Source organism: Ornithodoros turicata, chromosome 1 (assembly GCF_037126465.1).
Source record: "Ornithodoros turicata isolate Travis chromosome 1, ASM3712646v1, whole genome shotgun sequence".
NCBI lineage: Eukaryota > Metazoa > Arthropoda > Arachnida > Ixodida > Argasidae > Ornithodoros > Ornithodoros turicata.
The window spans coordinates 104,700,747-104,772,835 of record NC_088201.1 but is presented as its reverse complement, the minus strand read 5'-3'; the positions used below and the strand labels follow the sequence as shown (position 1 = coordinate 104,772,835).

Here is a 72,089-nt window from a genome sequence, read left to right as displayed (position 1 = left end):
GTCAGGCTCATCCCACTTCGTTAGCCCCTTGCGAAGCGTCTTAGCCAACCTACCACTTATAACAGAGTCGTCGGCTCCGGTATCGATTAACGCAATCATCTCAAGGCCGTCGATGAGTATTTTCAGGTTATTGGTAATTTTTCGAGCGTCGTGTTGGTGCTGCGTTGCTGTTCGTCGAGTTGGAGGAATTGTAACTTGTCGTCGGTCCGCAGCTTCACCTCCCGGAGCTGCAGTCTTCAGTTTTCCCGGTTCGGGCTACGCCACACAGGTCATCTTGCCGGTGACGGTGAACGTGCTCTTCCTGGCGACCTGCTGCGGTGGGGGACGCTCGGGGACAGGTCGCGTCGCGAGCCAGCAGAAGCATTCTGCTGCCGTAGATAGTCTTCAATTGCGGCGGGGCGACTACCGCGGTGGGGGCGGGGGGCGTCGGATGAAAAACCGGGAAGGCCAAGTCGTCGGTAGGGACATCGGCGATAGACGTGGTTGGCCTCTCCGCAGTGGTAGCAGAGCGGTCTGAAGTCGGGAGTCCGAAAATCGTCCGTTTTGCGAAACGGCTGAGAGTGTGGCGGGGCGCTCGGAGTAGGTTGGACAGGCCGAGGAGGTGTCCAACGGTTTCCGTAGTACGACGGACGAGTAGGTGGCACCTATCTCAGAGCGGCGGCGTAGGTTGGTCTCGGTACTTCGGCGTCGGGGTTGGCGGTTGACGATGTCTGGATTGCCTGCTGAACCTCGTGCTTGATGATCGCACCGATCGAAGACAAAGGGTCTTGAGCCTTCTCAGGACAGAGGAGAGCTCGTACTTCTTCGCGTACCACCTCTCGAATCAGCTGTCTGAGCGATCCGACGTCGAGGCCAGCGGTCGTTCAGAAAGCCTCGTAGCCCTGGTGTCGTTGGTCGACGGTAGCGCGAGAGCAGGGTCCTCTCAATGCGGACGGCTTCGTCCAGAAAAGCGTCGGTCGTGGCGGGTGGATCCCGGAACAGGGCGCGAAAAATTTCTTCTTTTACGCCCCTCATGAGTCGTTGAACCTTCTTCTCCTCGGATGCTTTGGGGTCAGCTCGCCGGAGGAGCCGCAACACATCTTCGACGAAGCCTGTAACGCTTTCGTTTGGCAGCTGGATCCGTCTCTTTAGCAGATGTTTAGCGCGTTCAGCTCGTTGTTGAAAAGCGAACGCCTCGCGGAGTTTGCTTTTGAAGACGTCCCAGGACGTGAGCGAAGTCTCCCGGTTCTCGAACCATGTCTTCGCGGTGCCTTCCAGGGAGAAATAGACGTTGACGAGCTTCTGGTTGTCACTCCAGTTGTTGAACTTGGCGATCCGCTCGTAGTGGTCGACCCAATCGTCCACGTCGTCGTAATACTCCCCACTGAATGTCTTCGGCGACCGTGCAGGGGCTATGGGCGTGGCAACAGGTTGCGCCACTTGGGTACTGGTCTCCACAGTCATCTTCTTCTTGCGTTTAGGGGGTTCTAATGGACCGAATTCTGCAGGCAGACCAAGCTGCCTTCTGCTTTGTCGCAGTTGGTCTTCCAGGCCTTTGGACAAGGGCTTCCCAGTACATGCGAAGAGGCGTCGAACTCGGCACGAACCTTGGTTGTCACCGCTTCCTGCCGGATGACTGCGTGGTAAGGAAGATAATACACATGACGTGCACTTTGGTCCGACGGCTCCACTCGCTCCGCATCACCCTCGTTGAAGTACTCGCTGATTGTGCGGTCATATTCTCGCAGCACGTCCGGATGAGCTTCGAAACGTTTAAGTTGACGCTGTAGCCTTGCTTCAGCAACGGTTTGGTTCGTAATGGACAAAAGGTCGGGCGCCTTGAGCATCAAGGGAACGACGTATCGTCCCCTTTCCTTGTATACTGCACTCTGGAAATGGTCAAATGCCGTGCGCTCCTCGGTGGTTTGGGAATGATCTGGATCGGTTATGCCAATGACATCAAGACTCCACATCTGCGAAGGGTCTATCACTTTTTCGTTACCGCAAGCGACATTGAAGTAGCCTAAAAAGAGTGCGACAGTGTTGCCGCACATGGGTGCTGAAAGGCTCGAACTTGAGTTGACTCCCTGGACCACCCAGCCGAACACTGTCTCCATGGCACAAATGCGGTCGCCGAGGCGCTCGGTACGTCCCGTAATGATGCTCCGGTAGAAATCTGAGCCGATAAGGACGCTAATGACAGTGTTTTGTCTTGTACAAGAATTTTCTCGAATTCACGTCCCGCCTCTTCGCTGACGTCTGCAGATTCCTTGGCGCTCGCCATCACTTCACCACGGCCTACCACCTAAGCGCCAACGGACTGGTCGAGCGGTTCTATCGCACGCTGAAGACTGCTTTACGCGCCGCTTGCCATTAACGCTCCTCGGCATTCGTGCAACCTCCAAGGTAGACTGTGGCGTGCATCATTCACCCTGGTCTTCGGGTCTGCCTTGCGTCTCCCGGGGAGTTCTTCGACGCTGCGACTCTAGCCCAGCCCGCACCCGACCCTCTCCACTTCGCCACAGGCGTCGAAGAACATGTGGCTGAGTTTCGCTCCCCATTCCCACGCCATCCATCTTCTCGTCCGATTTTCGTGCACCCAGACCTTTCCACCACTACCCATGTCTTTCTTCGCCACGACGCCATCCGCTGTCTACTCCAGCCTCCTTACGACGGCCCCTTCCTGGTGCACTCGAGGCAAGACAAGACCCTTACCCTTAAATTTCGATCGTCTCGAGGTCGTATCCATAGACCGCGTCAAGTCGGCGTTCCTGGACATTTCTCTAGCACCGACCCCTCGGCGTCTGTCTCCTCGCCCTTTACCCCTCCAAGCTGCCCTCCCAGCTCTGCGGTGCGTCCATTGGGCTCCAGACTCCCCGCAAATTCACACCTTTCCCGCTTTGTACCCATCCGTGAATCTGCGGTGACGGCCCAGCCGTGCGCGGCTTTCCCGACTTCCGCCACGTCACCTGGCCTTGCTTTCATCAACCTCCGGTCTAGGGGGGGGGGGGGCTTGTAGCGGCACCTGCTGACAACGACGAGCCCTGTCTCTTCCCTGCTCATGCTGACTGTTCGTGCAGTAGTTCGTTCAGATCCGGCCCTCACACAATAAAGTGGTTGTTGCCTTTGTCTCGCGTGTTGTCGTGACTTGACTTCGCGGCAGCTTTATAATGATAAAAAATGGAACACCGCACCATTATTTCCTATGCTGTCTGCGAGTCTTGGTTGGCCCATATATTCCATGTGACTCAAAGGCAGTGCTCACTGTGCTTCGGCTCTTGCTTAAAGATAGTTTGCAATTCTGTCATATTTATTTTCGCCCATGACTTGCCTTTCAGCTCGATTGTTAGAAGTACAGCCGCGCACACTATGCCTGTATATCTGACAGTAAAATATAGTAAAACGACAATAAGACTTCAGACAAGCGACGGAAAATAACAACACACTAAATTTCAAAATACCCTTTTTGGTGTAATTCGGCCCTTTTTGGTGTATATCAACACCCTTTGAAAAAGTTACACCCCTCCGCAAAGGTGTGTTCCTTACACCAAAATTGGTACATTTCAACGGTATCATAACTGAGTCCCTTTTTGGTGTAATCTTACACCCAATGGAATCCGTACACCCTTCTGGAAATGGTGTAAAATGGGGTACGGCATGTGTCGTAAAAGACACGGCGAAATGAAGTCCGCGAACGCAGCTGAGGACTGTCTGAAAATTCCATGACTGGGGTTTGGAATCCCAGCAATCTAATTCCAGTGACCACTGTAAGGCAAACTCAACCACTGATGATACAGATACATATACAGCATACAGCAAGCAGACACACGCACACATACATTGAATGGTGATGGGGTGGGCGATTCTGCGAGGTGGTACACTACCCTATTTCGCGTTGGGAGAGGATGAAGGCATGATGATGGGGCTTTCAATGATCGATGATGATGGGGCCGTCGTCAGACCGGTGGAGCACAAGTACTCCGCCAGAAGACGAAGGCCCTGCGTCTGGTGGGCAGCGTTCGACCACGGACCGAGGATCTTCGCTAGGTTGAACGGCCGCTTGTCAATGCGTACAGCAAGCAGATGAACATATACAGCTTCCAACTTTTAAGGCAATGCACTGAATGCACAATCAGTTGCTGCAAAATGCTCCTGAAAACAGGCAGAAAGGAAATTACTGCGACATGTCAGGTACCTACATCCAAAACTTTATTTTTAGTGGGTGATGGCAAATTATCACCGTGCACACAGAGGCTCATAGTTACATTATGCGAGATATCGCAGAGTAGCACCATTAAAAAGCAAGATTGAATGTAATGCAAAATTGAACAAGTTAAAAATGCCATGAGTTTGTAAGCATACCACAGATTATGGGCTATTTATCACAGTTAAGGATAATAATTTGTGGAACACAAAACTAAACTGAACTGACAATGTAATGTACTGGCACACCAAGCCCTTTTAGTTTGTACAGACATCAAGTAAAAATCTGGATGATGTGAAAACAGGCACATAATGTCAGAGCAGGCAAAATACCTACAACTATCCTTTGCAAGTTTCAATAAACTTCATTGTCAAATTAAGCAAAAGACCAAGTGATGTCTTGTGATGTGCTGGGATTATAACCGCCACGTAAGCATCATCATCAAAAACAAGGTACATAAAAGTTGATCTGGGTACACCAAAAATATTAATTAAAGGAAAAATAGGCTAAGGTACCACAATGGCAGTATAAACTAAAGACTAAAGACATATGCTGACATTGTGCTGACTGGGTAGCCCGTTATACCGTGGCAGACGTGTGCCTCACAATCAGAGCGCTAGGCGGCACCATAAAAAAAGTACGTCGTTTCTTGATCGAAAGACTCTCTACGCTGAACGCCGTGCATAAGTCCTCAACGTGACGAGCCTTGTGGTTTCGTTTCCTGCGCCTCGACTCTTGCCAGCTGCTTTACTTTATAGGGCTGTTGCAGTGAAGTTTGCACAGCGCCATTCCGGGCCCGAACGGCCGCGGATCTCAACAGTAAGGAGTTCCATCAGCGGGTTTTTCATGGTGTGTCAAACGGTATGGTGCCAAGGAAGCTACAAAACCTGTAGGTAATCAACAGAAAAAGCGGTGCTTCTTCAAAAGCGCGAACAACTCGAAACCGTGTACTTGAAAGTGCCGCGGCGTCTGCTCAACTAGGGAGTGTTGCATGATTTGGGGCGCTGATGTTGCTGCTCACTCGCGCCACCTGGCCCAGAGCAACAGGCCCATACCTACAAATTGCGCCAACTGCGTTTGTTACGTATATCTCTTGACTTTGCCAAACGGCCACATGTGACCGTTACAACGCGACGCGCAGTGTTCCCTGATCGAATTCGTGCATTCCACTTAAGGTTCAAACATAATCTGAAAATACCCGATTCAAAGGCACCTCAATCAACAAGGCAAGACAAAATACACCGACAACACTTACCAAACAGCACACGATACAGCGGGCCGCTCGGACAAGTTACTCGATCCGATGGGCACGGCGCAGCCGTTGCTTGCCTCCGTTCGAGACCCGGAACCCTAATCCTTGCGATGTCATACTAAACTCAGATGGTCAAATGGCCTGTAGTTCAACAAACGACCTGCACAAAGAACACGAAAACTACCACAACTAACTCCAACTGCCATAGCTAGAGAACACAGAGTAAACAGCACACTGTTGCCAGACCTGTCATTAAAACGGAAGCGAAGCATTAAAACCTTGATGGCCACTACACCTTTTTCACACCAATTCTCGAAATTACACCCTGCAGAGCGGGACATATACATATTACACCCATTTCACAACAACAACACGGTGTATTTTTCCTTCGGGGTGTAATAAAGGTAATAAAGGAGTAGATCACTTGATACACCCCAAATACACCGCAATCACAATTAAAAAGGGGTTCTATTTTTTAGAGTGAACGACACGTTCTCGTTTCGAGAACGTGTCGTGCCGTTATTTTTCTGTTCCTTGCCTCAGGTTTTATCGTTGTTTTACAATGTACCAGCCCGCCTGCACCCTTGCACTGCTACCAGTAAAATACAGCTTTGCTAAGCACATGTATATTATATTTACTATGGAATTTTTAGAACACAGGCATGGGAATCTGTGGGTATGTGGCTTCTCATCAGATCCCCTAACTTTTCACTGTTGTAGGCGAAGTTTTATTCAAGAGATTTGCTCATACCGAGATTCCACCATTTTATTTTCAGCATTGCTGAAGCGCCAGCTTGCAGCTGAGGGACAGCCGGATGCAGCCATAACAGCAAGTGTTGCAAAAGTGAAGCATGTGCTCGCAGAGAAGATAAACGATTTCAGGACACTGGTTCGAAACCAACGACGAAGTGACAATTAATTCCATTTGAAGTCCTCCAAGGTGGGGGGCTCCCTTTTTTTGTTTCTGTAAAAAATATATGTTGGATAGGTCTCGAGTGAAGACAAATGCGACTACTCGAGCCACGTACAGATCCGACAAAAGTTTACTGAACACCAGAGCGACGTATTTCTTGATCTCAGCGACACCCTAGCGGCGAACCGGAGTGGACACAGTTACTGAGAGGTGCGTCGAGTACACGGTCACCTGTTTCTAAGTCTATCTGCTCCAGTTTGCAGCAACCGTGTCGCTCAGATGACTATATACACCATTCCAGCGTTCCGTAAACTTTTGTCGGGGCCTGTACGATGAACCAGTCGTGAGATGGAGAGGGGAAGCATTTCAGTCTTCAGCTAAAGTGACTGGTTCATCAAACGAGACCCGTCGCAGTCCCATTTGTCTTCGCTTCCAGACTCGCTTGAACAATTTTTTTTTTTCTCCAAGTAAAATACTGTCATTTCCCGACATTGGTCGACTTAAAATGGAATTACCTTTTTGTGTTTGGGGTATCGTTCGCAGTACTGTGCAAAATGTAATGTATTCTACTGTACTGATTAATAAATAATGTGTGTAATAATAAAGTTTCATTGTGAACGATGGAGTTGATAGTAATGAACACATGAGAACAATGAACATTCTGCACATGCTTCCCTGTTAGTTTTGTTGGAACCAATAAGCACTTGTAGGTCCTGGGGGTCCTATGGGAACCAATGCTTCCCTGTGGGTTTTGTAGGAACCAATAAGTCCCTATAGGTCCTGTAGGGTCCCATTGGAACAAGTAACTCCCGACAGGTCCTCTAGGTCCCTATAGGAACCAGTAAGTCCTATAGGGTTTCATAATCGTACAACTTCCTATAGAATTTTTTTTTTTTCGCGGAAGAAGGAAAAAAAGACAACTTACTATGGGAGATGAACTGTTCGCATTTCTGAGTGTTATCCAACTGTTGGCTAATGTAAAGCGCTGGGCAGATGTAAGGGTGGGTAACGGGCAACGAGTGAAAATGTTTACGAAACAGACGGAGTGTTTGGAGATTACGACGGTGATCTAAGGGCTCAAGGTCGAGAGCTGACTTGAGAGCGGTGACGCTAGCAGTGCGGGATGTCAGGTAAGATGAAACAAGCAGCGCGCATTTCTATGGATTCGATGGCATTTGAAAGGAAAGATTGATGAGGGTGTCAAATAAAGCTTGCAAATTCCGAATGAAAGTGAGGTATGCCAATCGTTTAACTTCAGCGGGGGCAAGAAGGAAGTTGCGTGATACGTAACTCTATCCTCGACTATTTCTCAACTGCATATGATTATTTTTGTGACCTTTCCCAAACACCACAGGTTTCTGCCAATGACTTATGAACAAGGTTCAAGTGCATTGTTAGTGTTCCAATAAATTTGTTCCTGTAAATGTCAAGAGAGATAAAATGCTGAGGCACAATCCTTGGATTACACATGATATTATTGACTTAAAAAGTAATATTGCACGCTGACAAAAACAAATCAAAATAACAAATGATAAAGAAAACATGCGCGCCCTATAATTGCGTGCCTAGATATTTATCGAGAGATAGTATCACCCTCAATTACTGCTCAACGGATGTCTCGCCTCTGACGCGTATGCCATTGCCATTTCTTTTAATTACTATTTTGCGTCGGTTTTTAGAACAGCCGGTAAACAGAACATGCAATTCCCTGTAGATTATGAAGATATTCCTCGTGTAAATAACATTGAAATTACTGAACAAGGAATTGTTTCCCTCTTTCTGGAAATGGATCCTAAGAAATCGCCAGGCCCTGAAATGATGCCTAATGCCTTCCTTAAAACGTACGCTCAGGGGGACAGTAAACATTCATCACCTCCTTTTCTTAACATACCCAAGTTTGCAGTCTTTCCTGACGATTGGAAAATTGTGAGGATAATACCCGCGTTTAAAACTGGAAGTAGATTCGAGGCTTGTGATGATAACCCATTTCACTCACGTGTTATTCCTGTAAACTGCTAGGACATATTATTTACCATATAGTTAAAGGAGGTAAGAACTCCTATCTGCATGTATTTAGTTACGGGTTTAATAGATGTAACAATGTTCTTCTACGCTTCGTAATTCTATTTACAATCTATTGTTCAATTCTTCTTCTTCATAACTTGTGCAGCGTTAATACAAAAGCGCACTTCCTTTCGTATTTGGGCGAGTACACGCTCCGCCGTCCAGATACCTCTATCCATCGTTACGTCATCTGAAGTATTGTAGCACCCAATCAGACGCCAACGCGGAGGTACACATAGCATTCTACTTTACCCTCTTCAAGATGAACTTCACTACACGGCACGCTCCTAGCCAACCATCATCCCGAATGATAACGTTTTTGTCTCTGATTTGCTGAAAACGGGAGGCGTAGCCCATTTTGTAGCCGCGCATAATAGATCCATAATAAACTTCGCTTCTCGTTAGACACAAATCATGGGCGAGAACGTTGTCATTCGGGAAGATGTTTGGCCAGGAGCATTCTATGTGCTAAAGATACGCACCAATCAAATTTACATATACAAAAGGTGTCACAGACAACACGTTGAAATCGCCGTTTGGAGCCGACACAGTCGGAGGGCTCGCTTGGTACAGTTCATAGCTCCTTTAAGTTCCTGAGCCACCACAAAACTATAACCCAGTTTCGGCATGACTTCAAAAAAGGGTTGTCCACCGTTGTGCAGCCTGTTGAAATTATCCACGATTTAAGTGGCGCAATCGACTCAGGTGGTGAGGTTCACATCATTTTCATTGATTTCAGAAAAACCTTCGACACTGTTAATCATCCAAAGTTGCTGTTTAAACTTAGTAAAATTCTTTAAAAATGATGCAATTATCAGACTCATTGTGCGTTACCTCTTTAATAGGAAACAGTAATTCTCTTTTGGCTGAGGTTAAATCTGGAGTCGCGCACAGATCGGTTTTAGGGCCGTTACTTTTCATTATATTCAGTAATGACATATCTGAAATCCTAGACGTTAAAGTGAGTCTCGCTCCTGACGATTGAACCCTTTATTGTCTGATTACTTCAATTGAGGATCAGGTCAACCTAAGTAGCAATCTGCACATTGTTGATGAATGGTGTCAGGGAATGCAGATGTCATTTAAAGTTAACAAACCGTTGTCATGAGTGGTTCTGATCTGCAAAACAAACTCCTATGTAACTATGACGTCAATGACAACCATATCCCCAGGTTAGATCGTGTAAAATACCTGGACGTCTACATTACTGGTTCATTGTCCTGGGACTTACACAATGATAAGATCACCAGTAAGGCTGGAGCTAAACTGAACCTTTTAAGAAGAAAAATCTGGTACGCGGCGCATCAGCCAAAGCTACCGCATATAAAACTTTAGTTATGCGAATTCTTGACTACGCCTTTTGAAATTTGAGACCCCCTTGAACATAAACGCGATCGAAAAGGTCAAAAGATTAGCATTCTGTTTTATCTACAACAGACAAAATAGAAATGACACCCCGTCTTCCGTTTGTAGTCGAACTGACGACTGTACTGAACTGAACTGAGAAAGGAAGAGCGCCTTGGAATTCTTGTACATCATAATGAATGGTAGTCACATAGGATAGAAAGCGAATCGTACATTAAGAAATTCAATACTATAGGCCCTCGAGACATAAGCACTGCAGGTTTTTGCAGACATATTTTTGTAGGGTGAATATTTCCAAATATTCTTGTTTTTTTTTTCAAGAACAGTTACCTAATGGAATAAATTACCAGTGGATTGAGTCTCTGCAACAACATACTCGAGTTTTTGTGATTCGCTCAAGAGATGTCTATAACTCATGAACCTTCTCTTGTTTATCCTCTTTATCTCATATGTTCTTATATATCATGTATTTTTTCGTTACCGATGTTCATATTTATATCATTACAGTTAGCATCACCCTTGTTTTGCCAAGTATAATTAATTGTTTGATGTAGTGTTTTGTATGTTGATTGGTGTGGTACTGTTCTCATGTGTGCGGGTATTACCCATGCTTTACATTAAATATGCGGGTTTCTGCACCGTAATAGGACACTGTGTGACCGCCAGTCTCGATGACGATATTGTGGGGCTATTCTCACAGGATACTGTGATCCAGATAGAGTCCCATAGTATCCCATTACAGTGCAGAAATCCTCATTTTGAATGAAAAGCATGGGTAATACCCGTATACATGGAAATAGCCCCACACTACCGTAATCCAGATAGACAGACCGACAATATCCTATTACAGCGCAAAAAACCGCGTTCTAATTAAAATCACAGGGAATACCAGTATAGACGTGGAAATAGCCCAGGAATATCGTAATCAAAACTGACAATCTCACAGTATCCCACTACAGTGCAAAAACCCACGTTTGTAATGAAAACCATGGGTAAAATGCGTAGACATGGGAATAGTCCTACAATACGGTTATCCAGTTGGCAGTCCCACAGTATCCCATTATGGTGCAGAAACCCGCATTATGAATGAAAAGCACGGGTAATACCCATAGACATGGAAATAGTCTCGCAATATTGTAATACAGATACCCAGTCCTGCAGTATCCCATTACACTGCAGAAACCCGCGTTTTTAATGAAAACCACGAATAAAACCTGTAGACGTGGGAATAGGCCCACAATACCGTAATCCAGATGGACAGAACAGCAGTATCTCATTATGGTGCAGAAACCCGCATTATTAATGAAAAGCATGTGCAATACCAGTAGACATGGGAATTGCACCAAAACATCGTAATAAAGATTGACAGTCCCGTAGTATCTCATTAGTGCAAAAACCCGCGTTTTTAATGAAAGAACGGGGAATACCCATAGACATGCTTACAGTTTCAGGGTAGCGTAATCAAGATTGACAGTCCCACAGTATCCCATTACAGTGAAGAAACCCACATATGTAAAGAAAAGCATGGCTAATACCCGCACACATGGGAAGAGTCCCACCACATCAGAAACCAGATAGACAGTCCCACAATATCCCGTTATACTGCCGAAACACGCATATTGAATGAAAACCATGGGTAATATTCATAGGCACGGAAATAGTCCCACAATATCGTAATTCAGATTGACGATCCCATAGTATCCCATTACAGTGCGAAAAATGCGTTTTTAATGGAATGCACGGGGGAATACCCCTGGACTTGTTTATAGTCCCAGGATATCGTAATCAAGATCAACAGTCCCACAGTATCCCATTACAGTGGAGAAACCCGCATATCTAATGAAAAGCATGGGCAATACCCTTACACATGGGAATAGTCCCACAATATCGTAATTCATATACACAGTCCCACAGTGTCCCATTACAATGCAGGACCCCACGTTTTTAATAAAAGCATGAGTAATTATCCGTAGACATGGAATAGTCCCACAGTACCGTAATGCAGATTGACAGTCAAACAGTATCCCATTATGGTGCAGAAACCCACATTATTAATGAAAAGCATGTGCAATACCCGTACGCATGGAAATTGTCCCAAAATACAAAAAAAAAGTCGCGTAGACCACACATAGTCTCTTGGATTAAATTGCACGAGAAATGGATTAAATTATGTGAACTGAGGATTAAAAATAATGAAAGGAGGATTAATTCGGATGGCCAAGGGATTAAATGTCATAGTATCAGGATAAAAATGTACGACAAAAGGATTAATAACAGCGCAAAAAGCTGTAGTGTACGGCACACCGTTACATCTACCTGCCGAGCCCATGTCAGTGGCGACAGCTCTACTACTGCCTACACGGCTGCCTCAGCCGGCAACTACTGCCTCAGCACGGCTGTGCGACTCGTTCGGCTCAGGCAGTAGTGTCTTCCTTGCGCGCTGTCCTCCCGCAACCACCGTCATCTCGGCCGTTCTGCATTCCTGAGGGCTTGCTAAGTTTGTCTTACGTTTTCATCAGAACCGACGCAAGTCGCAAGCCCCTGAGGCATTCACTATCACAAAAAATCTGAAAGAATACACCATAAGTATTGGCAGGCTAAACCCCCTTGCGTCGAAAACTTTCTACACGTCTGCTGGTCAACATTCACCGACGACGCCTCCCCTGAATTTGCTGTCACAGCACCCCAGCAGCACCTGAAAAACGCAAACGTGCGCACTGCGCCCCACTGGCCACGAAGACCACTTCTCAGACTATATGAGCAGGGGGATGTGTAGTGGCCGCTAGACGACGACAAAGAGCAGCAGCGCGCGAAGTTTATTTTTGTGTCATTAAACAGTGCAACCACAAGGTTCAGCCGGCCTCGGTAGCTCAGTCGGTAACGGGTTCGACCCCGGACGGTAGCGATGTAGAGGAGGTAAACATTGTTTCCAGCACCGTGTGTCGGAGATTTCCAGCACACGTCAAAAGAATCCCAGGCGGGCGAAATTATCCGCAGTCATACCCTGCGGCACATGAAACACGTTGCCACACTGGGCAGACAACCCTTACGTGTAACATCACAGCACCATTATTACCACAAGCTTCGGTGTGATCAGTGGTGTTGGCATACCCCTACACCTGTTCTCGGTTCACTGCTTCACCAAAGACCAGCAGGAGACACCGTCGCTGACTGAACGGAACTCATATTTCAGCTTCGCCCCCGACAGGAAGCCGTGGAGGGAAGCCTAAGGAGTCCGCGATCCCATACATTTCCAATGCAAAGAAGTACAGTGAAAGTAACGGCGTACTTGATATGTCACGTGAGCCAAATAACCAATCCGCAATGAGATTTCGTCGTGATGTGTGGGGCAAACAATGCAGCAGCTGGCGTAGCTACGCTCCTCTGACCAGAATTCAACGACACGAGACAGAAAGCTGGCTTCGCACGATAGCAGAAAACCATGCAAGACAGGTGCTTGACAGAGTAGTGCAGGTATATACCAGGAGGAATATTTCGGGGAAGGACGAGAAGAAGAGCGAAAGTGAATTTACATGCGGTAACCACATACGACGATTTCTCGACGGAAAAACAGCCAACTTTCTCACCGGCACGACAACTCGACCGAGAAACGGCGTGAGGAACCGCATGAACAGATTTCCACTGCGACGGACGATGGCGCCCTAGCGGACGTTTCGTTAGTCTGTGTTCAATACTGGCTACAAATTAACTGATAAATATGTTGGTATACATAGAAAAGTTATAATGGCACACAAAAGAAGTCCCTGCGATCAAAGCGTATTCGCAAAGGAAGCGCCACAAAAGCGCCCTCAGACAGCAGCCGGCGGGCGACAGGATGCTTCCCAGTTCCCAGGTTGGTCCTACGGGCACCCGAAATGCCCGCCACGTCCACTCGTGGAGCGGTAGCGCGTGGAGCGCTCCTGTTGCCTGCCGTCGAGCGGCCGCTTCCGCTCTTCGCCGGTCTTGTGCCCATCGCTGAGTAGTACTACTGATTAACTCTACAGCCAGGAAATGACGTCAAACAGGAAATGACGTCATCAAGGACGTATGACGTCACTCCAGGCCGCAGCCGCTCCGCCCTCATATCAGTGAGGTCAGTGGATGAGATAGTTAATCAGTGACGTCACATAGTTAATCTTAGTGATATGATATCAATGATAAGATTAAGTAACAATAATGACGTCATGGTGAAACACACTAGGAATCGAACTTCGGTCCTTTAGGTTGTCAGACGAGCATCTTAAGCCACTGAGCCACGGGCTCTACATGTTTACTTGTGTCGCTAATCAGGATAGAATTGTGTGGGGTGGAGACGTCGTTTGATTTCTTTTACGCCAGGTGGCGTCATGGGGAGTTGAGTTCGTTCATCTAGAGATGGCAGCACTTCCAGCAAATTTACCGCCGTTCAACAGATGGCGCTACCTGCGCCCCCAAATTTTAAATTTCGCGCCCATTTGACTTCGCTCTTGGTTTAAAAGAACTCCTCACGATCATGTTGTTTTCATTTTAGAAAAAGAAAAACAATGGCGAGCCAGTTCTATGTCAACTTACTGTCAAACGCCTCGAGTGATGTATTTCCTAGTAACACAATGAGCAAGTTCAGAGTTAAACTAGCTCAGCCAGTGCAATTAGATGGAAAGTGGGAGGTTGCTCTGGCGGAGGTGAATATCCCATTTGCAATTAATAATGTCACAGATATCGTTAATGGTATATCGGAGACTAGCCTCTTCGGTGGCGTAACCACGACAGAGCAAGTTAAGTTTCTTGCGGGAGAAAACATTATTGTACCTTTTCGTCAACTTCTAACGAAACACTTCAAAAACCAAGCCAAAATAATACGAGTCAGTGGTCATTATGAAATACAACTTCCACTAAATACTGGTCTGGAATTAAGTTCAACTCTCTCTGCTAAGCTTGGCCTTCCTGAAAAGATTATCGGTTCTTCGGAATTGGATGAAGGCCAGCCAGTAAAAGTATTGAAATATCAGGTGGACACTGAAGAGAAAGTCACCCTAATCACGTATCGTTCACGTACAACCAAATACGAAGTTCCAGAAGGGTATTATGAGTCAGGGAAGGACCTCGCCGATGCGATAAATCACGCATATCGAGCAAACTTACACCTACCAGAAGATGCTCGTCTCATATTTTACAATCCCTATAATGGAGTTTGTCAACTGGAACGTCGCAATGAGGGTTACGTTACATTTCACCCATATTTAGCTCTGATGCTTGGATTTGGAAAACGAACAACCTTCTCCAGTTTCACAGTTGCTCAGCGTGATGTCTGCCTCTTCCCAGCGCAAAATTACATTTTCGTTTACAGCGATATCATCGAAAGTGAAGCTGTAGGTGATATAACCGCACCCCTTCTTCGACTTCTCCCATTTAGACTGCAGAGTCGGAATGAGGTTATGTCCTACTCTTTCACAAATCTTTACTATAAATATGTGACTGTCAAGGAGCTGACTAGCATTCAAATCGAACTGGCAAACGAGATAGGTGATTTCATTCCCTTCATTGCTGGTTCTGGTCGTGTGGGAGTAACATTACATTTTCGAAAATGCATATAACTCAGACACCCTGTTGTATATCGCATTTCGGCAGCGGTAAACGAGATCAACCATTGCCACATTACTCAGCTCCTCTTTATCAAGTTGGATCTGGCTTTTTTTCTGAGTTGGTGCAGCGGTTTATACCTATACTGACTAAACAGGTAGCGCCCTATGTAGGTCGGAAACTTCTTGACACAGGACGTCACATAGCGGAGGAAGTGAAACAGGGAACAACGTTTGGAGAGGCACTAAGGAAAGGGGTTGGTCGCACCATCCATTCAACTCGTGACGAGTTGCTGCATAGACCCAGAGGGAAGGGTAGGAAACGTAATAAAAGCAAGGGCAACAGAATTGATCGATCAGTAAAACCAACGAAGAAACGAAGAAAGGTTGACTTTTTCACCTGAGGAAAAAAAGATGTCTACCATCGCCTTAGTACATAAAAATTCTTGCTTCTGCACAACGAATCAGTTGGACCTGTTTTCTGTTCCACCGACAAACTTTTCTCTGGAGAAGTCAGAATATGTGGAGTTTTTCCCCATTTCTGCACCTACCTCGAGCGGTGTGATTGAATATAATGTTCCAGGTCTCGGTGGCGGCTTCTTTGATCTCCAGTCGAGTTTCTTACACATTCAATGTAGAGTTGTGCGTAAAAATGGAGACGCAGCATTGACTACAACTGGCAGTACAGTGACAACTGACAACGTTATTCCTGTACAAGCATTTGCATCTTCTCTCTTTCATCATGTCCACATTTATCTTAATTCGACTCTGGTATCTAATTTCGAACATTATGCCTATCGTTCTTACTTGGACATTGTTACAAATGCAAACAATGTTACTCAAACTCACACCCTGTCTGCAATGCTTTACGAACCAGATCCAGTGGGAGAATCTGAAAATTTTGCTATCCCCAACGAAGCAAAAGGACTTTTCGCACGCTATAAACGCACCAAAGGATCAACTCTCTGTGATCTTTATTCTCCTATCTTTAGCGACATCTGTCAGCAAGAGAAATTTGTCCTTAATAACACCGATATACGAGTGGTGCTAAGACAATGCACTGACGAATTTAGGCTCCTCTCTGGTCCCAGCGAGACTGAAAAGCATACAATAGAGTTTTCTCGAATTGTGCTCTACCTCCGACGTGTGCAGGTTTCTCCAAGCGTACTCGTTGGCATTGAAAGAAGACTTCAAACGACACCCGCCACATACCTTCTTCGAGGTTTAGAGATTAAGTATAGGACAATCGCTCCAAACCAATCTCAGGTGATATTTGATGATCTCTATAGTGAACGAGTTCCTTCTAAGTTGACCGTATTGATGGTCAAGAGTGAAGCATATCAGGGTCATAGAGAACGGAACCCTTTTAAGCTTGAAAATTTTAAACTCAAAAGAGCAGTGCTCGACGTTGGCGGTCAACACTACACCGACGACTTCGACTTTCAACGAGACATCTATGCAAAGGGATACATGAATTTGCTTCACAAACTTAAGAGCAAGGATATACCTCTAGCTCCGGCTGCATATGCAAAAGAGACATTTATGCTTTATTATCACCTCACACCGGATGTGGAACTGCAGTCACTAAGTCCAGTGCTTCAAGCTAATGTTCGTCTCACATTGACATTTGCTGCTAACCTTACAGAAGCTGTCACGGTGCTCTTTGTTTCCGAGACACCTCGTGTTCTGGAAATAAACAAAGACAGACGCGTTAAATTCGTATAAACGAATCAAAATGGAAGAATGGGAATTTTATGCAGCTTTTGCTCGGAACCATTGCACAAGGACATGCTTTCGTGGAACTTTCGCTCGCGATGAAATTGCATTGCAAAAAGCTGGACCGGGTCTTTATGTGGTGAATACAGCTCCAAGATCTTCCCCGGGAGAACACTGGACTCTATTCCATATCTCTAACGATAGGAGCATTTCTTATTTCGATAGCTACGGAATGCGACCACTATACAAGGAGTTCTACAAATTCATACACCCAGCATCTTCATTTCACTACAACAGGAAACGACTTCAGGGATACGGCTCAGCCACATGTGGACTTTATTGTCTCTATGTAGGTAGTCTTCTCTGCTGTGGGTTTCTACTTGAAGAGTGTACTCGGAGGTTCTCACACACCAACTTTAAACTCAATGATAGGTTGATAGCAATACTTGTGCGTAAACAGATACCACGAAAAACAGATAATATGTCATGTTGTAGTGTACTCTAAAAGTGAATAAATTTGTTTTTGAAAAGAAAAGAGCCTTTATTTAGTCATCTTAGCAAGAAAGTAGGATACATTACATCAGACAGCTCACAAAAATGGCGAAAAGTATTATACAGTCACAATTTCATCATCACTTTGAAAACAAGAGAACTGAAACAAGCTGTTTTGCAAAGTACATACTCCACTTTTTTTGCAAACACTTTGAAAAAGTTTCATTATTTAAGGAAGTGACAACTCTCTCATTCACATAAAAAAACTTAGGAAAAAAGGTGCACTGAATAAGTCAAATGAAGATATGTACAATCAACACTCCTTTAGTGTTAAACACTTGTTAGAAAAAAAACACAAGAATAAAGAAAGGGTAACATCTATATTGATGGTAATTGGCTTTTCCATCATTTACCATCCTGATGCTTCCATCTTTGTTTACACTTGTCCGATGCATACATATGATTAGGTGTGAAAACCAAAAGGGAACGTTTCAATTCCATCTGCACAAATGTAACGCTTTGTATCCAAAGGGTTGAGAGCAATCTTTGTCACTGAGACACTTTTGTTTACATTGTCTTTGTGTACGATCAGGTTCTGTTTAATAGAGTGTATTCTGCCATACTCAAGAGCGTCGGTGTACAGGGAATAAAGAAGCTTCTGTGCTTCAGAATGTTTCACACCTTTCGCACGGTTGTACTGCTTTTTGCTACTCAGTTCGAGAGCGTACAGTTTTGGTTTTAGACAACAGAACCGAGAATGTGATCACGAGGCATCTCGTTTTTAAACATTCCCAGTACCATCTTATTTTTCGCCGAATATAACGGATGATCGGGGTCATAGCTAGAGTTATCCAGATGCTTGTCAGCTAGTTCGAGAAGCGCTTTCTCTTCACTCAACTTTATGATGAAGGAATCTGTGTCCATATACAACAGTCTAGTATCTGGAGCTACACGAAGAAGGTGGTTGTGGTAAAAATCAAACATCTTCAGCTTGGACAGTTCCAGTATCGCGAATCCTAGGTACAGTGGCTGTCTCATGCGGAGCACAGATTGAGAGAATTGGAAGAGGATAACATGAGAGCTCAGCGGTCGGAACTCCTTTAGGTTTGGTTTGCGTAGGAGTCTGAGCACTTGTTCGTCGGTTACTGTGAGACGACAGTTTACAAACTTTCTAACCTGCATACACGAACGTCCGTACACGCTATTAATTGCAATCTTAGCTTGGGAGCTTTCGAAGGCATTCGTAGCTCGTTTTCGAAGATCGTGATTGAAGTCCACATAGGATCGGAGAAAGGGCTTTTGATTGAACTTTAGAACCCTGTGAACTTTGGTGAGACGCAAGCCCAAATGCATATACAACTGCAGATTGCGATAGTGTAGAAAATATCTCTCTTTGTCGAATAATGTCAACAGTAATTTTGCATCGGTAGCTTTCTCAGGAAGGTGAAACTTCTTCATCAATTCCTTTTGATACTCTGACAGCAGATCATAGGGAACTGACATTTTCTCGGGGGCAACTGGCAGATCTCTGTGACGTTGGTGGATTTCTTTGTCATATGCTAGATCTACCTCGAGGAAGTAACCCATAGGTGCGTCATCTGGGAGGTGTGTTATATCCAAGTTCGTGATTTCATCCTCTGTGAGCCACTCGAAACCTCCGTAAGGTAGTGGTTCTCTCATTACTGAACCGTAAAGCCCATTAACGTCTATGTAGTGGATCAAGCTACTTGGGCTTTTGGGGTCAAACTGCTCTGTTCCTGGTACATTTGCAGTCGCTTTCCTCAGCGAACACTGTGTAATACCTCCTCGTATGCCATTTTCAATCAGCAGGTATGCGTCAGGGTCGTGAATCAACTCTAGCTCTACCTTACTCATTTTTAGGGCGCAAGACATGCTTAATCCGGGCAGAGACACAAAGTGAAAAGGTTCAATCTTGTGAAAGTCAAGTGTCCACTTACGAAAGCCCTGAAACACGTCTGCTAAAAGCAGTGCGTCTGTGAGTAAATATAGGTCTGAATACTCTCCCAGATTACGGAGTTGAAATTTTTCAAAGACCCTCTGTGCATGACAATAATCTTCTTCACTTACTTCTGTCCCATTCAAAGTGTTGAAGAATTGATCCCGAGGAGGTAGAGAAAGCTCATTGTAGGCTTCGAAAGTGGTGACAAAATTGTAACAAAACACTCCTTTGCGAACAACTAGTTGAAAGTGTTCTTCGTTTGGAAAAAATTGACGAAGACAACGAAAGTTGTCTTCACCTTTCTCACGTAGATTTTTCACTAATGTTTCGAGACTTGCATTCAGGAAGTTTAAACTATCTAGGAATCGATAAGAGCCAACGTCTATAGCCTTGAATTTTTGGGAGCTACTGGCAATCACCTTTATGTCTACTTTCTTAAGCAAATGCAAGTGAGACAAAAGAAAACTCAAGTCATAGTTGGCATTGTGTGCAATGATTGGAATCTTAGGAGGCACTCTCAGTTTTAAGTTACAGGTGTTACACAAAGTTTGTCGAAATTTTCCACTTACATGGTCATGGTCACGAACTTTTTGCTTCTTTGCAAAAGATTCCTGGCAAACGTTGCAGTGACTTGCTGTGGCATGCTGCTGCTCGTTTTCTGCGGTCATTTCTAGAGGGGCAATTGTACGTATCCATTCCAAAATGTCGTCATGGAGTCTGTGCAGTAGCTCCATAAAGACAGTGACACAATTAGGTCCACGATACAGATGCTTTTGGAGGACATATGAGTCGGATGCGCGTATCACTAACAGACAAAATGAAGAGGGGATGTGATCTTCATACACATTTCCTGAATCCAGACACGGTGACAGCACACTTTCAAAGTCATACACACAGTAGAAGGGAACTTCTGACATGAGATGTTCCCCTGCAAATGCTAATGTCTCTCCCTTCTTTGGGTAAATGGTCTTGGCTACTTTCTGTTGCTTACACATACTTAAATGACACTTCAGACTTCCCTCTGAGCAGAAGCCCATTGTACATCTTTTACAATGAAATTGTCCACGTGGAACAAACAATCCATTAAAATTTGCGATGAGCACAAAATGAGAGTCAACTAGTAACAAGTCCACATGTTTCTGACGCTCCTCATCAACAACTTTGATGGGGTAAATGTAGTTTTCTTCCTTTTCGTACGCGTACACATTAATGCTAATTTCATTACGTTTCTCAAATATCTCTACATCTTTTGGGAAAGCTACGGGAAATGTATCAGGAAATACATACTGTGTTATGTATGGTCTGTAGGAAGATGCCCTCCGCCTGTGATGCGAGGCAGGATGTAGTCCAGCAATCACGGAGAAGGCAAAACACATGTTCTCTTCATCTTCATGTAGTCCGTAATCCACATTCAACAGGGAACGATACTTTCGTTTCAATTCACTCGGTAACTCAAATTGGGAACATCCAATTAGTTGAGGAGCCAAACGTCCAATGTTTAGAATACAAGCAAGAATGCGAAAGAGAAAAAAACCGGAGCCTTGAATTTCTAAGTTTTCTAATGTTTGTGCTATCTCACTACTCGACTGCGCAATCGAAGGCAGTACATCTCCCTCTGACCAAACAGTTCTCACTTTAGAAGGTACAAAATGAATCTCAAGTCGTAACTCCTCATCGGGCGTATGTCGCCCAAGTTCTACTTTAAGAAATGTGAAGTAGCGCAGTGGGAATCCAAAGTGACGCAATACATTAGCAAGATAGTGTTCATACTCATGAAAAAACGTTGTCACTTCATGCCCCGCCTCGTCTCTGTCATGTAGATGCAACTCGAAGCGTTTCGTGTAGTTCTGTAGTGTGCAGAGAGTCTCACAAAATGGTATGCAGGGTGTCTGGAGTTCGTGAACGTTTGCCAGATGAATTTGGAGTCCCTCTATTGTTGCATAGTACTGACGTTCATGTTGAGGACATAAGTGACAGGTCACCATGATGTGGAGAGAAGTGTCTCAGGATAGGAGCTGCCGATATGTCGATGTATCATCACTTTTTCTTCCCATGAGTGAATAGAATGTCGGGCGAGGCAACTCTCTTGCCATCTTTGAATCTCTCCTTTTTCTCAATTTTAAGATTTGGCAGTTGTCTCATCTCCTCTAGATCATCCTCTGTCAAACGCTTAAAGCGACTAGGAAGGTAGAACTTTACACGTTTGTCGTTCTCCATCAACACTTCTACATAGACCGCTTCGCCGTACACCGTGTCAATCTTTCGCAAATCCAAGACCTCCAGCTTTTCATTCTTCGGTAGGGTACTCATTTTCTGAATATCTCCATCTCCAGGTTTCTTGAGTTTATCGAGCTTATCCAAAATAGATGTCATACCTTCTCTTGTGGTGACTTCTCACTCTGGCTCACTTATTCTTTTCTACACACAGAGTGAAGCTGAAAATAAGAATAAATATAAGCACACTTTCCCACATATCGGAGCGAAAGGAAAAAAGTGTAACGTACCCTTCCTCCTGTGAGGATCTGTGCGAAGAATCGTCATGGAGGGCAGTCTTATATAGCGCTTTGCGAACAGTGCATGCATAGACATGTTTGACTTTGTTGGTTACCTTCTCTGACGTAACCAATCACGTGCTCATCACATGTCTAGACAAGTTTGAACAGGAAAAAGTAAGAAAAAAAACCGTCTAGAACAGACTTGTTCCGAAAAAAAAAAGATACAGTCACAGACTCATATTGCGTGTTTGCACAAACTGAAAGTGCTAGAACTTGAGAATTCTACACTGACTTGCTGCACAAGATATACAGATATGAGTTTCTCAGCTCCCATATCCAACATTGACAAACTAAAGGAGTGCATAAAGGTTAAGTGTTGTTTGCCATTTATCGTTTTCATAAAAAAACACACATGCTCGAAGAAAAAAAGAGTAAAAGTCTTATGTAATGTGCTATTTATACCAGTCTTCATTTACTTGGAAGAGATGACTGAGGTTAGACCTTATAGGTTTATCACTCCTGTCTCAATGACTATATCTGGACAAAGTCAAAGTGGAAAGACGACACTCGTTACACGTTTGATCAAGCATAGAGCCACTGTCTTCGATAAACCTTTCGATCGTATACTATACATATACTTGTACAAGCAACCTATTTTTGACGATTTTCCCGAGGTAACTTTCAGTCAAGATATTCCCACTAACCTGGAGGATGTTAGAAATTCTTTAATCATATTTGACGATTGCTTGGCTGACAAGAAAAGGCTAAAAGAAATCTGTAACTTCTATGTAGCTGGATGCCACCATCTCAACTGTTCGGCCATCTTCATTACTCAATATTTATTTGTTAATGATCCTCTGTATAGATGTATTCAGTTCAATAGCAGTGCTCTAATTCTATGTCGTTCTGCTCGAACTGTGGATCAATTACAAATACTTTCACGACAATTGTTTGGACGGAACAAAAGCGACTAATTGACAAGCATATATAAGGATGCTTGTAAGAAACCGTATTCATACATCGTAATTGACTTGTCTCAAAATTGTTCAGACCACTATCGAGTGTGGACGAACATATTTCCCGACGATCATCGCCAAATAGTATATAAAACATGAAACGTGTAAAGAAGAATATTCATTTTCTTCACTTGCTCGCAGAAACTACGTCACCCGAGCAACGTTATTATCTTTTGGAGCATGCTACAAAGGATCAGTTGAATACGGTCAGAGAAATTTGTATGAACCTTTGTGAAGGAAACGTCACAGTAACTCCGAGAGTAAGAAAGCAATTAAAACCTTACGCAGCATCAATTCGCATTTTGGCAAAACGAGACGCAACGGGGGTCAAGAAAGCTAAAAAGGTCTTGCAACAATCAGGTGGTTTTCTGCAGTTTCTATTACCACCTTTGTTGGGTCTCATCTCCTCATTGGGTGGAAGAGCGATTGCAAAAGCAATCGGAGTATAATCGATGCAGAAATACGAACTTGTACCTTACCGAGAAGATCACATCCCAAATATATTGAAGAAAGATGAACCGGATGACATCAAGGCAAAAGAGATAATTCAGTATCTTCACTCTTTGCTACATTCAAGTAGAGCTGCAAAACAACATACAAGCGAAACACTTCCTGGATCGCGAGAAGAAGGAACACAGACCGAGGAGGGGGAGAAAAGTGACACAATTGTTGGTTTTATGAGTAGTGGTTATAAGGTCAGAGCAAACCAACTTCTGCAACTTCTACAACCAACAATCTCCTGGAATGCGCAAACCTTCGAAGTAATCGTTGACGGTCAAACGTTGGAGAATAGTAATATAATCGATCTCGTTTATTATCTTGTCTCAAGAGCGAGAAATGTTCCAACTCCTCCTTACTTCGATCGCATCTTGCCGCTATTGGTCAAACTGAATCTACCAACACTTATTGTGCATCCAAATCGTTTAAAAAAACACAGAGTAACGGGAGCATCGAGCAGTCGAGCATCGCCTGTTACAAGTGAAGCAAGCACACCTGAAGGTGCCTCGCCAGCAATCACACGTGCTGCAAAGCGTGCCCGCCGAAACCTAACATGGAGCCCATATTGAAGCCTGTGCAGGAGGAACAGAAAGACTATTTTCAAGATGAAACCATATTGTCGCACTTCCCTCCGAGGCATCATAAAAAGGTATTAGCAATACTCAAACTGATAACAACTGTTCTAGCTTACGACGAGTACGGAAGAGTTATATGTCACGGGAAGGTAGTGCCACACTCGTCCATTGTCGAATTGCTGAAGTATGAACTTCACAACAGACAACCTTCCTGGATGAGAGGAGACGTGTCAGCTACAATAAATGCCTATCTATCCCTTGACGCTCTTCGAGTTCGCAGCAGAAGAAAGCACTAATGGCCGCCTATTACGACCCAGAACATGCCGGCAGTTTTGGTGGAGTGCAGAGACTCGCTCAAGCCATCGGTGAAAAGAAGGGCAGAGTTGCTAAATATCTGGAGACAAGTGATGTTTACAGCTTACATAAGGAGTACAAGCGACCCAAGACCTTTCGGAAAATAATTGCACTCGGAAAGCAGGAAATGTTCCAAATCGACCTAAAGGACATGCAGTCTCTAAAAGGGCAAAATGATGGTTTTCGCTATTTGTTCTTCTGTATAGATGCTTTTTCCCGGCTCCTCGCTGTTGTACCCATTCGCAATAAAAAATCTCCTGAGATTCTTCGAGCATTTAAAGTTGCATTTAAGAGGATCGGTACTCCACGGCTGATACATAGTGATCGAGGAACAGAGTTTACGAACAAGGTAGTGCGAGAGTTCTTGAAAAGAAAAGGCATAACGTTATATCATTCTATGTCTATTTATAAATGTGCGATCGTTGAGAGATGTCAGCGAAGTATTGTGTCTACACTTTACTGTATCTTTACCTATCAGGGTCATAAACGTTATGTGAAGATTCTACCTCAAGTAATCAAAGCGTACAACAATCGAGTGCACAGGACTCTCTCTGCGAGACCTGTGGATGTAACCAAAGAAAACGAGCACATTTTCCGAGAAAGACTTTATCCCACCCCAACTGAAGCCCCAAAGAAACCATGTTACAATCTTGGTAATCTCGTTAGAATTGCCAAATATAGACACCAGTTAACAAAGAGATATTTACAGTCATTTACGAAAGAGATTTTTTCGGTGAGAGCAATCAAAATAGGTTATCCTAATACATACCTACTGCGTGACCTTAACAATGAAGATATCATTGGTAGTTTCTACGAGAGTGAAATGGTAAGAGTGAGAGAAGTACCGAAAGTAGAAAAGATTATAAAAAGATGAGTTAGAAATGGAAAGCTCCAGTATTTAGTTAGATTCAGTGGAACTGCGGACAAGAAGTGGATAGCAGAAAATTACCTCGGTTGAAAAAAAAAATGACCAGTACAGCATGGTCCGACGTTGAAACCCAGCCTGGCGATTCATGGTCCACAGACGACGAAACAGAGCAATCGGAAAACGGAGAAGATGAATGCGGTAAATGGAATAGGAGGTCCCACATATTTCAACTCCATCTGCCATGTAATGAGAAACATACCTCTTGGAAGCAGCTATAAAATTGTGGGTTAACAACGGTCAAGAGGACGCCATTAGCGGAAGCTTTTCAAATTGTGACGAACATTGTGCTGTTTCGAGCTCTACCGAATAATCCTCCAAATCAAGTCATTTGGGAAACTGCAAAGGAAATGTATTCCATGCTTCATACAGACGATTCGTTTTTAACAAGTTCATCCTTCGTTTTACTAACCGAATGGTCACGGCAAATGAGTGAGCTATTTGACTATTCGACTTGTTTCGATGCCGTGCAACTTGCTACAAAGAGTCTGTGTTTTATCGACACTGCCATAAAGCATGGATTCCATTCAACTGCCAAGTACATAACTTTATTTACTCTGGACCTTTTGAAAAATCGACTTGTTTGTGAATAAGAAAAGTGTATCGTCAATAAGAAATAAATTCATCCTCAATACTAAGACTTTCTCACTTCATCATAAAAGAGCGAAATGGATAGGGTGTGTTTTCTATTTTGTCTTCTGTGTCACATATTCTTTCTCGTCATAGTAACTTTTGAGTTAACGAAGTCATCATCTTCACTTCGACAAGGTAACTGTAGCAAAGAAGTTGAGCTGGAAGAATACGTTTATGCCCATACGTGTCCTCCTAATGCATCACTGCTGGCGTTACGACTTTGGGACAAGACTGGTATAAAGTTAAAGTTAGAAGTTATAATGGCACACAAAAGAAGTCCCTGCGATCAAAGCGTATTCGCAAAGGAAGCGCCACAAAAGCGCCCTCAGACAGCAGCCGGCGGGCGACAGGATGCTTCCCAGTTCCCAGGTTGGTCCTACGGGCACCCGAAATGCCCGCCACGTCCACTCGTGGAGCGGTAGCGCGTGGAGCGCTCCTACTGCCTGCCGTCGAGCGGCCGCTTCCGCTCTTCGCTGGATTTTTGTGCCCGTCGCTGTAGTCGAGAACTCGGTGACGTTCCCACTGATCGCGTCGGCTCACCGGAAAAACGGTGACGGTGGACGGTTTTGCGCCGAGAATCTGTCGTACGCGGTTACCGCTTTATCGTCACGTATCCGGGAGCGCTCCCACATACCTTAGTAGCGCAAAAAGTCTAGAAAGCGTTTTATTTTGGTTAAACTGGGATAGAAGACGTTCGAGACGTTATCGCGACATTTGGAAGACCTAATTAACAGTACGTTTATAAGACGTGCTGATATAACATTTAAAAAACATCTTAATAATACCACTATAAGAGCTATCCTAATTTACGACGTTTCTAGAACTGTTTCATGTCGCATCTAAAAGGCGTTTTTCGACAACGGTTTTAAAGACGGAAATTTCAAGATGATTGTCTCGCATGAGTTCGCTTGACGCTGTCTTGTTTGAAGATTGTTGGTAGCAATTGTCGAAAGATCCAACATTTGTCGAACTCTAAGAAATGTGAAGCATAGGCACCCAGGCAGCACAAACCCTCGGGAAAAGAATGGGAACGCAATGGGGGCTTCGGCTCCTGCACGGGCGATAGTGCCCGACTGGTTTCCAGCGGTGTGGGAACTGAGGAGGTAGAACATAAGAGAAGATAAGGTAGCCCCCGACAGTGCCCTGATCATTTCCCGCTCTGGTCTCCTTTTGGTCATGTAAACAATAATAGGATCGCTCCCCGATGCTGCTCTGATCACTTCACGATAATCAGTCCCATGACCGGGGTGCAACAACGGATTTATTTTTTCAGACTGTCAGGCGCCGAGTGGTGCAATCATGTAACCGACAGTTTCGAATCTGGCCAATGATGTTCCTCGATCATCCCGCCGTGTTTGCACTGTCGGAGTCCCCGTCGCTCTCGCTGCGAGAAACGAATGTATCCGGCCGTGCTCCCCAAAACTTTCTTTTTGTGGTATTCCTCGCATTGATAAACGTTACTCATAGATGCTTTTCAACATGAGTGACACCGTTCTAGAAGGCTTCTCTCGAAACTTAGCATCGCAGCATCGCATAGTTTCGATCTCAGTGATCCATTGTGGTTTATGCGTTGCTTTTAGGATAATGGACTCCGTTTTGGAGAAAATATGGTTGAGTAAAGTGTGGAATCGTATGTATTCTGTATTTGACATCAAGCGAAATATAACCATTTCTCAGGACGGCTGCGTGCTGCAGCTGTGCTTTCCATCTCCTGCGTGCGTACAAAACTGGAATGCTGGAGGACTTCAGCTCAAGGTTCGTTTTTTGTAGTCATTCTAAATAAAATGAAAAGAAAAAAAGGAACCTCCGAAGTGAATAAATTATTCTGCTTTAATCCGTTTGCATAATGTGATCGACGCATGAAATGTCAATTTGTTTGAAACTGTGAGTGAATGAAAGCTATCCTGATCTTTCATTCAGAATGTCATGCTGGACCACTACCAGAGCGTGCTTAAAGAAATCAATGCCTTGATGAAGGTATCGCCGAAGTGCCCACCACCAGATCTCTGCCTCAGAGCCAGTGATGATGGTCAAGATTTTTCTAGCGGATCTTGCTGCTGAAATTGTTAGTTTAGCTATTTGGTCTGTATTCAATAACCTGTGCATATTGTGGTGTGGTGTACTTTTCTCAGTGTAACCCTGACCTCAAGCTATCTTCGACTTTCAGAATCCACCCCGCACTTCGGTTACAACACTATGAACCTATCGCGCTGTGATGCTTGCTTGAAAGGAATACAATAGTAGTAATGACTGGACACAGACTGTCCGCAATGCTACAAGGCTTCTGGACACGTTTAATTAGCAATTAGAGCTAATTGGGACCCCCCCCCATTAATCAGCATCCTGCAGGGAGCCACCACACTAATTGGGGAGCATCTAACTCGTGTCCAGACCACCCCGTGCGTTGCCGACAACCTGTGTCCATAAAAAATAAAAAAAATAGGTAGAAAATAAAAGAAATAGATAGAATTAGAGTGGAGAGAAACAATTTATTCGAAAATCAACGACGACGCGGCGAAGAAACCGCTCCGCAACACGCGAGTGACCAGCGCCCGCCATGTTGGTAGTTGGCGACGGGCAGTTGCAGAGATCGACGACAGGTGGCCACTTAGTTGCAAAGCATCACACCAGATGGCGCCACCATCATAGCTCTATGCGAGAAAGACAGAACAAGACACTAGCGGCAGGTAGAAAATGCCAACACTGCTGAACAAGTCTAGGCGTGCGAGAGAAAAGGTTTAACACACTGTACACACAGAAAACAGTACACATCGTGGAAAAGGCAATCGACTAGGCATAACCACAGCGTCACAACACTATGCAGCTAACACAAGGCGGGAACCGCTAAACGTGCGTCAACACGGAGAAAAGGCTTGCTCTCCGCTAAACAAGTCTAAACATGCGCGAAAAGGCTTAACACGAGTGCGGTCAAACATCGACAAATCACTCGTTGGTCACCGCTAAACACGGGGGGCACGGCGAACATGTGAGAAAAGGAGAGCGGCAAATCACTCACCTTTTCTCCCGCGGCGACTGCTCATCAGCCAGGCAGAAACTGAGCGGGTGCAGGGACTGCGGAGCAACCGAGCACACGTCTGCTCTCTGCGACAACCAGCGAGCAACTGACTGAGCCGACGCGCTGCGGCAGCTACGCATACGCGCGCGCGCGCTCCTAGCGCCCATTGTATTGTATTGTAGCAGAATGTATTCAGAAAAGGCTTCGGATGTGTAAGGTCAGCCCAAGGCGTGTTGATGGGAGTGCGCTGCTCTGTTGGGTACCCAAGCTTGCAGCCAGCGATGCTGGAATGATTATTTTATTTTATTTTATTTTGAGTCATTATCGGCTCACCTATTTAGTGAGGACCTATGAGCACATGTTAAGTGGTTTGGTTTAAAAATGATGAGAGCTACAGTGTGTAGCGAACGATGTTCACATTTACCCGTTCTGCTCTATAGTATTCTTGCAAAATATACGGGTGCGAGGAAATAAAAGGCAAAACGAAAGTGAATTCACTCCTGTATAATGATTGCTGCGTAGAAGCACGGCACCGTTTTCTTCGTGGAGGTATAGCGAACATGCATTCCTTTCTTTCTTTTTGCTTTGTGACGGTCGCCTGGTGATATCCTATTACATCCGGAACGAGGACCTTTGCGTACGCGTACATGTGTGAGCCGTCTTTTGACGCTGGTGGGATAATTATTGACCTGAGGAATAATATGGATCTATGTGGTTGTGAGAATAGACTTTGTGTTTGTGAGTGTGAAAATGTGAGTGTGTGTCTGTGTGTGCGCGCGGGGTGTGCGCGTTTTCTGAACCTGGGACCCCACTTGACAAGTAAGTGTTTGCCTTTTCGTGTGCGTGTGTGTCTGTGTGTGCGCGTTTTCTGAACCTGGGACCCCACTTGACAAGTAAGTGTTTGCCTTTTCGTGTGACACGAGTGATACATTTATGTACTAGTTCGATATTGCCAATGTATACCTTCAACCTTTTGTATTCACTCCTGCATGGGCCCTTTAAGGCCTGCAGTATTGTTGAAAATAAATAAAATAAATACTGTCCAACCAGCCAAGGCCTGCCGTTCGGCGCCCTCTCTGGTGAGGGCCCCTTGAAATTTATAATTGAAAATTAATAATTTATAATTGAAATTTGCAAAGTGAACCTTGCAGTTTTTAAATAGAAACAGAAGGCTCATACCGGATTTACAAGAAGGAAAGAGCAAGGGATGGGTGACCATTTTTCTACCACTGTATCTCGCATTAACTTGACGGAGAAGGATCTCGGCCGACAATTTGCATACCTCAAAACGACAGTTTCAGAATGTTTTTCAGCTAATACCAAAATACTGTGAACGTATTTCTATTCACGATGTATTAATTTTCGTGAATCACGCGTTCAGTCATTCGCAAAGTTATTCGCGAGTATTTCATTTTTGAGATTCCGTTGCCTTTCGTGCCATGAACGTAAATCTGTGTTCGCGAGTACAATTTTTCGCGATTTTTTAGCGTAGCAAAATTTGCGAAAATTACATTTACAGTCGTAGGGAATGTATTTTGCGAAGCAGCGGGGTAAATGCTGTCGAGGAGTTTCTATAGCCGTGTTCGACTAAATACGGAAATAAATCTAGTCTGTCAACTACATATGCTGACGGAGATAAGGAAGCACAATAGCGCACCAGGAGACACTGCACCAGGTGGCACTGCAGCGCCACCACACGTGTCATGTGGCCAGTCTTGAGTCATTCAGTGAGTGGGTTACATTATCTCGCGGACCAGCGAGTGTGACCTCTCTGTGTCAAGCCATTCTGTCTGCAGCGCAGTAATATTTTGAGATGTGACGGACAAGATTTCTTTTCTCTCTTAAGTTGAACACGACTATAGATGTGCGTTTTCTGTATAATGTTCCGACAAGTACGTTTTTTACTAATACAGTAGGACCCCTTTATATGAAGTCAGTGGGACCACTAAAACAGTTCACTATATCAGTAGTTCATGGTTGGGGTTTCAACATATGGGGACTGTGGGTGTGGTTCACTATGCATGCAGAGACAGCAACGTCACAGTGGGAGAGGAAGCAACTTTCCCAAAGAAGGACTAAGAGTCAGGGAAGTCTTGCTGACACAATTCACACATGTCTGAATGGGAAGGGTTTCCTTCAAGAGCCCCTTATAGTGGTCGGGTTCTTGAGCTCTCTTATGGAGGTAGCTTCCCATACCTGTGTGACTTGTGTACGTGTGTGTTCCTTTCTGGTCCCTAGTCTCGGTGGTTTTCGTCATGGTCATACAGGGGCGTTTTGTTTCCTTTTCTTTTTTCTTTTTTTTTTGCCTACACAGAATTTTTATAACAAGGACAGCAGCATATGTGTCGTTTTCGCACTTGAGTTTTACGGCCAGGCGGACACCCTCTCGAAGAGAGTGTGCTACTACAATAGGATTAATGACCTAAAATTCATCATGTAACTCTTAATTAGGGGATTTCGGGCAAACGTGAGATAGCAGATTGAGAGGCTATCCTCGTTGAACGCCATTCCACCTTTAAAAAATCCTGAAACACGCACGTGCGTTAAAATATCTGATCCCCGAATTTTGATCAACAACCGGGAACGCAGGGAGTCTGACATTTTACATCAGAGGGCCACGTGATTTGGAGCGATGGAGATTTCATTATTTGTAGAAGATAGAATGGATTTGAGGGAGGATTGGTCTTCCGTTCTGCTATCTGACATTTGCGTGCAATTCCTTGATTGGAGAGTTAGTTAATGAATGTTAGGTAATTAGTCATCTTGTAGTTGCATACTTTCTTTCAGCTGAAGATGTCCGACTGGCCGTAGAACTCAACTACAAAAACGACATCTATGCTGCTGTCCTAGCTTTTCCGTAAAAATGCTGAAAAAGAAAAACACCCTGTATAACTGCAAAACGAAACGTTAATATTATGTATATTAAAGGAGTACAGAGGGCCATCCAAAAAATTTTCAGTAAGACGTGTGATGAAAGTTTGTGTGTACAATTTACCGCATAGTATGAACAGTTTTGACGTGTGCAATTTGTTTTCCAGAAAAAAACTCACATAAATATACTAACGTGTTCATGCGGGGTAGTTGGAACGTTCAGTTGACTTATCGCCACAAGAGATTAGTTACGTGTTCAACACGCGCTGTTAGACTGCCCTAAGAAGTCAATGAGCCAGTTTTTCCCGTCAACTCCCCTTGTGTGTGTTTTTTACTTACCTTTCCCAATTAAAATTTCTGTCAGTTATCAGTAAGCAGTTGTAGCGTAAAGTCTTTGTCCCTCATCTTTAGCTGCGTTCTTTTGTATCGCATAAACGTAGCTCCACGCGTTCACCCTTAAATCGCCACTCAGGGTGTAACGAGGACGAGAAGGTATGATGCCACGTCACCGGTGACGTTACAGGGGTGTGAGCAGCAGCACCATCGTCATCACTGCCGCTGTCCAATCATTGTCTTCATCGTGGCATCACCCATCCACAAAAGCAATGGGCACGAGAGAGGCCACGAGAGTTCATCCGCCAGCATCGACGCATCAACATCTCATGAACTCTTTAATTGGTCTATATTTCTTCACATGGCGCAGTCGACAGGATGAAGACGATGATTGGACAGCGGCAGTCATTTTTTGTGGCGTACTTTAAATTGAATTTGCGCGATAATTTTGACTGTGTTGCGAATTACTTCTCATGGTGCATCTTACTGGCCTACTTAAGAGGACATATCACATAGGTCTCAACTCAAAAATGAACTTTTTTCTGCGATAGATGGCGCCACACGCGCCCTTCCCACTCCTCCGACTTTGTCAGAAGTCCATCGCGTCTCTGATTGGAGGACACGACAAGCCCACGTGACAGGCGGAGACCTATGAGCTGGGTTGTGTTTCCTTTATTTTTAGATTTCCTCCTTTCCCCGATTTGCTTTTGCGCGGTGGATTTGGTCGTCTCGCGTTTGCTGTGTACGTTTTACTGGCATTTCTCGAACATGCCGTGTGACTGTCGCGTACCGCCGTTACCACCTCGCTTTCTCGTGGATGAAGATTGCTCTGATCGGTAGCAGGCGGGCTAAAGCTTTTCACCCGATACGCAGAGACTGTCCGTGGAGGTGTCTATTCGTGATATAGTGATCGTAGTTTTCAGTTTTCGTGGTGTCACAGGATCACGTGTGCCTGAGAGTATCGGGGGACTCCAGTTGATCTGAATAGCGATTTTTGTCAGAGGCAACAGTATCCAGAAAGGACGCGGGGTTGTCGACGGTCATATATGACACTGCAACATCCCGTTGCAAAACATCCCTGCTTTTCTTGCCAGTGACATTTACGCTGTTGAACCATGACGTTCGTTGCTGTCGATTGGTGTCGTGAAAGCGCTCCCTCAATCGGCTCGCATTATTTCATAGTAGAACTCAAGGCCGGTGCGCTCGCACAGGACTGCTAGCAAATTTCGATAGGGTTTCGCACTCTCTTTTAGAGCATTGCGCGGGTCTTGTCGGGCCGGGCTTTACGTTTTTCGCACGTGCCCGTGCCAGGTTCGGATTCGACAACACATGGTGCGGCATGTACGTCAACAGACTTCATGATACTCGACAGCTGAATGTTTGTGTTGGGTCTCGGTTCTTCTTCTACATAGGGGTTAGGAGATGTCAGCCAGATGGCTACGGCTTGCTACTCAAAATTTCACACACATGCACTCACACACGTTGGGGCCCACAGGCGTGGTGGGCGCGTTTGGACAGCAGAAGGAGCGTCCTTCAACAAAGCCAGAGAGGAGCAACCGCGTACACACGACACCGCTCTCTCCGTGAAGCAGAGTGAGACGTTGATCAAGAGGAAAGCCGAAGTGCGGAGTTGTCAGGCGTAGTGCAGGGTTCTGCACGACACGCTCTATCCTGCGGTGCGGATCCCGGTTTGGAGTTTCCCGCGGGTAGCGGGTCGGTTGCGGGTGATATTATTGACACCCGCGCGGGTAGCGAGACTGTTGCGGGCAGCGTTTTTGGCACAAGCACTGCTGGCGGGTCGGCCACGAACAAGCAACGGCTACAGCAACAACAACGAAGAGAAAAGATCATACCAAATAATAAGTAAACAAAGGCGCCGCAGCCCCTGCTGGTCGGGTCCGGTTGGGTGTGGATTTCATTTTCTGGTAGAGCGCGGGTGGCTGGTCTTGTCAGAGGATTTAGGGGTCGGGTATGGATTTCGCCCTCAAATAATGGGTTGCACGTCATACGATCCAAATGCCCATTTCGTCAAACTACCAAGTGTCCGTCTGGCTTACGCGAACATTTGGGAAAACAAAATGTGTGATAGCGCTTTTCTATAGAAACGGCTGTCTTGTCCCCCGTCCCGAGTTTCTTCAGCTATCAAACAAACCAAACAGTGCACGTATGCACAGGTCTTGCGCATTTTGGCACTGTAGTCGCCTTTGAGAAGAGGTAGAGCACTGCATGGGCCGGATTTTCAGGCCCGTGCCCTGCCCATACACCAATGTTTCTATACTGAGGCCCTATCCAAACCCACCTCTGCTCTAAGTGTTCCTCAGGCTCGCAGCGGGCCCGATGGCCAGTCCCATTTGTCCATTCCAATTTTCTTTCTGTGTTCTCGGGAAGGATAGCTCCATGACGTACCCGAAAATCGTGCCAAAATTTTGGCGGCGATTTTGAGTAAATGGCCGCCGGATTTGGCCGATTTCGTGATACAGTGTGCGTGCAGACGGCAGGTATCAATTTGTTACTTCCTTCACTGTATTGTTGTTACTTTTTTATGGGGTTTAATGCTAGCCGGGCCTTCCTCAACCACGATAAAAATTTCATAATTCCAAGATAAAGCAACCTGTCTTCCAGTCTGTTCAGGCTGACGTGTTGAATTGTTTGTCTGAATATTCGATATTTCGGACGCGACTGTTTATCATAGTGTAGTTTGCATCAATTGCGGACTATCCGATTCAAAAATAAAAAAGTGTTTATTTCCGCGGCAATCGAACTATGATTTCATTTTCACCGTCAGAGATCGCAGGCGAATGTCCATCCTTTCCGCGGTGCATATACAGTTCATAAAAGGAAGCTTTTGACCGCTCGATAAATAATTTGTTGTTTTTAGTGTTTAAACATATGATCGTCCCACTACAGCGAAGGATTCTTAGGAATACATGCAGAATGCTCATGACAAATAAATCCGGGTTTGGGTAGCGTGCCGCGAAATCTTGTGGCAAACGTCCCCACCCTCACGGTCATCCTACTATATTTGGTCTCGCTGGTCCATAAGGCCCTAAACCAATGTGCAAAACACCACAAACGCATTTGATTTTATTTATATTTTTGCATGCGGTGGGTTTGTTGTGTGGGCCCCGTCACATAACATCCGCGTCTGCACGAGCGGGCTGCCAAAGGCTTGGTCTTGGTGGTCGCGTCGACCTCAGCGAGCAGACGACCAGACAGCTGTGGAGAGGAGGACTACGCAACGGCGCCAACTGCGTCTCGAGCACGACACAGACGCACGCATGGTTCTCCCTTGCAGCTTCTTCTGAGATTTACTTGTTTAGCGTTCAACTGACTTTGCAGTTCGCCGCATAACGCATTGTGATCCCAGAGCAGTGGCGTAGCCACGGGGGGCTAGGGGGGGCTCGAGCCCCCCCCTACCTGCCACGGCCCGACCCACGCGAATCGTGCAAATCCGAGGAGAAAATAATATATGGGGGGGGGGGGGCTGTGTGACGATCGCGAAAGTTCTTGCAGTTTATGGCGGCTATCTAAGCAGCAGTCGTGAATGGTTTTCGAAGTATGAGCTTTTCAAAGTACTTACAAGCTCGTGACAACACCTTATTGGACATGACAGCCTATATATGTAATCGTATTGTGAACGTCCAAATAAATTATTTTCGTTCTTTTGTTCGTTTTTTTCAGCCGCATTTTGCGGTGTAGACAAGTATATGTGTGTTGTCGCACCCAGGAGCAGTGAGGGGGGGGCGAGTTTTCGTATCGAGCCCCCCCTACCTTGGAGGTCTGGCTACGCCACTGTCCCAGAGAAACGTAAACGATGAAAGGCGCGTTGGTTGGCAGTAGCCAGCTGAAGTTTATGACGCGCGACAGGCTGTTCGTAGACTCTGACGTGGAAATCGTCACTTTTAGCTATCCCGGAGCTACAGCGGCCCGTCTGAGAGAAAAAATCCATCGACTGCACCTAGCAGTAGACTGGATCGTCACGTATATCGGTGGCAACGATATCCAGGATGGGAAGAGTGCCGCAGCTGTTTTGCGGGAAGTCTCAGTAAGTACAGATTGCAACGATTTCAATCTCCGTGCTGCTAAAACCCATGCTGCTAAAACACAATTCATTTCCATGAATTGTCTTTCACAGGATACCGTTGAGGTGGCGAAAGGCTACGCGGAGCATATATTCCTGTATAAGCTGATGCCACAGACAAGGCGGCCTGAACTTTCTGGCACAATTCAGGGATATAACGCGATGCTGCGCACGATTCCAGCTGTCCGTGCCGGTGACGCTACGGTGTTGAGCATTGACGTGAGTAGTCGCTTCTCGAACGCTAACTCTGGAACTTCCTGCTTCCTGGTGGTCATGGCAGGTATTTTATAATGCTCGTTAGTTTTGGAAAAACAGTGCGACAAAAAGTAACTGAAACAGGTGATGGTCTTGATGCGGTGCCTGTTTGTAATTCAAGTATCACAAAGCTAGTTTCCGGTTGCTTTTTATCGCGCAATTTTTACGAAAATAAAATGCGTACGAAGTACTGGCACATGCCTACCAGGAATTCCGGTTTATTTGTATTGCTGTCTTTGTGAATGCTGTTTGCAAAAACATTCCGTATATATGTTCAAATATTTTTTCCAGCACAAGGTCTTTACCAGGAACAAGGAGGTGAAAGAGGGGATGCTTTCACGGGATGGCTATCACATTTCGAGGGGACGGGGGTTATCGTGCCTAGCAGTCATCCTCCGGACAGCCCTCGTGAAACGCTATGGACGATGGCTGAAAGCACCGGGTCCGCGTCGTGGCATCGTACTCAAGCCAATGGAGTCGTGTGAAAATGTCGTGCTAAGGGACACCCCACGAGTGCATGTAGGCCTGTGCGCTCACCGTGGTGAACGCTCACCATTTTAGCCGCCATGTCATGACGACACAGAACGATGTTACCACCATTACCTGCTGTATTATAACAACCACGTCATCTGATCCCCAATCCTATGCTCACTTCTGTCAGCAGCAGCAACGTAGCCAAAGCTTTTTGTAACCTGTTCCTCCTGCCATCGCATACTTTGTCCCATGATTAGTGTACAAATGGCCCACATCTTACACAAGACCTGCCCGATAAAATTTTGTAAACAACTATCATCATTCCAATGGCGATTTTGTAATGGCTCCATGCCGTCTGCCAGCTTCCGGCTGGGCTGTCTGCTCGTTACCCTAGGCACCCTGAGACCAGTAGTTTCCTTAGAAGTTGGTCCAGGGCACATATGTCCCCCTCCCCGTGACATTTCCTGGAGCAGAAACTCTAAACATAGCGAGGTGGTGCATGATAATGCGTGTGAAATTTGAAATGAAAGACTACTGCATTGCTTGCCACTATGAGTGCGAGTCACTGATGCCCACTGTAGCCTGAATGAGATGGCTGGGTATTTTCCTACGGGTGCAACTCGTGCGATATGTTTTGGTTAATAAAATATATTATGCTTCATAGCAAGCTTTTCAAGGGAAAAAATGTATTTCTCCTCAAATTTGTATTGTGGTCCGTACAGATGTGTTTGCAGTGTTCCCCCGGACTCAAGTTTTTCTTCAGATGAAATCTGGTCAAGGTGACCAAAGGCCATTGTTAGTAACAACTGGTTCACAGATTCCTGCAAGCAGAAAATCCTAGACAGCCAGCACCCGAAAGATTAAAAAGAAATCAGTAGCATGTGTTCGCTATTGGTAGATAGGAGATATTTTATTGAAGAACGCAGCATGTATACATCGTCACGTTTTCTGCATTACTTATGCGTATCAGCTCATGCTTGTAGCCTCAGAATGTTCATTCGTGGATACAGTATCCAACACCACATTTCATCATTGGCGATGTGGCATACACACATAATGAAGTACCATACAGTCCGCTGCATGTAGGCGCACTTTGACATGAAGGTCTCGCACATACGGCATCAACATATAGCATCCTGGTGGACAGAGCCAGATTCATAATATGGGAACAGTAAAAACTTGGAACGTGTTACTCAGCAACGAGTTTCCTTTTTGAGCAATGAAGTAGCAACTGATAGTTGCTTTTCACTATCAACTGATGATGCTTGTCAGTTGGCAGCTAAAGCCTCAGAGTGTGTGTTTATGGAAAAAAAATGTCCAACAGGGCACCATTCATCATTGGCCACATAATGCTGAACCAGGTACAACACTGGCAAGGGCAGGTGCTTCATAATCAGGGAGAGAGTAGGAAATTTTCAAATGACAGGTAAAGACAGTAACACTTAGGAAGTTTGGCCTTTGGGTGTCTGGCCATCATATTTGCAGTAGTACTGGATACCTGAATCTGAAAATACAATTTTCATATGTTGAAATGACACCCAAGGAAAGGCAAGATGGCAAAAGGACGTAACGCAGAGCGACACGTTGGGATGTTGCTCGTGCTCAGCAATGCGGGGAACTGGCGACAGTTGGGAGACAGCTCTGCACAATTATGATACTTACCGACCTTGTCAAAATATCAAAATGGATTCATACTCAGGATGTCGACATCTGAACAGGCTGGTGGAGCTTCAAAAGTGCTAGGAATACCATTAATGTTTCTTTCCACAATTTTCATACACTCAAGCAAAGGTAGAATACCATGATGGCCTCACACATATAGCATCAATGTGTAGACGTGTTTCAACCATGCCTGGGAAGAACGACGGTTTGGGGACAGCTTTGCTATATCTTCATACACTCAAGCCAAGGCAGAATACCATGATGGCCTCACACATATAGCATCAACGTGTGGACGTGTTTCAACCATGCCTGGGAAGAACGACGGTTTGGGGACAGCTTTGCTATATCTTCATACACTCAAGCCAAGGCAGAATACCATGATGGCCTCACACATATAGCATCAACGTGTGGACGTGTTTCAACAATGCCTGGGAAGAACGACGGTTTGGGGACAGCTTTGCTATATCTTCATACACTCAAGCAAAGGTAGAATACCATGATGGCCTCACACATATAGCATCAACGTGTGGACGTGTTTCAACCATGCCTGGGAAGAACGACGGTTTAGGGACAGCCTTGCCATATCATCATACACTCAAGCCAAGGTAGAATACCATGATGGCCTCACACATATAGCATCAACGTGTGGACGTGTTTCAACAATGCCGGGGAAGACGGTTCTACGGTTGGGAGATTGTGCACCATTCTCATACTTAGATCCTCACGTGCTGATGGCTGGATTCAGATTTCACACTCTTACGCCATGTTTAAAATATGACAAGCATCGCACGACTAGTCTGTGGATTTATACATAGAAATATATTAATATAAATATTTAGGAAAATTGAAAAATATGCACAGTAAAAATGGAAAAAGGTAACTTAAATATGAAACACAAACGTGAAGATATGCAGCCTGAGCCAAAGTCGAAGACATGTATATGGAAAAACATTCAGTAAATTATGAAGCAAAATGGATGAATATGCATTAAAACACCTGGCAAAGGTGGAGCCGCACAAACTAAATGACACGTAAATCCACAGTCTAGCCATAATTACAGAACAGCGGCAGGTGAGTTATCTTTACCAGTCTTCCGTCTCTTTCTGGATGAATCGCCCTGATTGGAAGTTGTTTTGGCGGCATCACAGAGCGAGGCAACCTGATGGTCACTCTTCTTGTTATCTCTGAGCTGCAGCCCACGGGACTGACGAGGGTCAACCAACTCCGGTAGAAGGCTATGCGAGTAGAACAGTTGAAGGTGGCCAATCATTTTGCTCCAGAAGCCATCATTTCTCTCGATCTTCTGGACAAAAATTTCCTCACCAGAATATACCACAAAAAGACAAAACTGACGTCGAGTGATGTGGAGTTGTCTCTGCACCTGATAGTGGTAGTCATGGTTTTCCTTCAACGAAATATTACCAGAGTTATCAATAGTGCAAAAGGTGTTTTTTTTTTGCCCTCACTCCCTCCACAGGGGTAAGGGACCGAGCCGAATAAGGGCACTTCACTTCCACGACAGTGTCGTTACTGACAAGCCCATCAGGTGTTGCAGCAAGGTATGCAAACTCCTGATCAACAACAAGGCCGCATGGTGAAACAGTCACCTCCAACTCATCCTGCAGCTTAGCAATTGCAATGGGCTCAGTGTCGCGACCATATCGGAGAGCCTCAGTGTCAACATGACCATAGAGCAAGGAACGAACAGTACTTGCACTGCTCGTTGCATCTCGCATCTTGCATACCTTGCCAAAATTAGAAGCGGTGAATCGCTTTCGCCTCTCCTGCATCCACAAAGTTCTCCCTTCTTGACCTCGAGTATCAGCCTCGAGCTGCTCTGCATCTGGTTGGGAGAGCACAAGGGAATCCTTGTACGCCGCAGCAGCTTCAACATAGTCATCGTGGTTCATGTCTGGAGCATCCACTATGGAACCATAGTGGTTGTCGCTGGAAGCACGCTTGCAAGGCACACCTTCAAGTGAACGCTTACAGCGATCAGCCCCAGAACTCTGATGCCTTATGCAAGCAGCACGAACAGCTGATTTACGCTTCAGCATAATTTTTGCATACTTCCCAGGGCTGGTGTTGTACACTGCCTTATGTACAGCACGATGGTACTGCTTAGAGTTGAAAGACACGACAGCTCCTGAAGCCCGCATTCCGAATGATCCCCTCTGGGAAATGTTTATTCTTTTACCGCCAGAAAACTTTGCAACGAGAGAACTGAAATGTTCTGCAGCATTATTATTAACGTCAAGGATCAAGCTGGTACCATTGTTTGCCAAACGACTCATCGCTACAAGGGGGGGGGTATATTTATTAGACGAAAAGGAAAAAAAAAACGGGGAAAGGTCAGCCAAACGGGACGTCGGCTTGCTATTCCAGAAATAAGAAATAATAATAAATAAATAAATAAAAAGAAAAGATAAGAATTAAAGAAAGAAAGAAATAGGAAGGAATAAGAGAGAAATAAAGGAAGAAAATTAAGAAAATAAGAAATAAAGAAAAAGAATTTGGAAATAACGAAAAAACTAACAGATGATGAAAGAAGGATGAGGTAGATTAATGACAAAGATGACAAAAAAAAAGGATTTCATTGAAAAGTCCGCATTTCCTGAGCTCTGGGACGTGATTGACTTCCCCTTCTTTTGGACCACTGCAAAAGTAACCCGCACATTTTGCGTGGTCGCCGAACACATGGAGTGGCCCATTACGGATATCAGCCACCAGGTTCCGAATCTGATCTTGTTTGCTGAACTCGGCCTGCTCTTTGCGATAGTGAATAGCCCTAGCAACTCCAACTCTTAGTCGAACAGCATTATGCAGAAGTAGCTTCTTCAGCGATGGGGGAATGGGGGTTGTTCTCTTTGCCAAAGCAACATCTCGAAGACGACTTACATAGTTTCGAAGAAGGTGGTTGCGACATTCTACCTTCTGAACTACCTGATGCTGGTACGGTGCAGCTTCAAGAATTGACTTGTATGTGCTCGAATCACCGTCAGCGATCAACTGCAAGTACTTTACCCCGTGCAACTCAATGCTGCGCCTGAAGCCTTCAACGACGATATCCTTCTCCATACTGGTAGAGCTGCTGTCCCAGTTCTTGAAGCACAGATGCTTTTTTGGGCTCGACCCTGCCTTGCAACTTGCGCACAGTGTACAAAATTTGTTCCGGACGCCTAGGAACAGTACTTTCTTTGTGCGGTACCCAAAAATTACAGCCTGCAAAAACGAAAAAATGTCAGGATTGTATTCCACAAAACTCTACCCCCAATGACAATGTTTCCAGGAATTATGCACTTGTACGCGTATCGTACGAACTAATGCCACAGGATGTATACCACTCTAGAAAGTGTGTTTACCAAAAGACAGCAGTGCCACTAATAGCACCAGAGGGGTCAACTTTTTCCTCCAAATAAATGCTCATAGTGTTCTTTCCACAAATAGTGGGCACAGACTTCCTGTATATCCCGTCCGCCAAGCGGTGTGCAAGATAAATCCTCCTTTTTCGGGCACCTTTATTAAGTGTAGATAAAAATATTTACTTACCAAGCCAGAAAGAGCGTCGTACTTGTTCTTGTATGAACGTTTGCACCAAGCACCATCGGCAACGACCGTAATTATAGGAAAACCGTCAGCATCGACGTTCCCAGCCTCCCTAGCTAACCGAGCTTCCTCAATGCCTGCTTTTCTTATTTCTTCCCAAGCTGTTTCGTCGATTCCTTTAGCAACAATATCCTGATACTTACTGTACGTGCTACTAGCCATGCCGGGTATGTCCAGAGCACCTAGGAGCTCGAGAAGGCCTGAGAAACCAGAACCTATAGACACGATACCGTTCACTGCTGAGGAATTGACGTCCATGCGTTGTTGAACAAGTTGATCAACTGGTGCCTCCGTTGTGACTACATCTTTCCTCAGACACATCCTGCACTTCACCAGCGGCATGGCCGAGTGGGCTAAGGCGTCCGCTCGTTGGTGGTAACCAAGGTCGTGCTGAAGACTGGGAGGTGGTGGGTTCGAATCCTACCGCTGGCTGTGCTGTCTGAGGTTTTCCCTGGGTTTTCCGAAGACTTTCCAGACGAATGTCGGCACAGTTCCCCCTGAAGTCGGCCCAGGACGCATACTAACCCCCCTGTCACCCACTCCTTCCTGCTATCCTCTCTCCGTCTGTCCACATCTGTACGTCGCTCATAGCCACAGTTGCTTCGCGGCGCTAACACCCAATCAAAAAAAAAAAAAAATAACATCCTGCACTTCAAACTGAAAGAGCTATACACAGACCTCGCCGATGTTCTGATACAATTTCCATGTCAGCCAGGCCGCAACCAAACGGACTATGTACCGACAAACTTTGCAAAGACGAGAAGAAGTGATCAATCTCCACTATACGCCGACCATTCACACTGCTTGTGCGCTGACTCTGTGTCTGGTGAACATTGCCAGTATCGAAAGATGGAGATCGACTGGGTGTAACAGCGGCAGTGATTGGAACGGGACTTGCTCTGGAACCGGCAAGCTCGTCACAACCTGAACTGCAGGGGACTACATTATCTACCTCAGCTGAATCAGCAAATGACGAATTTGAAGGGCGAATTTCGCTTGTGCTCGAAGCGAAACAAGCATTCCGACCGGCACCACTTACAGTTTGAGGAACAACACTACCACCAAAGGTTGAGCCTACAAGGGTATCTGCGCGATGTGGAGTCGTCGAAGTGCAACGATTACTGGGAACAGCACGGCTGGAGCATCCTGCATTACCAAAATCTCTCAAATCCGCAGGCTCCGTCACATGCCTGCCTCTACCACGTAAATTCGCAAAGTCCTTCTTCTTACGTTTCCGTTGTCCGTAGACGTGACTTCGAGCCATAATGGGTAAATACTATGAACACGCAGAAAACACACAAGGACAGAGAGCAAATGAACAGGACAAGAAAGTGAAAAAAAACGCGTAACTTAGCCACGAATTGGTCACTTCAGGACGAACCGCCGAAACCACGGACGCCGATCAGCTGCTGCGCAATACGCGGATGGCGGATGTGTACGAGCGGACTACGTTCGGGCGCTGCGAGCGGACGGCGCCACCTTCCGGAATCAGTGGTAAACGCCTTGGATGCATGCCTGTACTCACTTTTAATTCTTTTTCGGAAAAAGAGAATGCTAAAGACACACAAAAAACGCGTCATTTGAATCCTGAAACATGTCCCCGGTTAACCTCAGAAGCGGATTGTTTTTATTTGCTTTCATTTATTTATTTGGATTTTTTGAAGCTGTAGCGACAAAATTCGTTTCTTTTTCTTTTTTTAAAAAAAATTACAACGCTAGAGCGATATTTCAGTTCCCAGAGTTAAGATGCCTTGACGTCACCTTTCCGATGAAAGTTTCCGCATTTCGATCTGTCCCGTAGTTCAGCCACAAAACCTATGCAAAGTTCACATAGAAAACAGAGGGGTTCCCACCTTCAGGGGTCCGTAAAAAAAAATTACAACGCTAGAGCGATATTTCAGTTCCCAGAGTTAAGAGATCTTGACGTCACCTTTCCAATGAAAGTTTCCGCAATCCGATCTGTCTCGTAGTTCAGCCACAAAACCTATGCAAAGTTCACATAGAAAACAGGGGGTGGTATGTCCTCTTAACAGTTTTATAGGAAGAAAACAGGTTGTTAAAAGTGGCTTCTGTGCTGTTTTAATGCCACATAAAACGTGGGATAGGCTTTGTAGTTTTACTGAACACCGTGGAGAATTGTAGCGAGATATACAGCATGGCCAGAGACAACCACATGATATTAGAAAATAACCCAAATGTGCATTTATGCTATATTTACTTGTCATAACTTATTTACTTCATAACACACACTTACCGTGTGCTGTTTAGATCTGCCATTTTTTAATTGAATGCCTGTTCCGAAAATTTACAAAAGAAAATGCTTTCTACATTTTACCTGAAGTACCAGACAAAGTTGAGTACTACTTCACTAAAATTTCATGTTACAGGGAACTTTTTTTTCGCTCTCCCTCGCTTCTTTTTCCCTGTGAGATATGACAGTCATGCATGGCTATATTTGTTTGACACTTTGCCATCTGAAATGCACAAACGAATAATTATTGTTTCAGGTTTGCCTCAAAAACAGGCATCCCCTACAGAGACATGCTGTTTTTTGATGATGAATACCGCAATATAAGAGATGTCTCAAAACTAGGTAAGCCTAATTGCTTGCGACATTAGTGAAAGGAGTTTAGTGAAAGAATTTTTAGTGAATTAGTGAAAGAAGGTTAGATATCTACAATTGCACACTCTGTTTTGTATCTATAGGACAAGTGTGTATCTTATACATTGCAGGTGTCACATGTATTCACGCACAGCACGGAATGTCAAATCAAATATTAGAAGAAGGTCTGAGAAAATTTGAAGATTTCTTGATATCTCCTGGCCTATAGTTCCCACATTTACTTCAAATGCAAGTTACGTTCCAAGAGTGACGCAGAATTTGTCTTACGTACAGTATTTATGGTTATTTATTGATTGAGTCGTATATCTGCAATAAATTAATTCTTTCATCTAGTACATAACTTTCTTGTTTGTGTACTTTCCCTGCAGCTTTTTAAGACCAATATCAAACTGGAGCACAGGAACGTAGTTTTTGTCAACGTTTGGCGGCATTTTATATTTCAACAGCCTCATAGAAGCATGTGCTCTACGTACGTCTTTCTAAAATAAACAGCGGCAATTTTACTGTTAATATCGGCCCCATACTTCTCCCCATTGAATGCATTTTACTGCTGGTGAAGTGCTTGCACCATAGTCATTGCAACTCACAAAATTGACCAGGATTGTATTGCCTTGAGAGCTCCATGTGGACAATACATTTTTCCAATTGCATTGAGCAATTGCTGAGCCTTGCATGCCAGCACAGGTGCACTTATACAGGGTGTTTCACTCAAAGCCCTGGGCTAAAGAATTCGAGAACGGATGCACGAATCAAAGAACTTTCGTTTTTACAAGTATCTGTCCGATACCACCTACAATGAGCAGTATATGTTGTTGGGCTAGTTGGTGCATTGCTGTACAGAGGAATGCGCTAGAATAGACGACCGCAAGGTAGATGCAGACAGGATGAGCGCTTGCTTACAACTAACTTTAATTGGCATCAGCCGAAGATATAAAGGTTAAAAGGAGCAACAGAGTATAACCGGTTCAGTCCGGTAATTACAATAGAGTAACAAGGTTATCTCTCATCACCCTTCCAGGAAGCTCATTTCAATTATGTGTAAGTATATCGAAGTGTCGCTTACACATTTTTCACCTAGCTTTCTTGTAGGATAGGCTTCTATTATCTCCCGTGCAATCGCATCCCTGCTCCTGCACAATATTTTTGACTCGTTTAAAATTGGTTCGCACGTGCAGCTTGTTGAGTGGGCTGGCAGATGTACAAGGGAGTCATTTTTTTCGGACAGTTCATGTTCACGTAACCCTTGATTCACTCCAGCCGGTCTGTCCTACATAAACCCTACCACAGATGAGGGGTATAAGACACACAACTCCCACCGCGCACTTCACGTAGACATTGTGGTGTTTCTTGCCGCATCCCTCTTTTTTGTTGTTGTTGTTGTTTTTCCTCCCTGTACACAGTGTGAATCAGTGAGATGCGCTCATTATTTAAATAGAAATTCAAATGAGTTTCGTGAAAAACAACTTCAATAACGAGAGGATAGAAAGGTAGCAAGCAAGCTGGTGGTATAGATCCATAACTTCTATAAAACAGGGTGCCACTGCCAGTAAAATGGGTACTACCCCTTTTGGGACCTTCAGTGGGCACCTTTTAGAGAAAAATTCTGCCACCAAAGCATGTAATTTGTTGCAGTTAGTAACTGGTTTCGGATTGCAGAGTTTTGTAGGGGCTGGTCGCGTTGAAGCGCAAAAGGATGCCCCTCCACTCCCTTATCCACCAATGAATTGTGGCCAACCACGACAAAAATATGTAAACCGAAACCAATTAATTGCTGGAACAAATGACCCGCTTCAGTGGCAGATATTTCTCTAAAAGGTGTCCACTAAAGGTCCCGAGAAGGGCAGTGCCCATTTTAATGACGACGGCGCCGTGCTTTCGAAGTTATTTTTGTCACGAAACTAATTTGAATTTCTATTTAAAGAATGAGCGCCTCCCACTCGTTCACATGGTGTCCCGGTTGTAGGCGATATCGGACAGATACTTGTAAGAAAAAAAGTATTTTAATTGGTGCACCCTTTTGCGAATTATTTAGCCCGGGGATTTAACTAAAACACCCTGTATAAGTTGCTACTTTGCGTATCCTCTCTGGTGTGTGACACACAGTACCAGGGCACATGAAAGCCACGTGGCAGTGTGCCACCGAAGGCATATCGATATGCCAAGAACTTAATTTTTTAACTTCCTCTCAGGGCTGAACCAGAACATTGCTTAAAAGCTGAACCAGCTCAAACGGGAGAAGAGATAAGCAGATAAAATAGCAGGCAAACTGGTGGACGAGATCCATGACGACTAAAGCCTCGGGCACAACAACAGCAGGGCGTAACGTAACACGCTTTATTCATAGTACTGTACGTAGCACACACATTACATAACTCAGCAGTTACAAAGGCCACACCATTCACCTTTTGAACATGATAGAGAAAGACCTTTTTATTTCTGGAAATTCACAACGTTTTAGCAGTTGCACATTTTTCATCTGAAATGCCGGCTGCCTTTCTTCCATGATGCTACATTTGCATAACGACTGTAATTATACTGGCGTTTCTGCTCAGGTAATAAGATGGAGATGTACCTAAGTCCTACTGGAACTTTTTAAAGAGACTGCAGGTGTTGAACGGAGAACATACAGAAACATTCAAATAAATAACTAGTATGTATATGTACGTAAAAGTAAAATTTGTAAGCATAAGCATGTTGGGTGAAGCAGCTCGACGACAAGGACAAAGGACATAACAAACACCAACGCATATGTTTGTCTATTGCTCTTGTCGTCGAGCTTCTTCAAGAACACGCATATGTACCAACCTGTTCCCACATGCACCCATGCCAGATATTATTTTGAGCTCTCTTCTCGAAAATAGAGAATAAAACCCGAAACAGGGAGCAAAGGGCAGCACACAAATGTGGCGCGCACCCTTTACTGACAAACATATCTACTCTCCCAGCAACCACCTGATGGGTGGAGAGGGGGAATAGAGAGGACACCAGCTACATCTCCCTAATCTCCCTAAAGTCCACTAAAGCTCATCCAATAGGGTCATGCACCTTCTGTAGAACAAAAGACAATTCGCTAGTGTACAAAAATAAATAAACAACTTACATCGTCGTCTCAAGTACGCTCACATTGCAAAATACAGTGCACAGTTTTGGACTGCTAAAATGAAATTTTATTTGTTGAAGTCATTGTTGACCACAAATGAAAGGCCAAAAAGTAACACATTAGTGAACAGTGCGCAGAATTTTGTGTTTTACTGCAGTTGGACGAACCAAAGTGTTGGACAGATGTCGTGTGCATGTCAGATATCAGTCGCAGAACAGAAACATCTGGTGGCCCGTATGCACAGGTGTTGAGATTTCTCAGTGATGTCCACAGTAGCTTCCGTTTGGGCAGGAGCTACAGCCATCAGCGCTTCTTGGGCATAGAGCACTGCCAAAGCTGCACAGGACTTTCTTCGACGTTTGTGCAAGGACAGATTTGCATGGAACAAAAGACACATGGAAGGCACGAAATCTTGAGTACCCCGTGCACAGACTAGGCGGTGCAGTCTTGCGGACCACGAATTTGTATGACGGGGATCCAGCCTTGGACAGAATTCTGCATGCATACCAAGAGTCAATTGAAGCAAAAAATATCCTAGAGAATGAGAGGGGGTCAGGACATCCGGACTGCCCCCCTAGATGTGCACCTGGTGCTGCGCCGACATCAGACTGAAGTACGGTGGCAAGTGGGTGAGAGGAGGCGGTCTGTCTGTTTGGTGTGCGCCGCACGAGTACCACTGCTTCTCTTTCTCTGGGAATCACTGCTGAGGTAACGAGGTGAAATCACCCTTATCAGTGATTTATCCAGACCCCCTAGCCAAACACCCTCCAATTTTTTTTCTTTGGGAAGAGGGGCAGCTAGCTGTCGTAAAGAAAAAAATAGCTGTCCCCCTTCCCAATGCTAGCGATTTTGGATAAGCTACTGCTGGGTGATAAGGTCAACCCAAGAATACCGTTGAACGGTGCTAAATAATAGTGCGTTTTAGTACATCGTACGCAAAGGCGATAGCGTACGTAACAGATAGCGCTGGTGGTTCTGCGCACTGCGCGAAGCCCTCTTTCTCTTATGGGCATGCGCAGAACCATCAACGCTATCCATTATGTACGCAAAGGTGATAGAGTACGATGTACTAAAACTCACTAATTTGTGAGTTTTAGTGCATCGTACGCTATCGCCTTTTCGTATGTAAACGATATAGCGTTGGTGGTTCTGCGCACGCGCGAACAGTAAGACCTTCGCGCATTCAGCAGCACAAAGGCGATAATGGCGATAGCGTACGATGCACTGACAAAATTCTATTGTGTCCATGAAGAAAGACCAAATGAGCGAGAAAGGGATGTCTATTTCTCGCTGATATGACCTTACCCATAGTCATTTTTTTCTTTTTGTGTTTCATTGTAGTTAATTTGATCTTAGCCATGGACATAAATTAGACGCACATGCATTTTGGCTTTTCGTTTGTTTTCTCAATGTACATGCTTATTAAAGTACTTACTGCAAATTGTGGCGTCCAGGACATGTCAGAAAAAGACACCGAAACAAGAGAGACCTCAGCTAGCCGGAAACGTAACTGGCAACCATGCTGGCCTTCATGGTTCCGAACAAAAGATGTATGTGCGCTCGGTTTAGTGGTTCACTTGGCAAATTTGACAGCCTATACAGGAACAGACTAAAGCTTTGTGCCATTTCATTCAAAGCTGCTGCTTTCTTACAGGTTAGCCTTTCGCTATAAATCCAAGCCTCCACGCCTACATTGGTGGTCCCCAATCGACCACCTCGACCAGCTTCTGGTTTGATCTCGGCTGCTGAGCTGAATCTTGCTGCTCGCCGCAACGCACATCGAGTATTGCTCGTACGGTGAGTATAGTGGTTTTTGTCTCTGGAGAACTGTTTCACTTTGTTCCCACGTGAAAAGCGTTCAAGAGGAGTACAGCTTGGTATGTGAAACGAATTCCCCGTTTCAAAACCGCTGTCCGATAGGGCATTCCTAACTTTTGTAAGGTTACAACGAAGTCTACAATGCAAAGCGTGCAGACCACGACGAATTGAGACGTAACTGACAGGAAACTCTGCAACAACAATAGGTGAAAACGACAGAAATGTTGGGCATGAAAGAACTGATGATGTTCTGAGGCTGGAACAACATAGAAGGGACAAATACAGGGTTAGCCTCGCAAACGTTACACATTTTGATCGCATCTTAAAAATAGAAGACGGGGTTTGTCCAACACCAAACTTTGCAGACTGGTAGCCATTGGTCTGAAGTTTTATTGGAATTTTTTGTGAGCATTATGGTCCCGTAGAAGAAAAATAAAAAAAAAAACAAGCAAAATCTCACTCTATGCATTTTCTATGGCCTATATCACTCAAAAGCCACCATTTTCTGCTGTGTGCGCTTCACTTTCATTTCACCACACACAGGTGGCACCAGCATACAGAACAAGAGGATGGGTGCATAACGTCACAACCTGCATGTCACATCGTTGTAGGCAGCGCTACCTGTGTGAAGTGATGTGAGCGTGAAGCAGACACAAGAAGAAATGGCGATGTTTGTGTGGGATAGGCCATTGAAAATGCATGGGGCGACATATTGGTTTATTTTTAATTTTCTTTCTACATGACCATAGCGCTTACAAAAAATTCAAATGAAACTTCAGATAAATGGCTATCAGTCTGCAAAGTTTGGGATGGGCCAAATGTAGTCTTCTATTTTTACAGTGCGGTTGAAATGTGTAACGTTTGCTAGAATGACCCTGTACATACAAAGCCTCAATGGACCATTTCCATATTCGCGTCGTCCCTGGCGACGGAATGTCGAACGTCGTGTCTTTCCCCCCAATAATGGTGACGCGCTTTTCGGACTGGCACATTGCGTGGGAAAGTAGCCAGAGAAGATTGGAAGAAGAATGCGGAAAGCGTGAAAGCGATATTGTACTCGTTACCAGACCTCAAACGTCCGCGTAACCTTGAAACCTATTATCTTCCCACAATGAACATGACAGTCTCCCGCAGGTGGGTCCATAGCGATGTTTTCCGCTCAAAGATGGCGGACTCAAGGGCTGGGCATGCGCATACGCGTTGTCGGAAATGGTCCATTTGCCTAAGAAATTTACGAAGAAAGATGAAAGTCACTGAAAAGGTTAGCGAGCTTAGCTACTAACTAGCTTAGCCAGCTTAGCTCAATTGGTAGAGCCCTGGACCGGCAATCCAGAAGATGTGGGTTCGAATCCTACAGCTAGCTAACCTTTTCAGTGACTTTCATCTTTCTTCGACAGATGTTGGGCTCCACTCCACAAGAAGTCTAGCAGTTCGTCGTTACAAAGGAATGTTGCTCCTATGGGATTGCGTTCATCTAAGCCACAAACTGAAAATAATCTAGAGTCATAGAGGCACATGTGGAGGATTATCCGAGCTCAAATGCGTATTTTATTAGCACCAAGACAGACTATTGTCTTTGGAAATGGACAAGTACAAGCTCAGTGGGATCATCATCAGTTCATCGCATCACCAGATGGGGAAGTTTTGCATCATTATTTTTAGTCTGCAAAAAAATGTGTTAGAAATAGTATTAGATTTGCATGCCATGCAAGAGCCACACGCATTGCTAGTTATCACCAGACTGTGTTTGCTGGACATTAAAATACAGTAACTACAACAGTAACAAAGGAGAAAAAATAAACAGTTTCACATAATATTAAAATCAATACCGTTCAAAATTGCCTTAAAAACAAATTGTTCTTAGATGAAGCTTTCTATACGCACTATGACACCAAAATTATTTTACCTAGAGTTCCTTTTTGCCCAGAAGAGAGACTCTTCCGAAACATCAACGGAAAACAGCAGCATCAGCAGCTGCCAATTAGACGACCAATTAACATTCTCCCAAACTACTTTCCGAGAATCCTTCCCACAGTGTACTATAACGTACGTAAATTACCAAATAATGTGTTTTGATATCAAATATTTCTGCTATAAACATGCCAAAAGGACACATCACAATATAACATTCAGCAAAATAAGTGTTCTCGAAATATACTAGCTCCTACATACTCAAGTGCGGAATAACGCATGCCAATAATACAGAATGCCTGTGTAATCACGCCAAAATAGCATGTGGCATTACGACATCTAGCGAAATAACCTTCCGGAATTCTTACAATAAAACAGATTTTTTATTATTACGCTGGCCACTGTGCCCCGGGGTAATAAGTGACAAGTTAAGTGGCAAATATCCAAATTCATTGGCACTTTGGTTGTTGCGCTAATGTTGTAATTATGTGCTAATTTCTTCTTGCAGGATTGTCTCCATTAATTTCATGTTGGTATGATAGTACTGTGGATTTGGCCTGTAAACATAAAGGTTGAGCATCAAGGAAACACTTTACAGGAACGTGCCACACACAACGCAAGAATAGTTTCAGTATGGCAGTCCCCGAAAAAACCAGACAGTGGCAGGATTTGAACCACGCATCTCTCTATTACCGTTCGAGCACCTTGACCAACTCGACCACGCTGGCATCTGTATTCCGACGACTTGTTAAAGGGGCACTGAAGAGCACCACGAATATTCTCGAGTTATTACAGTTAGGCTCCAGTTAGGCTCACGATATCCAATTATGAAATTCATTACTTCTACCGAGCGCTTTGCCAAGGAACAATGCCATTCAAAGAGTATTATCCGCATAAGTCTCTCCTTCCTACTTTGAGAGCCCTCATCTCGCACGTGTAGCAAAGCTCCATTCCAGTCCTTGAAGATTGGGGAGATTTCGGACTCTTAGGCAGTGATGGGCCTCGTTGACACAAGCTGCAGCGTGTGGGGAGAATTGGATGTGGGAACATCGCTGTGGCCTTGTGGAGCAATACAGCGCTGAAAACGTAGTGCGCGCATGAAATGGAATATTGTGGGGTTTTGGTACCTTTTCATCTGGCTTCCTTGGGATTGACGATTGTAAATATGTTTAGAATTGACCTCACTTCCCGATATTACAACAAAATCAACATATATGTGTCCCATGTTTTGAATGGTTGATGGTGCGCGACGTCACAATGACGTGTGGCTATTGTCACCAGGGCATTGCAGGGCGGGTCATGAGTGCGAAAGGGTTGAGTGAATATTTGGTCGGTTTGGAGCCATTATTTCCTTTTTTGTGACAAAAATTTTTGCTAAGCGTCACTGTTGGAAACGAATCACACGTACCAGTTTATTGCCTCTTTGAGGAGCCTCATTTGACAGACAGGACACGCATTCACACTCTCTTCCACATTCCTTCTCATTCGCACACACATACATACAAGATATGACACAAGTATGAGGCAGGTGGCATGTATCTGTGTGTGTGAATCAGCAGGAATGTATAAGAGAGTGTGATGGGAGTGAATGTGTGTCCCATCTATCAAGTGAGGCTCCTTAACATGTCGTCTGACTGCAGATGCCAGCGTGGTCGAATTGATCAAGGCACGCAAACAGTAATAGAGAGACGTGTGGTTGCAATCCCACTGCTGTGAGGCTTTCACATTCACTGCAGTCTGCACATGCTTTGCAAATAATGAAGGTTTGTCTGTCAGCACACTCTGCACGATGTTCATATTCGCGTTCTTCCTGTCACGCTCTTCGCTTGTGGCTAGTCTATGCTGTGCTCACAGACCTGAAGCTGCGTAACAACTAACACAACTGTCTACGTTCCAAGGTTGGGACCTGTGTTTTGGGAGTTAATTTTAGTACTCTGTTCTTTGGGCAATCTAGTATATCCGCGCAAAAACAGGATTTGTTATTTTGAAAGGAGAATTTTTCGAATGTAGTATTTTAGTTCATGTTAATCAGGAAGATTTGATATTATGAAACAAGGACTTCGGGAAACCACAAGCGTTTATATCGGCAAAAGTGTTTTGAAGACCTCATGCAACCAAATGTCAATCATGCAACAGAACATGTGCTTGTGAGTCTGTTGTGTATCAGCGTGTTCCAAACGCAGTCTGTCCGTGGTTTTGCGCACGTACACTCCATCATGTGCTTGCTACAAACATGACTCGCTTAATTGCCATTGGTAACATTAATGAGAGCAAATTATCTAACTTATCTCTAAATCTATTCCACTTGATATGTAGGGTTCCAGGTTTTCAGATTTATAAAAAAAATCCGAAGAACATAGTCCGATAGAATTTTAAGCAATTCGGATTAATCCGAAAAACTTCGCTTGCCAGATGTTTTCCCTGATTACCTGGTCATTGTGCTTGGCCTACTTTTGTGTCGTAGGTTTCTTCTGACCTCAGATACTGGCCCCACCGCAGCATAATACAGTTGAACCTCTATATAACGAATTTCTAAATGCTGGCACTTTGTTTCGTTAAATAGAGATATTCGTTAAAGGTACTATAAAGCAGTCGAGGTGGAACATATGCAATCAACATGACGTGAGAGTGCTAGACTCAAAGGTTCAGCACAACAAGTAATATGCGCAGGAGTTTACTTTAAGTATTTTTAATTGGTAAATAAAAACGCATTCAAGAATGTCGGGGCGACGCCTGACGGGGAAAAGTCCTGAATTTGTCAGGCAACCCTGTAAACAAGGAGACTGATAAAAAGATGGCTTTCCTGTTGGGATTTACAAATACTGCCTTTTGAGAAAATGTAATTTGTGCGAAAGAAAATACACAAAAGCCGAATCTTGCACTCAGTAGCTAAATGTCTATACCTGGGCCTTGTTTCAGCACTGTAGCGCTGCTATCGTACGTTGCTCTATTTGGCCCAGAGTCGTGCGCATGAGACATTTTCGCCGGCCTACTTGGCGGAGTTGACGTTTCGTCGGTCTGCTTCGCCACAGTGTTGTCAGTAGATTTAAATTCGCATTTTTTCGGGAGCTATAACGTCTATTTGAGAAAATTTTGCGGCATTTTACTCCTGAGGACGTACACAATTCAGGGCACACAAAACATCAGATTGCACCTCGACTGATTTATAGTACCTTTAAATGGAGCACTCCACGTGAAACAAAGATGGCCGCCACCACTACCTGCGCCGCGCGTACCGCAAAACGCCATTTATCATAAAACGGGTATCGAGCTAAGAAGGGCGCAAAATATCGAGCTTTATTCACCACATAACACTGGGTAATACGTAATTTGTGCACATTATCGCTCTGAGCGTTCAGAACTTTCGTAACTCCGGATTACCTCTACTGCTTTCTCCTGCGCGCTCGGATATCGCCGTTTCGGGGTTGGTGCACTTGCGCTCATGACGTCCGGAAAGAACGTGAGTACACCGCCGTTGAATACCGAAAAGAACAAGAAATAGGTACATATCACGTGGACGTCTGCGCCGATGGAACTTCGAATGGCGGCGGCATCACACCCATTTTACCACCGTCAGCGTCAGCTGTGCGAACAAAAACAGGTAGAAAAGCGCACAAAACCGCAACCTACTGTCATCGGCATCAACACAAGCAACTTAGACTTCGCGAGAGGTCAGCAATGCGTGTTTTCTTGCCAAAAACAGGTGCGAAGACGACCTCGGCCTCTGGCGGCCCTCGCGCCGGTTTTGAAACTGTGTTGGAGCACCGAAAATTACCACCGGCGGAAATGCACATGTCTAGACGGTCGTGCCTACAGCACGTGACAACCGAAGTAACCAACGAAAACTCGTGTGAGGACAAGGGAGAGGGAAAGGTTTCTCCTCCTCCTCTTCTTCGTGGTGAAGGAGAAAGACACGTGCAGAAGGCCCAGAAAGGTTTTCGTCACCCAGAGACTTCGTTAAATAGAGGTGACCAAACAAATGTATCTCGTTAAATCGAACGCAAAAATACATTGGCGTCTACGGGGACGTGTACGTGCAACGGAAATTCTTCGTTAAATCGACGTTCGTTATTGAAGGTTCAACTGTAATGGTTTCCGTGACCTAGCGTTTTTCTCGTCCACTCGAGGATTCACTGCCCGGGTTTTTCCCCAGTCTGTTTCCCGATATCCTTGTCCTACACGTGACCTAAGCACTAAAATAAGCGTTGATCCAAGGTCACAGGAGCAGTCTTTTTGAATGGGCAACTAGTTGCAGTGCTGACAATGGGACGTAAGCGAAAGCTGCCCCGCGACTAGGTCAAGGAATACCCAGGTTTCGAGGAGTTGACATCGTCCCGCGATCGCGATTTAGAGGTTGTCACATGTAAGTACTGTCACGTACCAGTGAGCACTGCACACGGAAAGGGTGCACTTGGAATTGCGGAGCACCTCAGTGTGTGTTGCATGAAATGTATTGTTAAGTTTGTGTCTCTTTAGTGTTGAAGCAATAAATGTAACAACTGCGTTTTCGCTGCGTTTCCTCAGAATGTCGGATATTAACTGAGCTGTAAGTCATACACTGTGAAAAACTCCGTTTTTTGAAAAAACTGCAAACTCCGAAAAAGATCCTCCGGTAACGTCCAGAAATAGACTCCGAAAACCCGGAACCCAATTATACGTCATACTATTCCTTTAAAGCGAAACCACTATGCAGTTGTGCGCATACATCCGGCAGTGCAACGTCCCAATGTGCAAAGTCAAGCGATGGTTGCGGGGTTGTGACAAGATCAGAAAGAGGCTATTACACTCATGATTGTAACTTTGTAACTTAGTGAAAATTTAGGTTGTAAAGGCCACAGCGAAATCGGCACAGTTTTTAAAGTAATTCGAGATGAACTTGTGGCAAGCATTATAAAATGTACAGTCAACGATGTCCATATAGATCTACAGCACTTAAAAACGTTTGCCACATTGTGTGAAGATCCAGCTTTTTTTTTTTCTTCAACTTTTCCTGTTGCAGTTCTGAGATACAGTGCAAAAATACATAATAGGTAGGGCATTAAAATTAATCGATACGCAATATCCCTGATGCGGATATATGCAGTAGATGGTATGTATCAAATAGAGACATGTCGATTGCAACTCTGTGGCTGATTTAATCACTGAGAAAGAACGACATATGCGTTAAGTTTTGCGCATGAAATGAATTTTTTAATGAAAATTTTTTTGGGGGGAACTGTCTCACCTACTGTCAATGCAACATGTTTCAAAAGAGCGTGAAGTTTCCAGAAGAGTCTATGTGACATTTTTCTTGTTTCATGCGGTTGACACATTTGAGAGCCATCAAAGTCTTGTAACAGCTTTACGCTTGGAATCGTTGGCATTGTGGCAGCACACAGACGTGATGCTGTGGAAACAAGGAACAAGATGGAACTCTTGACGAGCATGTTGTAAGTGGGTTGTAAATGTTATTGACACAGATCAAAAGGGGCTGCTCGTGGGCGGCAATGATCAGAAGTGGGCAAGTGCCATCACCTCACATCCCCCTCATGTCACTTCACCTTAAGTTCGTTTATAAGGTTTTTTCTCAAATCCATCTTTTTTTCTGGAAACGTACCTGGTCCATTCCAGCCGAAACCAGCCAGAAGTCTAGTTTGCCTCTCATAAATTTCGCTGAAAAACTTGTGTGTATTCGCTTAGGGGTGCGCATGTAGCATATAAACTTTTTTCTTAAGATTTTGTTTTCGTGAACATCTGGGTTTCCACAAACTTGGCCGCACCATGAAAAAGTGTATATATCGCGTATCTATCGTGAAGGCGAAGGAAGGTGTTTCGCGCAAGTGAGGTTCCAGGGGCTATTGCTGGCGTCCCAATTTTGCCATGGTTGTGAACAATGTTTTCGGGTGCCTAACATTCTATACCGACTAAAAACAGTAACAAGGTTGTGTGCCTCTGGACTTTCCTTTAGGCGAGAAAAGGTGGGTGAAAGAGAGCTTGAAGAGAGTGCATGTGTTGTGGCTTACTGCTGATGACATATGTTTGGAGAAGGAAATTACTGAACGTGAAGATCAATAAGGCTGATCCATCCAGGCCACTAGGAGGCCCACTTTCTGTTCAGGTATATGCAGCAAAAATATTTATTTGCAATGCCTTTCTTTTCTTTTTTTTCTCTCTCTCTCGCTATTTTCTACTTTTTGTTGTAATAGAATTGAGCACAAGGCCATAAACGGTCTCCAAATGTTGTTACGTTGCATGTGACCAGGGGTCGAAACAGAAACTGAACCGTAACCGAAAACTGCAAAAAAAGTGAATTTTTGCTGAACCGAACCCCGAACTGAGCCGTAAACATTTTTTCTCTCTCCTTGAACGAACTGGAACTGAACCAAAAAACATGATGCGGTTACTGGTTCGCCAGACTGTAAAAACACCTATACCTTCCTACTCGACTGCCGTGCACCAGCTCCCTGCATCGCTCAGAATCTTGCCGAATTCATAGAGCGGGCAAATTGGTAAACCAAGAAGTGGTGAGTCCATGCACCTTCTACAGCATCAACTCCACGACATCCCGTACATTTTTGTGACTCAAGGTGTAAAAAAAAAAGTGCGCTACATGACAGCTACACTTTGCATTGTTGCGTCGGCTGCTTCCTTTCATCCAGCGTCGAGTGTGAAGGCGACGTAATTCGTATAAGTTCGACGTAAATAAGTTCGAGCCACCCCCAATGTTCACGACAATAAAATCTTGTGAAAAAAGGGTTTATAACTGACGCACACACCCCTAAGGGAATGCACACAATTTTTTTCAGCGAAATCTAAAGAGGGTCGAGCTACACCTCTTGATGGCTTCGGCTGATATGGCCCTCCTGGCATCAAACAATTTCCTAACCTCCCCTCAATGTCCGTGAGTTGAGAATGAGGAAGCCCTCACCCTCATCCGGCATGGTGAGAGATCTTCGGTGATGAATACCTTGAAAGGGACAGTCTGGAGATGTTGACAGATCTTTAGATTAGGTTATTATTATACTGTCCTTCTACGTGTAGGGGGCCGAGCAAAATTCTGTCCACCGGAGCAGTGTAGTTTTAAAAATAAACGAGCAAGACAAACTGTGTGCTCATGCCTTCTTTTTTACGGCTTTACAGTGACATAAGCACGAGCCACTGTACTTCTGTGGATACCACAAACGCAAGAAATGAACATTTTAGAGGGCTGTTTCGAGATGTGAGGAAAGTTTTGTCTTGGATGGCGCAGGCTTCGAGGCAGAACAAAAAGACAGAAGCAAGTGACAGCCACAATCGCAAGGCCACTGACTGTATATTATAAATGGGTAGTTTTATTTTAAGTCGAACAACGTATGAAAGTCGTATTTTTTAATTCGCCCAGAAAAAATATATGTTAGAGGACAGTTCAAACGACGCAAATCGCGCCACATGCGATGCTCGTGCGTGTAGTAGTTTCCGCGTAGGAGAGGGGGAAAGCCGGAGGCTGCTTGGGCGCGCTTTCTTCTGGACCGACTTTGACGGGATCTAACACCGCTGACTTTATGCCTAGGAACTGGAGGATTTTTGTGATTATAGGCTGCACAATAGACACTGTCGACAGCCACCCACAGGACTCTGAGAGCCACAGATTTTCTGTTAAAAAAAGCCAAACTTGGCGTAAGCGTTCAAAAAGGCCAAACTTTGTTACCAATTTTCTTCATGACGGAACGTCTGAGAACATCGAGCTTAGTGCCGTTCGATAGGACGTTGAAAGAGCTTTCGTGCTCTATAAAATTCATTTTTCTCAGCCCAGTTGTTTCTGCGTTATTAGCTTGAGAATCACACATGGTAGGCGAAAATTGCCAATGTTGCATCTCAGTTTTCTCCAAAATGCCATCTTCGATTTCCTTGATTATTTTTCAAAAGGTGGCGTCATGTCTCTACTTTAGACGCCAGGTGAGACAATCTTTTATTTTTGCCTGAGGTGAGACAATCTTTTATTTTTGCCTGCGCCCTTGACGAGAAGCCCCAGTTCGACGAACATACCGACAAAGCAGTGAGAAGAAACGAAGCGCCTCGTAGAGATCTGTATCCACTGGTAACATCTTAGCTTTTGTCCCCCAGGCAGTGTGAAAGGCACATCCTTTTCATTGGTAAAAGAACGAAACACGAAAGTTTCGAAAAACGTAAAATGTGCCCATTGCGAGACCCCTGCAGGTGGTGGCTGCCATCATTGGATTAGCATCATCCGATAGCTTTAGACATGACCTTTCACATGGTATAAAGTGACTGGGTTCAAGCGCATTCTTTGTCCGCCTAGTATCGCAAAACCACGAGTGGTACGCGAAAATTTTGCATGTTCGACCTTAATTATTTCTAAAAAGCCTGAATATTTTTCACGATTTATTCCACAGGGGCAGAATTATGCCGGTACTTTGGCTTGCTGGTAAAGTACTTTTTCTCTTTTTGATTGAGACGTAGGGCTACCTTTCCGCGGAGCGATTTTTCCACACAAAGGCGCTCTTCGTATGTTTACGAGCGCGTTTTGCCTCGTAGTCTTTGCTTTGTAATTTAATGCCCAGATGTTGCATTATGTATTTATTTTGCACTTATGGTACGTATGTTTATTTTTTCCTTTGGAGACGCAGGGCAATACTTTCGTGGGCGACTTGAACTTGCTATTACGCACTTTCATGGGAGTCGCACGCACGACGTGTGCGTATACGCACGTGCGCATATTCACTATTCTTCCGCACATGTGCTTGAGGAAATGCACATACGCACGCTATGAGGCTGTCGTGCGAATTAATATTAAGAAGGCAGAACTACGGCCACAGGGGACAGAAAGTTACACCATCTGAGAATACAAACTTGTGGTCGCGTGGTTGCAGTCGCCTCTTAGCTTGGGCGCAATAAGTGATAGTTCCGAAAGTGTGCATGCTCTCTTTAATTAGTTTTATGCTCCGTAGCGTTATTTCGGAACCACGACGAGTGGTACAAAACCCGTAAGACCGCTGTGATGACAGTTGCTGCTCTCAAGTATAACACGTTCGCCCTCACCGAGATGTGTCAGTGTCGCCGTGGGAATCAAAATTTCCGACAGAACAACGCACAACTAAAATCCCTCGTTTCCGGTAGCCGTAGGTACCTTAAACCCTCGGTGTGGTCTTCAGTAGTCCTTCTGGCATCCATGCGCTTGAACCCATTCACTTTATATCATGTGAAAGGACATGTGTAAAGCTATCGGATGATGCTAATCCAATGGTGGCAGCCACCACCTGCAGGGGTCTCGCAATGGGCACATTTTACGTTTTTCGAAACTTCCGTTTTTCGTTCTTTTACCAATGAAAAGGATGTGACTTTCACACTTCCTGGGGGACTGGCGGCAACCTGAAACAAAAACTCAGATGTTACCAGTGGCATGTTCGTCGAACTGGGGCTTCTCGTCAAGGGCGCACAGGCAACTCGTGTACTCTCCCACGGTTTGAATGAGCCTGACGGAACTGGGAGGCCAGTGGGTAAACGTCAAGTGATGCTCTGGGGACACTACAACAAGCTCACGCAGTGTGGTCATTGATTTCTCCGTCAGTGGGACACTTGTAGCAAAGAAGAGATTGAAGGTCTCGTGCTCGTGGGTGGGGCGCGCAAGGCCGCAGCCTCGTGCACCTTGCCTGACAAAAAAATCGCTGCGCGTCTCTCAGGCAAAAATAAAAGATTGTCTCACTTGGCGTCTAAAGTAGAGACATGACGCCACCTTTTGAAAAATAATCAAGGAAATCGAAGATGGCATTTTTGAGAAAACTGAGATGCAAGATTGGCAATTTTCGCCTACAATGTGTGATTCTCAAGCTAATAACACAGAAACAACTGAGCTGAGAAAAATAAGCTCTATACAGCACGAAAGCTCTATCAATGTCCTATCGAATGGCACTAAGCTCGATGTTCTCAGAGGTTCCATCATGAAGCAAATTGGTAACAAAGTTTGGCCTTTTTGAACGTTTACGCCAAGTTTGGCATTTTTTAACAAAAATTCTGTGGCTCTCAGAGTTCTGTGGGTGACTGTCGACAGTGTCTATGGTGCAGCCTATAATCACAAAAAACCTCCAGTTCGTAGACATAAAATTAGGGTTGCTAGATCCCGTCAAAGTCGGTCCAGAAGAAAGCGTGCTAAAGCAGCATCAGACTTTCCCCCTCTCCTACGCGGAAACTACTACACGCACGAGCGTCGCACGTGGCGCAATTTGCGTCGTTTGAGCTGTCCTCTAACATATATTTTTTCTGGGCGAATTAAAAAATACGACTTTCACAAGTTGTTCGATTTAAAATTAAACTACCCAAATAGAACTTGGAGTTTTTTGGGGAAATATTTGTTTTTGAATTCTCGGGGGGTAAAAAAATCGGGTAAAGAAACTTACGCTCTAGATTCCTGCGAATTTGGGTGGAAAAACTTCCAGTATGCTAAATTCGGGAAGAAATTGGGCTCAGTTGCTCGAACTATCTGTGCTGGTTTCGTACAAATGGTGATGTAACTGCATTTGCTGGAAAACAAGTTAGCGTGCATTCCTGCGGATGTCTCAGTGATCACAATTTGCCGGATAAAAATCGAGATTCACCCTAAAGCGGCAACCTTAAATTCGGGGTACAAATTCGAGGAAGAATCGGGTTAAACCTCAAAACTGCAGGCTGTAATCATAAATAGTTCCATTATAAACAATTGGCTGTGAATTTCCTTGAAGTGTTTTGCAAATTGTCCCTTAGAGCTTTTGTAGAGGAGTAAGATGAATGAAGGTAGAAATACGTAGGGCCACATATGTAACATTGTAATTGATCTTACATGATGAACAACTAGTTCCCGTGACATGGTGGTTAGGAATTAGTGCTTTCCATGTCGACACTGAGAGGTGACGTGGGTTTAAATCCCTGTACCAGCTGTGCTCATTGGGGTTTACACTGGGTTTTCTGGCGGACTTTCGAGAAGAATATCGAAGCAGTTCCCCCTTAAATTGACCCATGTCGCATACCAATCCCCCTGTCCCTCACTGCTTCCTGCTGTCCTCTCCCCACCTGTTCTTTGTGATTTCTGTTTAAAAAACGGGGTTTAAGAAACGGGGTCGACGTTTCGACAGTGCCACTGTCGAAACGTCGACCCTGTTTCTTATTCAACTTTTAATTTCTGCCCATTAAATGAGCTAGTGTTTCTAACCTCCCTAAAATCTGTTGTCCGCGTCTTTTCCCTTCCACAACTGTAAAACTTCGTGGCCGTTTGACTTTTGTACTGCCCTCGACCTATATATATATATATATATATATATTCTTGAAGGTCTTGAAGATTCAGACGGCGCCGTATTAATACACAGAAGAAATAAGTTCGCACAGAGCACCACAAAAGGAATATTTCCAGATGACTTCATTTAATTCATTTTGAAATTACACAGACACGACGTTTCGAACGGTGGACCGTTCTTTTTCAAGTGAAAAGATATAATGAGTTGGTCAAACAGAAAACACTCACTTTCGTGTGCTTCGACAGTGGTGGGGGAAGGGAAATCGCAGTGCGTTGAGGTTGCCGAAGGGAGGTCATAAATTCTGTGTGCGGGGTCCTGTCGAGTGTGTTTCGCACGTGGGTGGGGGTTTTAGGGGGGGGGGTCTTTCCCTAAGACGCATTTGTGTGGAAAGGACTCGTTTGCGTCGCGTAAACGGGTGTAGCTTCTTGTTGTGTTGTAGGCGTTATTATTTCTTCATGTTTTTCACAGTGGACAGCGATCCCGGGTGTTCGTTTAGTGCCGGATTGAATTTATGTATTAAAAATGATTCCTTCACTTCACGATCCCTATCGCTCTTGAATCCGGATTGTAATATGGCAATAGAGAGTTTCTCAATCGCATGTTCTGGAAGGGCCATATGCCTAGACAGCGGGAGTTCCGGTTTTGTTTTGGTGTGGGACTTGTGGTTGTTGAAGCGAATTCTGAATGATGTGCAGGTTTGTCCAATGTATTGAGCTTGGCATATGGTGCAATGTAGAAGGTATATTACGTTTTGAGTCCCACAGTCAAAAGTGCCATTGATATGGAATTTGAAGTTTGTGGTGGTGCTGGTAACATCCCGTGCTGACAACATGAGGGGACAAATTTTGCAGCGGGGTTTTTTGCAAGGCCTGCAGCCAAGGAATTCTTTTTGTTCCCTCGTGACTTTTGAGTTCACCAGTACGTCCCGTAAGTTTCGCGGTCGTCTATAAACAATCTTGGGAGCCTCTGGGAAGACTTCCCGAAGATGTTCAGATTGGTGCAGAATATTGAGATGGCGTTTCAGAATGGATCCGATGCCAGCTACATTTTGATTGTAGGTTAAAGTTGAGCTCGGCGCGCAGTACTCATCGGTTTTTGAGGAAGCTGTGGGCTGGTTGGGACCTAAACGCCGAGCTTTTTCAATTGCGTCATTAACGACATTGGGAGGATAGTTGCGATCGGTGAATGCGTGCCGTAGATCACCTAGGTTTTGTTCGAGGTCGCTGTCCTCTGTGCAGATACGCCGGTATCTGCATGCTTGACTATAAGGTAGAGAGAGTTTGCAGTGACGGGGGTGTGAGCTATTAAAGTGTAAGTATTGCTGACTGTCAGTTGGTTTTCGGTACACCTTAGTTTCCAGTGATTGGTCCCTGACTGTTACTGTGACGTCCAGAAAGTTCGTAGTTGTGGTCAAATAGTTGTGGGTGAAATTGATGCTGGGGTGCGCGTTGTTGAAGTCCCGAATGAATTCCAGTAGTGAACTCTCAGTGTTGTCCCAGATTATGAATATGTCATCGATATACCTCTTATAGAGAAATGGTCTGATGTGGCACCGCGACAGAAAACATGTTTCCAATTTACCCATGAAGATGTTCGCGTAGTTTGGGGCCATTTTTGTGCCCATAGCTGTGCCATTTATCTGGACGTAGTGTTGGCCATTAAATTCAAAGTTGTTCAGCGTTAGTATAATTTCCAATAGTACCTTCAGTGTGGCGCTGTCCACGTGGTAGGGACTGTCCGACGCTGATTTCGTGTAGGCTTCCACGACCGCCTCGATGCCGTGAGAGTGGGGAATATTAGTGTAGAGGGACGCTACATCAAGGGTGACAAGGAAGCAGTTCTCAGGTAGTTTGAGGTTGCGAATGGTCTTTAGAAAATGGTTGGTGTCTTTCACATATGACTGAAGGGTGGGGGGGATGTCCTTGATGAGGTAGTCCACAAGCGTTGACAAGTTCTCTGTCACTGTGTTGTTGCCAGATATGATGGGTCTGCCTGGATTGCCCGGCTTGTGAATCTTGGGTAACAGATAAAAGCGACCAGGTTTCGGAGATTGTGGAAGGAGTTGCTTAAGTGTATCAGGCGTGATTTTTTTGTTATCACGGAGGTCGGTTAGGGTCCTCTCGATCTTTGACGCATAGTCTGGTGTGGGATCGCGATCAAGCCTCTCATAAAACGTTGTGTCTTCCAGTTGGGGGGCTCCCTCGCGAATATATGCGTCAGTGTCCATGACCACAATAACACCTCCCTTGTCCGCGGGTTTGATGACAATGTCCTTTCGCTTCTCAAGATCGCTGAGTGCTTTGCGTTCTTCACTTGACAGATTGTGTCGTGGGGGTCCTTTTTTGGACGTTACTTTGAGGATATCCTTTTGCACAGCTTGGACGTAATCATCGAGATGGCGGTCCCTGTGTTCAGGGGGTGACCAGCTGGAACCTGTTTTGAAAGGGGAAGCCGTCTGTCTGGAGTTCTCTTTATCGTGGAAAAATTCCCTCAGGCGCAGTTTACGGGCAAAGTTTTCAAGATCTGTGTGCAGTTGGAATTCGTTCAATCCTGTTGTACTTGGACAGAAGGAGAGTCCTTTTGATAGAAGGCGTTCCTCGATGTCTGTTAGCGTTACTGATGAGAGATTTACCATGGATTTGGGGGGACTGTAAGAACGGCCTGCCAAAGGTGGTTCAATAATGGCCTTCGTCGGGTCCTGAGGCGACTGCACAGTTCCCTGGTGTGCCGACGGAAGATCGCGTTCCATTTTTCTGCCCTTTACTGTCCGCAAGGCATTGGATTTTTTTGTCTGAAAATCAGCGAGAGCGCGTTTTTCCGTAGACGTCAGAAGTGAGGTCATTTCGTGTTGCTTTTTTCGTAGGTCGATGAGTTGATCTTCGCAGTGGCGTGATGCAATAGAGAGAAGGGCGAGCGACGCATCATGTAAGACAGCTTCCCACTCGGACAGATGAGTTGCGTTGAAGTTAGCAAAAGGTAGCCTGGATGAGAGTCGCGCTCCCTTTGGAATTGATTTGTTCTGTAGATGTTTGGAGATGAAACCGAAATGGCTCTCGTAGCGCATGATTTTGTCAGACAGCTTCCTGGATTTCAGGAAAGCTCCGGATTTCTTTTCTTTCGTAGACGGTGTGTGAGGCAGTCTGGTGTCTAGTTGTGACAGACTTGTGGGTTCTTTTAGCGTGTCAGTTGCATATTCAGTGCGGCTGCGGTCCTGTCTACGGTCCTGCATTTCGTGTAGTCCTGGTTGTTTTTGGTACCAGCCCAGACGGAAATAAAAAGCCCACGGCTGTCCACAGGATATCCGAAGCCGGACATGCGGATGTCCGTGGGATATCAGCTATTTTCCACCAGACGTCCTAGGGACGTCCGAGTGGCCACCTCGCGGACATTCCGGAATACGTCCGTTCCAGGACGAGCCACGGACGTGGCTACTCAGAGGGTTTTTTATTGATTTTTATTACTAATTATATCCGTTCCTGCAACTAGAGCATGTGTTCATTATGAAACCACTTGTCACACTGGATGCAAATGTAAAAATAACTAGGTTTATTCATAAAAACCTTCAGGTAGATGGAAGCAAAATAACCTAACACATCAACAGCAAATGTAAGGCAAAGTAACAAAATATTGCGAAGAACTTATCTAAAGGCGATAAAACCCCGGTGCAGGGGACACAAACAGACAACACTGCACCGGGGTTTTATCGCTTTTAGATGTACCACCAAACAGCCCGGTTTTTATCGCTTGAAGAACTTATATAAGATGTAAATTGCAAAACAAAACTTGTGTGAGAGATATATCAAGATGGTTATACGTGCCTTGCGTACAGGGTGAACTTAGAGCACCGGCGAGATCATCGGTAAACTCACTATCACAAAAAATAGTCCTCTGCTTTGCCCTGAAGGCAGAGGTAAAACTGTACCTTTAGGTAAATGCTAATAGTACATACACATGTATAAAAAGCTAAACTGTAAGGGTATAAAAACCACTGAGGTAAAAAAAGGCACATGTACTGTGCCTTTTTATGGACCAGAGTAACTGGACACAGTTGTCTAAAAGCTGCAGTCTGTGGTCACACAATTCCCCATTGTCATCTTGGCAAAGAATAGGACACGGAAAGGACGACAAGAAAACTTTGAAAAGATGCATCTCTCAGACAAACGTGCTTTTATAGTACACGATGCTCTTGTTTGGCAAAGATTTTTTGCAACAGGTACCGAAAAACAGCACGCAAAACAGATTGCTTGTTACTGAATTGGCTCTGCATATTCACCGGTAAAATGAATGTGACAAATACAACCAATCGAAATGAATAGTTGTCAACACGAGAAACTAAACTATAAGCAACGCGAAGCACTAAAACTTACAAAATTTGTGTGAGGCTTACTAAGGTGTACAGGACATATTCCAAAATTGGAAAATCTTTATATAAGCTGTACATAATGTCATAATGGCACATGACCTTTGTGTGCACAGCAGCACAGAAGACTGAGTGTAAATTCGTTAAGCACCAGCAAGCCAATCAAAAGGTCACTAGGAACACAAAAGGGCGCTCTGCTGCAGACTAAAAGCATAACTGTTTGCACCTGAGGTAAATCTATAAATATCTAAGGGATAAAAGGTGAAAATCCAAACAGGTATCTAAATTACTGACCACTGTCTCTGTGGCCTCACATCAGTAATAAGACTATTTTATGGACCGGAGAACATGACACTTTTGTTTGGCAAGGGCGTTTGCAACAGGGACCAAGATTTACTTGGGGAAAATGCAAGTACTGAGACATCACAGCTGTTAAGCTAACTGAATTCTCAGCAGTGCAAAGTTGTAAAAATTCTGGGAGCATTGCTCAAGTATACCGAGCTTTTGCTGTAATGTCCTAAATCTTTTTATGTTCAGGTATCCGCACAGTTAACCGATCTCCCGCTCTCGTGGCTTTGCTCCGATAAGTGCCCAACTAGCGGCTGACGACGCAAACACAAGAGAGCTCGTCCAGGGCGGGCCCCACCTCGCACTTACAAACGAAGATATGCCGTATGAGACACACACACACACACACACAAAAAAAAAGAGGCAGATTGCAGACTTCTTATCTTTTTTTCTGCTGTTCTGTGCACGCGTGCGTGTTTTCGTCATATAGCACGAGTGCACACGGGAATACAGTAAAAGAAAAATCCAGCCACCCCTGGACGAGTTCAATAGTGTTTGCGTCGTCAACTGTTAGTTGGGCACTTATCGGGGCAAAGCCACGGAAGCGGGAGATTGGTTAACTGTGCAGATACCTGTACATAAGAGCTGAGCTGTTCAAGCGGCCCAAAGTATGTAATGTTGAAAACTTTGGGTAGACAACTGTTCTTCACATGGGACACAGGCAAGACTTCAGTTGCAGGGTGGTCACTGTGTCCTCAGCATCTTGTCCTGTGCTGCCCTGCTGAAACTGCTTTCTGGTTCTGAGGTGCACGTTCAGACATGACCTCTCTTGTTGCTCCTGGGGTATACAATTAGGAGCTCTTGTTTGGAGTGAATCTGAGTGAAATGGTCAGGATCCTTAACTAAGCCTCATCTGGTTAATCACCTCTGGAATCTGCTTCACCCAGACCTGAAAGACACCAGTCGACTGTAAACAATGCAGACAACACAGTTCCTGTGTTAATCAATCTGGATCGGAAGCTTAAATGGATAGTATACTTAAGCGTGAAGTAGGTTTCCCCAATTCTCTTAGAACTATTCGATGGTCACTTCAGGTGAAACTTACATCCTTACATGTTCTACATAGGACACAGTTTCACCTTCAACTTCTCCAATAACCTATTATAAAAAAAAAAAAAAAAAGCAAGACGACTTATCTTCCTACACACTTGCAGTGTAAGAATACCATTTTGCTGCCAACGGTGTACTACCAGACTAATAGAGACGTGTAAATATTGAAATTTCCGAATACGAATGGTATATGAGTATCTCAAAAATTGCACCTTGAATATCGGATGAAATTTCTAATATTTCCCTGGAAGGTAAAATCTAGCAGTGGCATGAGTTTCTTGAAATCAAACCGGTGAGGCTGATGTTGACAGACACCGTAGTACTGAAAATGATATTTTTCATTATAAAATATGTAACTAAAATATTAGTGTGAAATATGCAGTCCTGCCCCATTAGTCACAAAACTACAGACTTCTATATATACAAGAACTGACTCCATGATGAAAAATCTGAAATTTCGAATTTTTATTAACAGGATTATTTTATTTAACATAGTTCAATTAAGAGGACTAATGAGACCACTGATGCAGTGTTTGCATGTGAACTCCACGTCCAGGCAGACCTTGCTGTTTTGTTATATATATTGTATATATATATATATAGGTTGAGGTAAAAGGATTATCAAATGGCCACGAAGTTTTACAGAAGTTGCAAAAAAAAGAAGACGCGGAAACATATTTCAGGGAAGTTACATAGGGAGACTTTAAAAAGTAAAATGGGCAAGGGGTCGACGTTTCGACAGTGGCACTGTCTTCGTCAGGACAAGAGAGTCTTTTGTCCTGACGACAAATTTTCGACAACCTTTCCAACAACGACAACCTTTCGACATCGCTGCTGTCGAAATGTCGAATGCCCCCTCTTAGTTTTTAATGAAGTTCCCCTTTTATTCCTTGTCCTGTAGAAGCACTGTCTCCACTTCTGATCTTTATTGGATATCTATATATATATCTATAACCGCTAGATGTGAAATTAAAATGAAACTTCATCAATATTTTATAATTCAAGCTTTTTCAGCAAATCCCTGATAGCATAAACGGAGGCAGTCCTTGTTTAAAGTAAGCAAATTTTTCAGAAATTCTGCAACCAACTTACTTGGGCTCTGTCGAATACGTACACAAGTGATCGAAGTACAACAACCACGTACACCAAATGATCTTGTGTTGTGATGAAATTTGCCAAAATTTGAAATGAAGCCTTAATCGAGCTGATTGCAGTTTGACTCCCCATGGCATAGCTACGTATCTGAACCGCAGCCAGTAGAGCAACATTTATCACTGTCAGCTGTCACACCAATCTGGCGCATATTTTAGTTGAAGCATTTGGCTCTTGAATAGAAATGGTAGCGTAGTGCCTGCACTTCTTTCACAGTTTTGCATTACTTTCGGCATTGTAAAAGAAACATCTGACCATAAATATTTCGTGTCACGTGGTCCTTTCAACAAGAATTTCCCCACATTCTGCTGATCTCAGTACTGCCCGAAAACCTCCGATTTAAATAATTATTGCAGTTAAGAAAATTTAATCAATGTATTTTAATTAAGTAGCCGTCTGGTAGTTCTATACTACCTCACACAAAATATTTGCTTACACGTAGGTCAGACCTGCAAAAACAGCATTTGTGGTGTCACATGAAGTTAAACACCCTGTTTATAATCAACCTCCTGAAGTGAAGCGGTTCTGATGTATGCAGGGTTTAGAAGTACGCAACGGTTTGACTGAAGGCCCATAGTCAGTACATGATTACCATGTGCACAGGTAGTCACGAATTCCTGTATGGCACCCAACGTGCTGTGTACCAGATTCATCAGAATGTTCTTCAACAGAGAAATAGCACAGTATAACTTACGCATATTGCATAGCTAAATTACAACTTCTATAATACCTACATATAGAGACTAGGTTGTGACTCAGTACGTTAATGAGTGTAATGTACCTTGTCACACGAAATGAAACCCCCTGCTCCTTCGCTGGACTTTAGGCAGGAGAGCTCCGCAATGTGTTTGCAATCCTGGAAGCACCTGTGAGGAAAATTCAAAGGCACTACATGTTGCTACAGTTGTCTGCTGCATCCACAACACATACTGATTGTGTTCTCCGAGGTGTCTAGCTGACACTTCAGCACCTGGTTTTCATTTTTCTGCACACCTTCTGCGTGTCCAAGCATGAAAATACACATATGTTACATAGAGAAAAACGTGGACGGTTGCAAATTTAAAAGGCATATCATTGCGCCAGTTTGAAAGCATACGACTAAGGCAAAGTTAGCCTACGTGACCATTATGAGTCGACACCTGCTAATTAATAAACATACCTCGTTAAACCCTAAAATTTCACACTCACCTTGCTAGCTGCTTTGCAGTGCGCGTCGTTCTTTTCTCACGAATAGTGTCAGAGAAGTTTCTTAGTTGATGTCAACACAGGCACACACTCACACACACCAAGTAAAAGTCGCGGCCTGCACTGCAACTTGTGTCCTCCTTTTCGAGGAGGTACTGCTTGCCCGCGTGGTACAGCTCGCCCAGGCTCCCCCAACGCATTCGTCGTCTTCAACGCTGTAACACTGGGACGAGAGATTATTTTTATTGCAGCACCCACATCGGTGTCGATAAGACACGAAATTCATATAAGCTCACCGAAATTTGGTCCGGAACCGCAGTTTCTTCTTCTATCCAGCACACAGCGAGGACGCGGCAGGGCTGCCTTTCGATGCCATCTTGATTGTCTCGATTCTGTGAGAAGACTCGCTCCTACTCTAGGATCCGCTACAGCCCATTCCGGTAACATATCCCACTGCTGCGTAGCAATCCCATCTCATACAACACATTCTGAGAAACCAGACGCGTACGAAAAAAACAGTTGTCTCACGTGCAAACACCCAGCTCACAAAAACGAAGATGGCGCCGGACTAGACTGATTCAGCCATGCAGATGCAGCCGTCCGATCGGCTCGGGTTTCGTATCTCTCCAAAATAATTGTTAAAAATATTTATGTTTTCGGTTCCGATAAAGATATTTGAAGTACTTTTTAGTTTACAATTAACTGTTTGAAAACTATTTTTGATTTTATTATCGCAATTCACATACTGCAAATATGGACACTATTGCAGCACATTGTAGTGCGTTATCATGCACAACAAGAAGCGCGTTCCTTTCTTCTTTTTCTTGCTGCAAGCAGTGCACATGGACATCGACTTTCAAATTTTGACTGTGACAATGAATTAAGATATGTTCAAATATCCATAGAAGGACGTCCCACGGATCACGAAATTTCTACATCCATTTACGGACGTCCGTGGGCTAACGAAGTTTCGTTGTCCGTAGGCTGATCTCCGAGGGACGT

The 72,089-nt window shown here is 44.6% G+C and overlaps 2 protein-coding genes, 1 long non-coding RNA gene and 1 other non-coding gene across 4 annotated transcripts; 2 read left to right on the top strand and 2 right to left on the bottom strand.

The window, feature by feature from the left end:
• Window positions 1-1,466: 1,466 nt before the first annotated feature.
• Window positions 1,467-2,096, bottom strand: LOC135381544 (uncharacterized). Its single transcript, XM_064612554.1, has one exon. The coding sequence runs from the start codon at window positions 2,094-2,096 to the stop codon at window positions 1,467-1,469; it is 630 nt and encodes a 209-aa protein (XP_064468624.1).
• A 28,751-nt stretch (window positions 2,097-30,847) lies between these two features.
• LOC135367307 (uncharacterized) lies at window positions 30,848-45,245 on the top strand. Its single transcript, XR_010414422.1, has 3 exons — window positions 30,848-30,907; window positions 44,805-44,890; window positions 45,031-45,245. It is a non-coding gene; the product is annotated as an uncharacterized LOC135367307 (long non-coding RNA).
• A 5,883-nt stretch (window positions 45,246-51,128) lies between these two features.
• Trnaa-ggc (transfer RNA alanine (anticodon GGC)) lies at window positions 51,129-51,201 on the top strand. The gene has a single exon. It is a non-coding gene; the product is annotated as a tRNA-Ala (tRNA).
• Window positions 51,202-62,743: 11,542 nt separating this feature from the next.
• Window positions 62,744-66,221, bottom strand: LOC135381528 (uncharacterized). Its single transcript, XM_064612553.1, has 2 exons — window positions 64,574-66,221; window positions 62,744-62,787 (listed from the first exon to the last, which is right to left on the bottom strand). Exons 1-2 carry the CDS (start codon window positions 66,219-66,221, stop codon window positions 62,744-62,746), a joined length of 1,692 nt encoding a protein of 563 aa, XP_064468623.1.
• Window positions 66,222-72,089: the final 5,868 nt, after the last annotated feature.

Bases quoted from the DNA above. Each gene is read 5' to 3' on its own strand.
- LOC135381544 (XM_064612554.1), bottom strand. From the start codon at position 2,096: ATGGAGACAGTGTTCGGCTGGGTGGTCCAGGGAGTCAACTCAAGTTCG.
- LOC135381528 (XM_064612553.1), bottom strand. From the start codon at position 66,221: ATGCAGGACCGTAGACAGGACCGCAGCCGCACTGAATATGCAACTGAC. The intron at 62,788-64,573 runs GTAAATTGGAAA...TTTTTTAAACAG, and splicing joins CTACGCGAACATCTTCATGG to AAATCACAAAGAACAGGTGG.